General features: G+C 43.5%; 2 protein-coding genes and 1 pseudogene across 2 annotated transcripts in view; all 3 read left to right on the top strand.

The window, feature by feature from the left end:
* The window catches only part of LOC141106920 (uncharacterized), a 30,653-nt gene extending 7,104 nt beyond the window's left edge, over positions 1 to 23,549 (top strand). Inside the window, exons 8-17 of the mRNA XM_073597850.1 lie at positions 6,356 to 6,603; positions 7,641 to 7,776; positions 9,275 to 10,123; positions 12,839 to 12,926; positions 18,700 to 18,880; positions 19,007 to 19,141; positions 19,228 to 19,339; positions 19,456 to 19,553; positions 19,666 to 19,807; positions 20,681 to 23,549. Of these exons, the coding sequence (XP_073453951.1) occupies positions 6,356 to 6,603; positions 7,641 to 7,776; positions 9,275 to 10,123; positions 12,839 to 12,926; positions 18,700 to 18,880; positions 19,007 to 19,141; positions 19,228 to 19,339; positions 19,456 to 19,553; positions 19,666 to 19,807; positions 20,681 to 21,549 (2,858 nt within the window). The 3' untranslated portion in view covers positions 21,550 to 23,549. The remainder of the gene's footprint in view (positions 1 to 6,355; positions 6,604 to 7,640; positions 7,777 to 9,274; positions 10,124 to 12,838; positions 12,927 to 18,699; positions 18,881 to 19,006; positions 19,142 to 19,227; positions 19,340 to 19,455; positions 19,554 to 19,665; positions 19,808 to 20,680) is intronic.
* Positions 23,550 to 33,752: 10,203 nt separating this feature from the next.
* Positions 33,753 to 51,762, top strand: LOC141105181 (uncharacterized; annotated as a pseudogene).
* Positions 51,763 to 54,658: 2,896 nt separating this feature from the next.
* On the top strand, positions 54,659 to 67,670 carry LOC141105095 (uncharacterized). The gene is made up of 10 exons (XM_073594946.1): positions 54,659 to 54,733; positions 57,204 to 57,369; positions 63,185 to 63,299; positions 63,408 to 63,530; positions 63,617 to 63,740; positions 64,632 to 64,729; positions 64,844 to 64,985; positions 65,267 to 65,364; positions 65,477 to 65,615; positions 66,378 to 67,670. The coding sequence occupies exons 2-10, from the start codon at positions 57,293 to 57,295 to the stop codon at positions 67,454 to 67,456; spliced, it is 1,995 nt and encodes a 664-aa protein (XP_073451047.1). The 5' UTR covers positions 54,659 to 54,733; positions 57,204 to 57,292; the 3' UTR covers positions 67,457 to 67,670.
* The last annotated feature ends 4,419 nt before the right edge of the window (positions 67,671 to 72,089 follow it).

Raw genomic sequence — 72,089 nt, 5'->3', positions numbered from 1 at the left:
CTATAACAAATTCATCAGTTTGATATTGTTCTCGAGGACTTCAATAGACATACTAGAGTCACGAAGTGGAAATGGTCAGAGTGGTCAATGATGACACATTGGGACAACTAGAGAAGATGATAACACATTGTTCCTTTTAAGATGGAGACAAGCATTTCTAATATCTTGTGCAAGGAACACCTTTTGGTTGGTTGCTACTTATCATTTGCTCTTTGTTCTTTTTTTTACTGAAGAAGCTGGCCTGTCATTGGTCAGGACAATCGATGATTATTAATAGATTTGAAATATCTTCATGTATTTGATTAAATGTACAAAACATGTTTTCGAATACTGCTCGGTTATATTGTGTTACCTATTCTACACTTTAAAATATTCTATTTTGATAAGAATGAGGGTGCCCTCGTTATCTAGACCAGCCTTCCTCAACTAGGGTTCTGTGGAATGCTAAGGTTCCTCCAGAGGTTTCTTGGTCAATGAGCAACTTCTGCCTTTCAGTTAAGTAACTATTGATGCCAATGGTCTTTTTAGCTATCTAGGGGGGATTCTTCCTACTGACCCAAAATCTAAGGAGAATTCTCCCTTTTGACCATCAAACTATTGTACCGTAAGCTGTAGATATAGTGATTGTTAGTAGAGGTTCCCTGAGACCAGAAAGGTATTTCAAGGGTTCCTCCATATTAAAAAGGTTGAGAAAGGCTGATCTAGACCTACTCTGGAGTGTGTGGGAGTCACTAACCACCTGTAATTATCGATAAGTATCTGTTTGTAGATTGCCATTACTAAATATTTGTATAGGTGCCTTTGTTATTTTTATAATAAGGGTGAGGTTTTACTTTAAGTTCCATTTGGGGTGGTAGTTCCTCCTGTTAGGATTCCAAGGGCTGGTGTCAGGGATGGGGACTGCAGGCATCCAGCAGCATAGATGGCCAGATCTGCGTAGCTGCACTCAGGAAATGGAAACCAGACGATATATAATTTAAGCAAGTTTATTAACATTGAAACAAAACACATCCAAGCACCAGCGATACACAGCAAATGTGAAGATACAAGTGAACCATAACCAAATGACAAAATACCTAACAAGCAACCTAAGTATCATAAAGTCCAACTAGAAGATTAACTATATACAATATATACAAAATGGGGAACACGGAAAAACAGGGTAATACCAGGGATGCAAGGAAGGAGGAAACCAGGACTAAGACTAAGATAGGGAACAAGGGGGGGCAGATACACGGCAGCAGGGTACAGGATGCAGGGCAAGATCATGAGCATGAGCCGGGTTTAGAATAAATTAGCAAGCAGGCACTGGCTAGCAGGACAAAACACTGAAGCACAAGGGAAATGTAGAGGAGGAACTAAATACCCTCCCAGCAGCCAACACCAGGTGGAGACCGATTACTGCGATCTTCTGGGAAACACCCATTGGAGGACACCAGAACTACAACCTTCTGCTCCAGGAACCACAGTGCCACAAGCAGGTGATCCAGGTCCTGACACCATCACCGCCATCTTGGTTACCCTCCTCATGGGCACAGGTGCAAACTGATTACTGAGATCTGCTGGGAGACACCCACTGGTGGACACCAGAACTACAAACTTCTTCTCTGGGAACCACAGGGCCTCTAGGAGGTGATTCAGGTCCTGGCAGCTGGTATCCTCTAGAGTGGATGTGACTAGGTGTATGGAACGGCACAAAGAACACGAAACCCAAACTTAAGTATTAATAAATGTGATTTATCAGGGAAATGGCACAGAAGACAAGTAATATAAACACAGCAATCAATACGAACATCCAAATATACCAATATAGAAAAACCCAATGTTCTTCTATAAAAGGGAACCTAACCAATGGAAATGAAACCAACTAAAACAAACATGAGCAAACCTACTTCAACTAACTAAGCTGAGGAGCAAGGAATAGCAAGTCAAGTCAAGTTCAGCAGAACATTCCAGGTGAGGAGTTTCAAAGAGGCCCACAGATCATGCAAGAAAAATTGTGAGGCTCCAGGGTTCTCGGCGTCAATACCACAGCTGATATCTATGCATAAAAAGTGTAGAGGAGGAACGCTCAGTAATATCCTATTTCGTTTACCTGTACATAGTGTAACAACATGTCTCTAACCAATAGAAAATACAATCCCCCCCTCTAGGGTTGCCACCTTTTCTTCAAGCCAAACCCGAACACTTTTGCCACCTGGGACACCTTTGAGTGCCCCAAGGAGAGTAGTAATGCTGTGCGCCTAGCGTGCCGCAGCGAACAGTGGGTGTGACCAAATTGCTCTTGTTGATGTCATTGCCCTGTCCCCCAGTGAAGTCGAACCCGCCCCCAGACAGCTGCCTGCAGCTCCCGGACAGCAACAGATTTGTGTGTGACTATCTTGGTTACTTGGGAAGCCACAGTCCGGTCTGAATAATGTGTCCGGGTTTCAGTCCACCTGAAACCCGGACAAATGATTCAAAACCCAGACTGTCCGGGGGAATCCCGAACAGGTGGCAACCCTACCCCCCCTCCCCGCCCTGCACTGTCCCCAGCTTGTGCGGGCATAATACCCAAACTGCCAACTTAGGAAAAACATTGTCCAACCTGAGAAGAAAATGCATAGAAACCATTGTGTGCATGGTACAGAATCAAGTACCTGTAAGCATTTCCCAGCTGTGAATAAAAAGGATATGAAGTAAAGTATGTATAGTAATACATTCCAGCACAGGTTGCTTAAAGAGTCGGGGGGGGGGGGGGACTTTGCGGTTTAACGAAACACAACATAGGACACGGACCACATGTTCAGGTGGGCATCTTGGTGAATTGTTTGTCCGCTTCCGCCGGGAAAAACTGTAATCTGGATCGCAAAAGGGTAAGGAAAAAACAGTCTGACCCTGAGTAAAAGCTAAATATTTCCAGGCATTTTGTAATCAGGCTGAGCAGCTCGAATGTGAGCGAATGTAAGCCAACAGTGAAATAGGTAAGTTCCAAGGATATTGCTCCTGCATGTACAGTTGTAGGAATATAAAGCGGGCATATATTCTTTAATCGCTTCCTGACAAGGGCACGCCGATATACGTCGGCAGAATGGCGCTGGTGGGCAAAAGGGCGTACAGGTACGTCCCCTTTAAGAAGCGGCGCTGCGGGCGAGCGCGCACCGCATTCTCCATGACCGTGGGTCCCGCGGACTCGATGTCCACCAGGTACCCGCGATCGTGTCATGGAGACTTAGAACGGGGAGGTGCACGTTTTGCCTGGTGACTGGACAGAGATCACTGCTCTCTGTCATCGGCAGCAGTGATTGCTGTCATGTGTGTTGTAGCCCATTCCCCCCACAGTTAGAATCACTCCCTAGGACACACTTAACCCCTTCATCGCCCCCTGGTGGTTAACCCCTTCAATGCCAGTGTCATTTATACAGTAGTCAGTGCATTATTATAGCACTGATCGCTGTATAAATGATAATGGTCCCAAAATAGTGTCAAAAGTGACCAATGTGTCCGCCATAATGTCGCAGTCTCGATAAAAATCGCAGATTGCCACCATTACTACTAAAAAAAAAAAATTAAAAATAAAAATGCCATAAAACTATCCCCTATTTTGTAGACGCTATAACTTTTGCGCAAACCAATCGATATACACTTATTGCAATTTTTTTTACCAAAAATATGTAGAAGAATAGGTATCGGCCTAAACTGATGAAAAAAAATAGTTTTTTTATATATTTTTGGGGGATATTTATTATAGCAAAAAGTAAAAAAAATAATGCGTTTTTTTCAAAATTGTCGCTCTTTTTTTTGCTTATAGCGCAAAAAATTAAAAACGCAGAGGTGATCAAACACCACCAAAAGAAAACTCTATCTGTGGGAAAAAAAGGACGTCAATTTTGTTTGGGTGCCACGTCGCTGGACCGCGCAATTGTCAGTTAAAGCGACGAAGTGCCGAATCGAAAAAAGTGCTCTGGTCAGGAAGGGGGTAAATTCTTCCAGGGCTGAAGTGGTTAAAGGACAGCATGGAAACAAAACAGGCTGTGGAGCAAGTCCATGTATCCATGGAACATAGGAGGTAGTGAGATCTGAGAGCAGTCAAACATCATCAGGGGGGATAAAATGAGTAGGCGGTTGATATAGAGCCTGGGTTCCAGAGACCATAGATTACAAGAGTTAGTCAGATGGGGATTTAGGAAGAATACTAAGAAGAGCAGAAGACATACTTAGCTGTGGGTTTCCCTGCGCTCAAGCCAGGAGATGGCTGCCTCTGGATCATCAAAAAAGTGCACTCTGTCGTCGCCCTCCATCCGGAGGCGGGCAGAGAAGAGCATGGCACATTTAACGTGCTTAATACGTAGGCGCCTTTTAGCTTAAGTGAAGCTTTTGCGTCCGGGCTGCACTTCTGCAGAGAAATCCGAGAACACTGCAATCATCTTATTGCCTTATGGAATATTTCCCTTCTCTCTGCTTAAGCGCAGTATGGTATCCCAGTCTCTATAGTTAAGGAATTTTGCAATGAATGTGCAAGGTGGGGCCCTGACCAGGGGGTGGTCTCCCGGACATGCGGTGGGCGGCCCGTTCAACAACAAACATAGGGGAAAAGGCCTCCTTACCATATGTGGTGCACAGGAGTCGTTCCAGGAATGAGGATGGGTCTGGATGAGAAGATCCTCTTCTCCTTCAGGAAGACCGATGAATCTCAGGTTGCTCCTTCTGAGCCTGTTTTCCATTTCGTCCTGCTTTTGGAGAGATTGATTCACTTGTAGCTGCATGTTGTTTGTAGAGATCTGGAGGGGGGGGGGGATCCTCCACAGTGCTCAGCCGAGTTTCTGTGTCCTTAACTCCATCCCTTAGCTTCTGGAAGTCTTGCCTCACCAAGGAGATGTCCACCTTCACTTCCTCAATCCTGGCGGCCAAGGTGGTTTGGCAGGATGTTATGGCTTCTTGGCAGGCAGTGATAGCGTCGAGGACTCTCGCTGTGTCAGCTCCTGCAGCAGTCCCCTCTCCCAGCGTGGTGCCACCATCTTGCTCCAGGGGGTCCTGGTAGGGTTGCCACCTCATCCCTTTTAACCCCGAACACATATTAAATACACAGGTTGTGTGGCTGATTAAAGTGGTAATAAAACTCACTTGGTGCCTTATATGAATTAAATTAGCCTCAGAACCTGTGTAATTCATATGTGTTCGGGTTTAAAGAGATGAGGTGGCAACCCTAGGTCCCTGGTCTGTCCAGCAATATTTGTCCAGCTTGGCCGCTGTTTGGACATGTTCTCTGGAAGCACCGGGTGTTCAGGCGGCCGAAAATAGGTGGGTTGCGGGTGATGGGGTGCCTGGATATGTCGGTAAGGATATCGGGTTGGCGGAGCTCAGCTCACCAGCGTCCTACTGCATGCCGCTCCAGGCAACCCCCCCCTGTATTTCAATATTTAGTTGTATGTTATATGTTATATATATAGTTATAGTTATATGTTTTAAAATGTATAAATATTAAAACTCTATCACATTGCTGTTTTAATTTTTTAAAATTTTTTTTTACTGTCTGAATTTTATCTGAAGTATAATCCATGGGTAAAACCATTGATGGAACATAATCGAGGAATGGAACATGAGGCAGCAAGTAAAAATGTTAAAAAATAACGTAGAATGCAGTATTTATATTCAACACAAGATGGTGATCTCCCTTGGAAAGTACATACAGGAAGTGATGTATGTTCGAACAGGAAGTGATGTCGTTTAAACAGGAAATTCCGGGTGAAAAGTGAGGTGGACGGAAGTAGAGAGGAGACATTGCTGGAACTGGCAGTAGAGGAGGTAATAAGATATTATTTTATATTTACACCCAGTAATCCCCCGTCATGTCTGTCCTCTTCCTCCATAGTCACTGTGATGGCTGTTATGGTTTATAGATCAGATACATCCTAAATATAGAACCATTTATCCAACTGTCCATCCAGAGCCTCTGGTTTATAGATCGTATACATCCTAAATATAGAACCATTTATCCAACTGTCCATCCAGAGCCTCTGGTTTATAGACCAGATACATCCTAAATATAGAACCATTTATCCAACTGTCCATCCAGAGCCTCTGGTTTATAGACCGGATACATCCTAAATATAGAACCATTTATCCAACTGTCCATCCAGAGCCTCTGGTTTATAGATCGTATACATCCTAAATATAGAGCCATTTATCCTACTGTCCATCCAGAGCCTCTGGTTTACAATAGAGATATAGCCTAAATGTTTGGATAGTGACCGAATCATTGTGTGTGTCCGGTTCCTACAAGGATGATCACAGCATCTCATATAAGTTTAAGTGGAAAAATAATAAATAATAGCTGATACATCAATTTAGACTTGCTTGTTGTCTATATTGTTAGATCTAATCCCGTTTTTATTAAATAATCAGGGTATAAAGCCGATGATTGTTAATGGGCTTTTAAAGACGAGAAAAAAAGAGGAGCATGGTGAGGTTGGTGTAATGGAGAAGTTTTCAGGATATAAAGACCCCTTGAAGGACATTGTGATGGAACCATTTAGTGACACAAATCCACCAGAGAGATGTCCCCGTCCTCTGTATTCCCGGGATTCCACACAGGAAGGTCACACCATCCCTCACCATCATCAGGTAGGTGGACCCGGTGTATAGAACACAGAAGTGATTCTAAACTTTATGAGATGACCTTCTTCTATGTATCCTCTTGTTCTACTGTTGTCTTCTACATGCAGTCTTAGTTGCCCTCACTGTTTCTAGCTAACCATTAGGACACCTCCCAGTTTTATTTAATTTTTTTAAACCAATATAAGTAACTTTTTTCTGTTAGTCATGTGTTCTCTTCTTCTTTGTGTTTCTCGAACGTGCTGAATGACATGGTGCTGTTTGTTCCTGTGAGTCCAGGCCAGTGTGTTGATGCACGCCAAGACGGTGGCCTCCTGGGCCCACTAAAAATAGGAAGAAGACTTGATCTGAAATGAGCAGCAGATCTTTCTCTGCTGCAGGTCAATAACTTCTACCAGTCTTGTCCCTCCTCCAGCCTGGGACTGGACAATGAATGGAGAGCAAGCAGATTGATGAGCCCACCTCTCTTTTAGGCTCGATTCACAGCTATGCATGTTGCTTTTGAGCATTTTTGGAGTTTTTTTTGTGATGCTTGCCACGTTTTTGAGCAGCGTTTTTACAGCGTTTTTGTGGCGTTTTTGCCGCGTTTTTTTTTTTTTTTTTTTTTTTTTTACAGTTTTTTTTAGACTGTATACAGTCTAAAAAAAAATTAAAAAAAAAAAACCAAAAACGCATCAAAAACGCTGTAAAAAGGCATTGATGTGAACATGTTCCATAGGAACCCATGTTAAAAAATTCCCATGCATTTCTGCAAAATGCATCAAAAAACGCGCTAGTGTGACTGGAGCCCTACTCTATTTCCTCCTATCAGCATGTCCCTTGTTAGCACTGCAGTAGAGCTGATTGTGTCCTGGTTCTGCTCCTGCTTTTCCCAGTCTGAGCTGTGCTGTACAGGGACTACAAAAGACTGTTACCAGGTCACACTGACTGTATTAAAAACATAAAACATACTTAATGATGCATTAATGAATGGAGCTCTGCATCCATGTATTTCTTTTATATCTCCCTGGAGTTCAGCTTTAATAGAAGGTTTCTATTATGTTTAGGGTGAAGAACAAATTAATTTAAAAACTGAGATAAAGCAGGAAGAAGTAGAGACGTATGTGGGGGGTGATCAGCCGTCCACGAAGGAGGTTGGGATGAAGAATGAACAAGATGGAAATTCTCTACATATTGACCCAAGTAAGTGCACACACTATGGAAGAAATAGTTCACAATTTATTTTACTTCCAAGTCTAAGGATTGCAGTTTAGGCAAAACTGTTAGACAATTAGTAGATCTTCATATCATCAGACACTGTCCATCTCCATTCGTCAATATATCGTCATGTTCCCAACAAATGAGGAGAAGATACTGTACACCATATGAAAGGTCCATCTCCATTCTTCAATATAACGTCATGTTCCCAACAAATGAGGAGGAGATACTGTACATCATATGAAAGGTCCATCTCCATTCCTCAATATAATGTCATGTTCCTAACAAATGAGGAGGAGATACTGTACACCATATGAAAGGTCCATCTCCATTCCTCAATATAATGTCATGTTCCTAACAAATGAGGAGGAGATACTGTACACCATATGAAAGGTCCATCTCCATTCCTCAATATAATGTCATGTTCCCAACAAATGAGGAGGAGATACTGTACACCATATGAAAGGTCCATCTCCCTTTCTCAATATAACGTCATGTTCCCAACAAATGAGGAGGAGATACTGTACACCATATGAAAGGTCCATCTCCATTCCTCAATATAACGTCATGTTCCCAACAAATGAGGAGGAGATACTGTACACCATATGAAAGGTCCATCTCCATTCCCCAATATAACGTCATGTTCCCAACAAATGAGGAGGAGATACTGTACACCATATGAAAGGTCCATCTCCATTCCTCAATATAATGTCATGTTCCCAACAAATGAGGAGGAGATACTGTACACCATATGAAAGGTCCATCTCCATTCCTCAATATAATGTCATGTTCCCAACAAATGAGGTGGAGATACTGTACACCATATGAAAGGTCCATCTCCATTCCTCAATATAACGTCATGTTCCCAACAAATGAGGTGGAGATACTGTACACCATATGAAAGGTCCATCTCCATTCCTCAATATAACGTCATGTTCCCAACAAATGAGGAGGAGATACTGTAGACCATATGAAAGGTCCATCTCCATTCCTCAATATAATGTCATGTTCCCAAAAAATGAGGAGGAGATACTGTACACCATATGAAAGGTCCATCTCCATTCCTCAATATAATGTCATGTTCCCAACAAATGAGGAGGAGATACTGTACACCATATGAAAGGTCCATCTCCATTCCTCAATATAATGTCATGTTCCCAACAAATGAGGAGGAGATACTGTACACCATATGAAAGGTCCATCTCCATTCCTCAATATAATGTCATGTTCCCAACAAATGAGGAGGAGATACTGTACACCATATGAAAGGTCCATCTCCATTCTTCTATATCTTGTAAAAAATGTTGCCTACTGTGGTTTTGGGTGTTTTGTATTATTGATCTGGTTTGTGTTTGTAATTTGCTGTTATCGTTGCACCCAAAATGTCAGCTCTGAGAAAGTTTTGATTTCTGTACCAACGTATGATTTCTGAATGTAAGACATATAAAAAAAATAACATATTTTTAAAATTGCTTTCCAACAGATGGACAGCATTTTTGGAGTGTAAATACACTGGAGGGACATCTTATTTTATCTCCACATTGTAACACGGAATACAGTGACATTTCACGTTTCCCAAAAGTCAATTCTTTCTGGTTGGTGAGATCAGTGGTTCCTGCTAATCCTGAGGAATCTTCTGATAAATCTCATACTATGACCTCAGATGTCCATCTAAGTTCTCCCAGCGTGGACACATCAACAGATCCATCTAATCCCCAGAAATCTTCTTCAACCCATAAAGGAATTAACAAAGGAGAGCGCTCATTGTCCTGCTTGGTGTGTGGAAAATCTTTCACCGATAACAGAAACCTTCTTCAACACCTGAGAACTCACACGGGTGAGCGTCCCTTTTCCTGTTCAGAGTGCGGGAAATGTTTCACTCAGAAAGGAGGGCTTATGGTCCACCAGAGGATTCACACCGGCGAGCGTCCTTTTTCGTGTTCCGAGTGCGGAAAATGCTTCATTCGGAAAGGAGAGCTTGTTAAACACCAGAGGATCCACACAGGGGAGCGTCCTTATCCGTGTTCAGAGTGCGGAAAATGTTTCGCTCAGAAAGGAGCGCTTATTGAACACCAGAGGATTCACACGGGCGAGCGTCCTTATACGTGTACAGAGTGCGGAAAACGTTTCACTCAGAAAGGAGATCTTATTGTGCACCTAAGAATTCACACGGGTGAGCGTCCGTTTCCTTGTTTGGAGTGCGGCAAATGTTTCATCAAGAGAGAAAAACTGATTATACACCAGAGGAGTCACACGGGCGAGCAGCCTTTTTCCTGTTCGGAGTGCGGGAAATGTTTTACTCAGAAAATCACCCTTCTCACACACCAGAGAAGTCACATATGAGCTTCCCTTTTATTATTTAGAATGTGAGGGATCTTTCACAAAAAAAAAAAAAAAATCTTGGACACAGGTGAATTCATAAGGGTGAGTTTCTGGGTTCATGTCCAAAGTGCAGGAAACCCTTTACTCAGAAGGGAAATCTTGTTAAACACATCATGGAATGTCCTTGCTGTGTTCAGATGACAGATAAAAGAATTCTGATTCAACATCGAAGAGAAAGCACCTGCTGATTCTTTTGACAAATGTAGGATGGGTTTCAACACGTAGCTCTTTAGAGTTGGAGATCACGCTGGACTGACTGACTCATTTGTAGGTCAATGGGTAGGTGATGGTCGGGGTTGGGTTGGAAGAGTTCTCCCCCAATGATTCCTGCCCAACTTAAGAGAACTTGCATTTCATTGGATATTGGGTGCTCCTTTTTACCTACCTTTATGAGTTTCAACAGGTGCGAACTGTTTAGTCTATATAACAACTGGGGTGCATCCTGGCAAAATTGCTATTTCATTCATAGGGGTGGTTATTGAGGAGAACCCAGTACAACATTTCTTAACACTCGGTTGGTCTATTTGAAATGTTTCTTGGTTTAGAGCAGGGGTCTCCAAACTATGGCCCTCCAGTTGTTCAGGAACTACAGTTCCTATCATGCCTAGCCATGTCTGCGAATGTCAGAGCTTTACAATGCCTCATGGGACGTGTAGTTCCGCCACAGCTGGAGGGCCATAGTTTAGAGATCCCTGGTTAAGAGCATCAATTAAAGCCAACTCGTTTCGGGGTAAATGCCTCACGCTTCCTCAGGGCCCTCAAATATGTTCACATTACAAACTGCCTTTTTTTTTTTTAGGTAAAGTTTGATGGGGCCGGGACTTCTCTTGGCTTTCTCTATTTCTTGTAGACTCCCAATAATGGGATGTGCCAGCTACAGTCTGCCCACCACTTTGTGGTATCTCCATTCCTTCCTATACCTGCATACTATAAAATAAAAATACGGCATGGATAGTAGAAGCCTTCTCATAATGGGCTATGAAGCCTTCTCATAATGGGCTATGAAACTTTCTCATAATGGGCCAGGAAGCCTTCTTATAATGGGCCATGAAGCTTTCTCATAATGGGCCATGAAGCTTTCTCATAATGGGCCATGAAGCTTTCTCATAATGGGCTATGAAGCCTTCTCATAATGGGCTATGAAGCCTTCTCATAATGGGCTATGAAGCCTTCTCATAATGGGCTATGAAGCCTTTTCATAATGGGCTATGAAGCCTTCTCATAATGGGCTATGAAGCCTTTTCATAATGGGCTATGAAGCCATCTCATAATGGGCCATGAAGCCTTCTCATAATGGGCCATGAAGCTTTGTCATAATGGGCCATGAAGCTTTGTCATATTGGGCTATGAAGCCTTCTCATATTGGGCTATGAAGCCTTCTCATAATGGGCCATGAAGCCTTCTCGTAATGGGCCATGAAGCCTTCTCGTAATGGGCCATGAAGCCTTCTCGTAATGGGCCATGAAGCCTTCTCGTAATGGACCATGAAGCCATCTCATAATGTGCCATGAAGCTTTGTCATAATGGGCCATGAAGCCTTCTCATAATGGGCCATGAAGCCTTCTCATAATGGGCCATGAAGCCTTCTCATAATGGGCCATGAAGCTTTGTCATAATGGACCATGAAACTTTGTCATAATGGGCCATGAAGCCTTCTCGTAATGGGCCATGAAGCTTTCTCATAATGGGCCATGAAGCCTTCTCATAATGGGCCATGAAGCTTTCTCATAATGGGCCATGAAGCCTTCTCATAATGGGCCATGAAGCCTTCTCATTTACCGGGGTTATGGCTAAAGGTATCAGCCATAACTCTGTTTTTTTTTTTTCAGTCAATGACTCTCTTTCTAATAAAACCAATCCAAACAGCTGATTTCCTGCTAGATCTCTTTTAGAAGCAGTGGGAAGGGTCACCCCCCACCACCACCACCACTCAACTGTGTTTTTCTCATACTTGGCAAGCCCGGGAAACGGGCTGGTCACAGGTGAGGAGAGACCAGATCGTATATCCCCACCTCTATGATCTAGGAGGACCACCTCTATGATCATGTCACTTCCGGTCTAGGGTGGAAGTGAACTTTTTTTTTTTTTTTTTAAAGCATATGATCAATGTTTTTGAGTTTTTGCTTTCAAAGGTAGAGAAGAAATCTGGGGTCTTATAAATCTCTCCATAAAGAGGACCTGTCATCTCTTATAGGGATGTTTACATTCCTTGTAATAGAAATTAATATGGTAAAAAAAACAAAACAAAAAGAAAAATTAAAGAGACAGTGTAAAAAAAATTTAAAGCGCGCTAAATCGAATACATATGTAAACGGTGTTCGGACCACACATGTGAGGTATCACCACGAACGTTAGAGCGAGAGCAATAATTCTATCACTAGACCTCCTCTGTAACTTTAAACAGGTAACCTGTAAAAAAATGTAAAGGGTCGCCTATGCAGATTTTTTAGTATCCTAGTTTGTTGCCATTCAGCAGGGACCGAGTGGATCTTCTGATTCTAGGTGCTGGTGCTGACCAATTATAACCGCTCTGATCCATCCCAGATTTTATTCTTTGGTGTGGTGCTCCTTCCTTTTCATGATTTACAGGGCGCCCAACCTCAATAGGTTCCCAAAAACAAACCGGCAGCTCTTGTACCTTTTTTAGTGTTCTGTTCGCACTCAGCCTTTTCACCTAGTGCTCATCAGAAAGCGAAAGAAAGCCCTGAGCCTCAGTCAGCCGTCAGTGCCCACCCAGCCAGTGTACTGGTCCAGTGATTTGAAATCCCCTTTCATCTCCCCTTCTTCCTGCAGAACATTTGGGATGAATCAGAGTGATTCTGATTGGCCACCGCGGGCACAGAGGATCACACTGATCCATCCCAGATGCTATTCTTTGGTCTGGTGCTCGTTCCATTTCCTAACAGGTTGCCCACCCCCAATGGGTTCCCCAACACAAAGCGGCGGATCTTATACCTTTTTTAGTGTTATGTCAGCACTCAGCCTTTTCACCTAAACCCTCATAGGAAAGCGGGACCTGAGCCTCAGTCAGCTCAATTATATTAAGGCCTATGCACAGCTAATGCTGATAATAAGAACTGACTACTACCCTGTTTCCCCGAAAATAAGACCTAGCGTGATTGTCGGTGATGGCTGCAATATAAGCCCTACCCCCCCCAAATAAGCCCTACCCTGTTTTGCCGAAAATAAGCCCTACCCTGAAAATAAGACCTACAAGGACTTTAACTAGGGCTTATTTGGGGGGTAGGGCTTATATTACAGTCATCACCGACAATCACGCTAGGTCTTATTTTCGGGGAAACAGGGTAGGTATGATGTGGACCTAGGAATGGAGTCCTATTCCCACCCAAAGCTCTTCAATGCATCCCGAGTACTCAGGACAGGACTTACGTTTTTTTACCCCAGTCAGAACCCTGGAGCCCCTCAACATGTGTGAGAAACCGAGGTGACACCTACACATCGTCCACAATTAGAAGATTGCTCGTGGCTAAGATCACATTCCTTTGCCTGGTATTGAAGTTCTGTATATTGAGCCTAACATCTTGTATTTCAATGTTTCGTTTGATTTCCATTTAGTTTCTCATTAATGAATATTAAAACCCTATAAAATGTTTGTTTTGTCATTTCTTCTGTAATGTGGGCATTTTATCTGAGGTGTGATCTTCATGTGTAATGCAATAGAGGAAAGAGAAAGTGAAACCAACGTTGTTACAGGTGGAGAATCGCTACACAGTTATGTTTATACTGAGTGATATTTCCTGATCAATTGATTCGTAAATTATTAGCGCGCAGCTTCTCTGGGTTGTGCTCGATCGTTATTATAATCATTAGAGGATTGGACCACAAGCCAGCGAATGGTATGTTGAATTATAACAGAAAATATGGTGCTTGTGGTCCACACAAGGCGGTGATTTCAGGTGGAACACAAAAACAGCTAATGATGTAGAAGTAGAAACAGGAAGTCTTGGGTTAAAGGTGAGTCCGAAGGAAGTAGAGGGGAGAGATTTATCCAACTGTCCATCCAGAGCCTCTGGTTTATAGACCGGATACATCCTAAATATAGAACCATTTATCCAACTGTCCATCCAGAGCCTCTGGTTTATAGACCGGATACATCCTAAATATAGAACCATTTATCCAACTGTCCATCCAGAGCCTCTGGTTTATAGACCGGATACATCCTAAATATAGAACCATTTATCTAACTGTCCATCCAGAGCCTCTGGTTTATAGACCGGATACATCCTAAATATAGAACCATTTATCCAACTGTCCATCCAGAACCTCTGGTTTATAGATCAGATACATCCTAAATATAGAACCATTTATCCAACTGTCCATCCAGAGCCTCTGGTTTATAGACCAGATACATCCTAAATATAGAAATATTTATCCAACTGTCCATCCAAAGCCTCTGGTTTCTAGACCGGATACATCCTAAATATAGAACCATTTATCCAACTGTCCATCCAGAGCCTCTGGTTTATAGACCGGATACATCCTAAATATAGAACCATTTATCCAACTGTCCATCCAGAGCCTCTGGTTTATAGACCGGATACATCCTAAATATAGAACCATTTATCCAACTGTCCATCCAGAGCCTCTGGTTTATAGACCGGATACATCCTAAATATAGAACCATTTATCTAACTGTCCATCCAGAGCCTCTGGTTTATAGACCGGATACATCCTAAATATAGAACCATTTATCCAACTGTCCATCCAGAACCTCTGGTTTATAGATCAGATACATCCTAAATATAGAACCATTTATCCAACTGTCCATCCAGAGCCTCTGGTTTATAGACCAGATACATCCTAAATATAGAAATATTTATCCAACTGTCCATCCAAAGCCTCTGGTTTATAGACCAGATACATCCTAAATATAGAACCATTTATCCAACTGTCCATCCAGAGCCTCTGGTTTATAGACCAGATACATACAAATATATTGATCTATAACAGGTACTTATATAGTGCTGTCAAATTACGCAGCGCTTTTCCATATATACTCACCGACCCCTTTATTAGGTACACCTTGTGCTAGTACCGGGTTGGACCCCTTTTTGCCTTCAGAACTGCCTTCATTCTTCATGGAATAGATTCAACAAGGTGTTGGAAACTTTCCTCAGAGATTTTGGTCCATAGTGACATGATAACATCACACAGTTGCTGCAGATTGTCGGCGGCACATCCATGATGCCAATCTTCTGTTCCACCACATCCCAAAGGTGCTCTATTGGATTGAGATGTGGTGAGTGTGGAGACCATTGGAGTACAGTGACCTCATTGTCCAGTGGTGAGATGATTGGAGCTTTGTGACATGGTGCATTATCCTGCTGGAAGGAGCCATCAGAAGATGGGGACACTGTAGTTATAGAGGGATGGACATGGTCAGCAACAATACTCAGGTAGGCCGTGGCGTATAAACGATGCTCAATTGGTACTAAGGGGCCCAAAGTGTGCCAAGAAAATATCCCCCACACCATTACACCACCAGCCTGAACCGTTGATACAAGGCAGGATGGATCCATGCTTTCATGTTATTTATGCCAAATTCTTACCCTGCAGTCTGAATGTTGAAGCTGAAATCGAGACTCATCAGACCAGGCAACCTTTTTCCAATCTTCTATTGTCCAATTTTGGTGAGCCTGTGCAAATTGTCACCTCAGTTTCCTGTTCTTAGCTGACAGGAGTGACACCCGGTGTGGTCTTTTGCTGCTGTAGTCCATCTGCTTCAAGGTTGGATGTGTTGTGCGTTCAGAGATGGTATTCTGCATACCTTGGATGTAACAAGTGGTTATTTGAGTTACTGTTGCCTTTCTATCATCCCCAACCAGTCTGCCCATTCTTCTCTGACGCCAACAAGGCATTTTCCTCCACACAACTGCCGCTCACTGGACATTTTCTCTTTTTCAGACCATTCTCTGTAAACCCGAGAGATGGTTGAAAAGATGAGAGATGTGTGAAAATCCCAGTAGATCAGCAGTTTTTGAAATTTTGAAATACTCAGACCAGCTTGTTTGGCACCAACAACCATGCTACGTTCAAAGTCACCTAAATCCCCTTTCTTCCCCATTGTGAGGCACGGTTTAAACTGCAGCAAGTCGTCTTCACCACGTCTCCATGCCTACATGCATTGAGTTGCTGCCACGTGACTGGCTGATTAGCAACTTGTGATACCAAGCAATTGAACAGGTGTACCTAATAAAGTGGCCGAGTGTGTATGTAGATATATATATACCTGTATATCATAACTTTTTATTTAGTGTCCCCTTCATGAATATTTAAATACTATCAAATTGCTTTAACTCAATGTTTTTTCCCTCCTTGATTTCTAAATGAGATATAGGAGAGAGGATGGGAGTAGAGATGACTCCATCTATAAGGATATACGACACAAACACATAGGCCAAGCACAAGGCCGTGTTCACACTACGAGACGTTTCTTGGGACTGCAGTTCCTCTGAGCTCCAAAAGGTGGTGATCTCATTTCTACCCAGACAGGAAGTCTCTATGGAAGACAGGAAGTGATGTTGGGTTATAAACAGGAAGTTCCGGGTCAGAAGTGAGTCGGGAGGAAGCAGAGAGAAGACATTGCTGGAACTGAAAGCAGAGGAGGTAATAAGATATTATTTTATATTTACACCCAGTAACCCCCCGTCATGTCCGTCCTCTTCTTCCATAGCGACGTCTTTTATCTACTACAGAGGTCACACACACTATATATACACCCCAATAGCTATTTTTAGTATAAAAACAAGTTAGAAAATAGAGTCAAAAGTATCATAAATACATTGAAAATCCCCCCTCCCCAAGAAACATGTAGGGTGCATAAATATATATAAAATGTCTATAGTATCTAACAAAAGTGAGTACACCCCTAAGTGAAAATGTCCAAATTGGACCCAAAGTGTCAATATTTTGTGTGGCCACCATTATTTTCCAGCACTGCCTTAACTCTCTTGGGTATGGAGTTCACAGAACTTCACAGGTTGCCACTGGAGTCCTCTTCCACTCCTCCATGATGACATCACGGAGCTGGTGGATGTTAGAGACCTTGCGCTCCTCCATCTTCCATTTGAGGATGTCCCACAGATGGTCAATAGGGTTTAGGTCTGGAGACATGCTTGGCCAGTCCATCACCTTTACCCTCAGCTTCTGTAACAAGGCAGTGGTCATCTTGGAGGTGTGTTTGGGGTCATTATCATGTTGGAATACTGCCCTGCGGCCCAGTCTCTGAAGGGAGGGGATCATGCTCTGCTTCAGTATGTCACAGTACAGGTTGGCATTCATGGTTCCCTCAATGATCTGTAGCTCCCCAGTGCCGGCAGCACTCATGCAGCCCCAGACCATGACACACCCACCACCATGCTTGACTGTAGGCAAAACACACTTGTCTTTGTACTCCTCACCTGGTTGCCACCACACAAGATTGACACCATCTGAACCAAATAAGTTTATCTTGGTCTCATCAGACCACAGGACATGGTTCCAGTAATCCATGTCCTTAGTCTGCTTGTCTTCAGCAAACTGTTTTCAGGTTTTCTTGTGCATCATCTTTAGAAGAGGCTTCCTTCTGGGATGACAGCCATGCAGACCAATTTGATGCAGTGTGCGGCGTATGGTCTGAGCACTGATAGGCTGACCCCCCACCCCTTCAACCTCTGCAGCAATGCTGGCAGCACTCATACGTCTATTTACCAAAGACAACCTCTGGATATGACGCTGAGCATGTACATTAAATTTCTTTGGTTGACCATGGCGAGGCCTGTTCTGAGTGGAACCTGTCCTGTTAAACCTCTGTATGGTCTTGGCCACCGTGCTGCAGCTCAGTGTCAGGGTCTTGGCAATCTTCTTATCTCCTAGCCCATCTTTATGTAGAGCAACAATTCTTTTTTTAAGATCCTCAGAGAGTTCTTTGCCATGAGGTGCCATGTTGAACTTCCAGTGACCAGTATGAGAGAGTGAGAGCGATAACACCAAATTTAACACACCTGCTCCCCATTCACACCTGAGACCTTGTAACACTAACAAGTCACATGACACCGGGGAGGGAAAATGGCTAATTGGGCCCAATTTGGACATTTTCACTTAGGGGTGTACTCACTTTTGTTGCCAGCGGTTTAGACATTAATGACTGTGTGTTGGATTATTTTGAGGGGACAGCAAATTTACACTGTTATACAAGCTGTACACTCACTACTTTACATTGTAGCAAAGTGTCATTTCTTCAGTGTTGTCACATGAAAAGATAGAGAAAAATATTTATAAAAATGTGAGGGGTGTACTTACTTTTGTGAGATACTGTAAATATTAGACATCCATACATGCACATCAGAAGAAGGTTTTTATTGCGTTGCATACCTATAATTTTGAGTATAGTCATATTTTTTTAAGTGCTTGTTTTGAGGATGAATATATTTATTGTTTATTAACTCAACACAGTCACCATTCTAAACCTCCCTCGCTCTTTCCAAGTTCAAAATAAAAGGTTTGGATAGAGTTGAGCCTTTGAAGGAATCTCCACTTGTCTATGAGTTATGATGACCAGCGAGGCCGCTATATGATCTGTCTACAGAGATCAGAGTCTTGTATGGATCACATGATCTCATCAGTGAAGATGGAGGAGGACCCGAGTCACATGACTGAGAGGATATTGAACCTCACCCTGGAGATCATCTACCTGCTGACTGGAGAGGTGAGGAGGATTCTGGGAGGTCACATGACATCACTCTTATCTCTATTAATAAAACACAGACCTGACCGGAGAGGTGAGGAGGATTCTGGGAAGTCACATGACATTATTGTTGCTCTTTCAAAACAGAGTTTTCCTCCATTGAAGTCTGGTAACCATCTAACCATCACAGTGCCTTCACCTCACTCCCTAAAACCCAAGAGAAACAATGACCAGAAGATTCTAGAAGTCACCAAGAAGATCATTGATCTGCTGACAGGAGAGGTGAGCGGTGCCAGGAATTCTGGGACATTATCCAGTAACAGACAAGGGATGTGTCTGGATGGTGACTGTATCATTGTGTGTGTCAGGTTCCTATAAGGTGTCAGGATGTCACGGCCTCTGTGGAGGAGTGTTTAGAAGGACACAAGGATCTCTACAAGGACGTCATGATGGAGAATCAGCCGCCCCTCACATCACCGGGTAAGAGGAGACTTTATTGTAAAGGAGAGAGCAGTACGGAGGGTCCACCTAGATCCCCCATCATCTGATAAACACATAGAAACAATGTATTCAGTCAGTGTGTGTGTTTCCTACAGATGGATCCAGTAATGGGAACCCACCAGAGAGATGTCCCCGTCCTCTGTATTCCCGGGATTCCACACAGGAAGATCACACCATCCCTCACCATCATCAGGTAGGTGGGACTGAATATTCTAAAGTCTGTATGAGATGGTATTCTTCTACCCTGTCTCTTGTTTTAACGTTTACTTTTAAAAGATGTTATTTTCTTTCATTTTGGGGTTTAGGGCGAAAACTTGATTAGTATGAAAGTTGAAGTTAAAGAGGAAGAACAGGAGACGTATGTGAGGGGAGCTGAGCAGTCTATGGAGGAGGTTGGGACGACAATGAAAAGCGAACAGGATGAACCTTCTCTAGGTATCAACACAGGTTAGTAACAGACACTATGAAAAAAACTGTTGCTCCGTGGTTCAACTTTATTTCTACTAGAATAAAGAATGGCGTTTGACCAAATGTTTTGGAGAATTAACAGATTTTGATTTTATCAGATAAGATGAGACTGCATTATACATGGTAGATCAGCAACATTGGCAAGTCAGTTCATATTGAAAAGTCATCTCCCCTATTGTAAGATGAAGGGGTCGCCATTTCCCGATTAGTGCTAGAATGGATGGAGCTGCCAACAAATGAAGTTGAGGTATTATACACCCTATTATAGGTCCATCTTCACCTCTCAATATAATGTCATGTTCCCAGCAAATGAGGAGGAGGTACTGTACACTATATGATAGGTCCATCTCCATTCTTTAGTATGTTGTCAGGTTTCCAAGAAATGGAGGAGATACTGTACACCATATGAAAAGGTCCATCTCCATTCCTCAATATAATGTCATGTTCCCAACAAATGAGGAGGAGATACTGTACACCATATGAAAGGTCCATCTCCATTCCTCAATATAACGTCATGTTCCCAACAAATGAGGAGGAGATACTGTACACCATATGAAAGGTCCATCTCCATTCCTCAATATAATGTCATGTTCCCAACAAATGAGGAGAAGATACTGTACACCATATGAAAGGTCCATCTCCATTCCTCAATATAACGTCATGTTCCCAACAAATGAGGAGGAGATACTGTACATCATATGAAAGGTCCATCTCCATGTTTTGCAACTGTTATCTGGTTTGTTTTGTTATCTTTTGTTGTCAGGACTCTATGAATCTTTTGACTGCTTGACCAACTTACATGACTCTTTAACTTCTGACACTTTTAACATTTATTATAATTTGATTTTTTAGCAGATGGACTCCAAGTCAGGAAAACTCTGGAGAAACATCCAATATTATCTGCTGGTTGTAAATCAGAAGATAATGGCTTAAGACGGACTTCAATGTCTGTAAATTCAGTTACTCAAAATATACACGGCAGACCTTATTATTTGGAGAAACCAATAGAGGTGTCTAATCCTGAAGTATCTTCTGATCAATCATCTAATATGACGTCAGATATCCATTGGGGACCTCACAGTGCGGATACGTCAACAGATCCTTCTAAACGCAAAGAATCTGCTTTGACCCCAAAAGATGAGAGTTCCTTGTCTTGTTTGGGGTGCGGGAAATCTTTCACCATGAGGTCTGAACTTTTCACCCATCTCAGATCTCACACCAGTGTGACCTTTACATGTTCAGAGTGCGGGGAGACTTTCTCTAAAAAGTGTGAACTTGATGCGCACAGGAGAACTCACAGGAAGGAGAATTCTTATTCGTGTTCAGAGTGCGGGAAATGTTTCCCTGAGAAGAGAGCCCTCGTTGCCCATCAGAGAAGTCACACGGGTGAACGTCCCTTTTCGTGCCCAGAGTGCGGGAAGGGTTTCACTCAGAAAGGAAGCCTTCTTACGCACCAGAGAAGTCACACGGGCGAATGCCCTTACTCATGTTCAGACTGCGGGAAATCTTTCACCGTCAAAGGCAAACTACTTGCACACCGGAGAAGTCACACGGGCGAGCGTCCTTATTCCTGTGCGGAGTGCGGGAAATGTTTCACTCAGAAAGGAAGCCTTCTTTATCACCAGAGGATTCACACGGGCGAGCGTCCTTATTCGTGTTCAGAGTGCGGGAAATGCTTTACACATAAGGGAAATTTAATTCGACATCAGAGCACTCATTGATGCTGATGACTATTGTGTAGAAACGTGTAACGGGAGGTTTTGGTCAGTCCAAAGGACTGTGAGATAGAAATTTTTATTTAAAGGGGGTTATCCCTGCAAAAGTCCTTCCCTGGCAGCTTACCGGTCCTAAGATGTGGCGGCTGCTTTCGTTTTCTTTTCTCATCTTTGTTTTTCCTTTTATTATCCCCTGCCAGTGACATAGCTCCTGCCTAAGGCTGAGAACGCTCACTTATTAGATGTGAAAAAAGGGAAGAAAAAGCACTCACATTTCCACATTCGTAAATTTAGAGGAGTACACAGAAGGGGAGGGATATTAAGACAGTAAACCTAGGTCGGACTTTAAAGGCATAGGGAACAACAATGAAGTATAGAAAAAATAACAATGTTTATTGAAAAATACATAGAGCATTCAAAGAATTAAAAATAATGTATAATGATACACAATATACAGTGAGCCCTTGTGCGTCAACGCGTTTCACCGTTGGGCTTCTTCGGGACACATTCAAGATTTTACAGATAGCAATAGAGAAAACGGATCTCACTGTCTTGCAGGGAAATAAAACTCAAATATAGATATCCAAATGACAATCTTCCAAAATACCGTCCCCACAAGGACTGGTTCACAGTAGTCTGTACATGAGTAGGTAGAACCAGTCAGATTAGCAAAATGGACAAATAGTTTCAAAAATCAGGGGCACGATGATACCCTGTTTCCCCAAAAATAAGACCTAGCGTGATTGTCGGTGATGGCTGCAATATAAGCCCTACTCCCCAAATAAGCCCTACCCTGTTTCCCCGAAAATAAGCCTTACCCTGAAAAGAAGACCTACAAGGACTTTAACTAGGGCTTATTTGGGGGGTAGGGCTTATATTGCAGCCATCACCGACAATCGCGCTAGGTCTTATTTTTGGGGAAACAGGGTACCATCAGTAGTAACCCAATACCATAGACCACAGGCAGAGGGAGTTAAGGCATTAAAGCCCATCAACCATTGTAGTAAGTGGTCAAAGACTCACGTACCTAGACAGAGTACTATAAAGTTATCCAAAAATACATAGCAAGATTTCCAAAAGGGAAAGATGACTAATGGCCCCTGGGAAGACAGCCTTCCGCTAGACACTTATTGTACTGTATCTCTGGAGGAGCAACGTCATACCCTAGGTTTTGATTTGGACTACAGAACCCCTCCCCCCCTCTAATCCTTTAATGTGGGTAGAGGTTGTGTAGTTCACCAACATAGCTGGGCAGGGATGATAACATTTGCTTGGGATTTCATTGTAGCAGAGGCAAAAAGCACAGGAAGTTCTCTAGATCTCTGGCAGGATCGACAAATATTTCTTTGGCATTTATCAAAGAGATATAACAAAACCCTTTTAACCACTTGCACACCGGAAGGATTTGCCCCCTTAAGGCCATTTTTTGCGATTCGGCACTGAGTCGTTTTAACAGACAATTGCGCGGTCGTGCGACGCTGTACCCAAACAAAATTGACATCCTTTTTTTTTGCCACAAATATAGATTTCTTTTGATGGTATTTGATCACCTCTGTGGTTTTTATTTTGTGCACTATAAACAAAAAAAGAGACACAATTTTGAAAAAACGCATTATTACTTTTTGCTATAATAAATATCCCCCAAAAATAAAAAAAACAAAAAAACAATTTTTTTACTCTGTTTAGGCCGATATGTATTCTTCTAACATATTTTTGGTAAAGAAAATCACAATAAGCGTATATTGATTGGTTTGTGCAAAAGTTATAGCGTCTACAAAATAGGGGATAGATTTATAGCATTTTTATTATTTATTTTATTTCTTTCTTTTTTTTACTCGTAATGACAGCGATCTGCGATTTTTAGCGGGACTGCGACATTGCGGCGGACAGATCTGACACTTTTGGGGACCGTTGACATTTATACAGCGATCAGTGCTAAAAAAATGCACTGATTACTGTATAAATGTCACTGTCAGGTGAGGGGTTAACACAAGGGGGCGATAAAGGGGCTAAATGTGTTCCCTGGGAGGTGTTTCTAACTGTGGGGGGATGGGACGGACTGGAGGAGGAGAGAGATCGCTGTTCCTAATCACTTGGAACAGACGATCTCTCTCCTCCAGTCCGTCCCATCCCGCCACAGTTAGAAACACCTCCCGGGGAACACATTTAGCCCCTTGATCGCCCCCTAGTGTTTACTGTAAAAATGTCACTGTCAGGTAAGGGGTTAACACTAGGGGGCGATCAAGGGGCTAAATGTGTTCCCTGGGAGGTGTTTCTAACTGTGGGGGGGGGGATGGGACGGACTGGAGTAGAGAGAGATCGTCTGTTCCTAGTGATTAGGAACAGTGATCTCTCTCCTCCTCCAGTCCGCCCCCCCCCCCACAGTTAGGAACACCTCTCAGGGAACACATTTAGCCCCTTGATCGCCCCCTAGTGTTTACTGTATAAATACAGTGGACCTTTATGGACCTTGCTTTGTGCACTTGTGCGCAGTCATGTTGGAACAGGAAGGGGACATTCCCAAACTGTTACCAGAAAGTTGGGAGCATGAAATTGTACAAAATGTCTTGGGTATGACGCCATGAGAGTTCCTTTCACTGGAACTAAGGGGCCAAGCCCAACCCCTGAAAAACAACCCCCCCACCATAATCCCCCCTCCACCAAATAATTTGGACCAGTGCATGATAGAACACAATTGGAATGAAATAGAGTGGAGACTGTGAGCCAGGCCTTCTCATCCAACATCAGTGCCTGACCTCACAAATGCGCTTTTGGAAGAATGGTCGAACATTCCCATAGACACACTCCTAAACCTTGTGGACGTCCTTCCCAGAAGAGTTGAAGCTGTTATAGCTGCAAAGGGTGGGCCAACTCAATATTGAACCCTACGGACTAAGACTGGGATGCCATTAAAGTTCATGTGCGTGTAAAGGCAGGTGTCCCAATACTTTTGGTAATATAGTGTATGTTAAATGCTCATATATTCTTATTGGACAGTTGAGCCTGGTGACAGGGCCTCTTTAAGGTTTTTTTTTTTTTTTACTGTTTGTTAAGAATATGTAAATGCTTCAATTCCCACACAGATTCACTTTAACCTTACTCCTAACTATATGACTAATTTGTTGGTTGTCATCGTAACTAAAGACCTAAGTGAACATGCTGTAGTCACCAAATGGAAATGGCAGTGGTGAAAGATGGCTACATTTTCTTTCCCAGTATATAAAGGAAACAGCAGAGGGCGCCAACTAAGTATACTGCATTTAGTTGGTGCCCTCTGCTGTTTCCCTTTATATACTGGGAAGGAAAATGTAGCCATCTTTCCCCACAACCATTTCCATTTGGTGACTACAGCATGTTCACTTAGGTCCTTGGTTAACAAATTAGTCATAAAGTTAAAAGGATATAGGAAAAGACTTTTATTAAATACCACAAATGTCAAATTACAAGATGCATAAAGATAAGAACATGTCATCCGCCCAGTGAGATTCGTTGTTGAGCCTTCCCAAGATGGTGGCAAGCACATGCACATTGCTATTTGTTAGGAGAACCTATTGTTTGGTCATTACTCAACAATGTTCTTTGTTTTGCTTTACTGAAGAAGCTGGCTTGTCATTGGACCACCCAACTGATATCATAGATTTAATATTTTAACTTGAATGCACAATATTCGATTTAGATTAAAGCTTGGTTTTATTTTGTCCTAATTATTCTCTAAACAGAAACACACTTGACAACATTCTGTCCCGAGTCCTTTATTTCTTCTTCATAGTTCTCATATTATTTGTAATAAAAAAAAAAAAATTATAATAATACATGAATTGTTTTCAGTTTATAGAGCGTTAGCCATTGGGGCTTTATTGGGGAGAAAAAGAGTCCAGAAGGTCCAGTCGTGATGTTCTAGGGCAGCCATTCTCATCCTTTTTACCAAGGAGGAACCCATGAACTGGTTTTTAGGTCTTGGGGAACACCTGCCCAAATTATAACTTCAACTCAGTACATGATCAATAATTTGTACATTGTTGGCCAACAAGGAAATGCCTCCTTACGTTGGGGGTCAGTAAACAAACATCCCCTTACATTGATGGCCAAAAGAAGAAGTGCCAAATTACTTTGGTGGTCCCTGGGGGAATAACACCTGCCTAAATTATATTTGACACCATTACTGCCCAATAAGGAAGTGTCTCCTTATATTGGTAGTCAGTAAGGAAATGCCCTCTTACATTGGTGGTAACTAAAGAAAACATCCCTGTTCATTGGTGGGCAGTGAAGAAGTACCCAGTTACTTTGATGGTCACTGGGAGAAGAACCCCTGCCTAAATTGTATCTGCAACCATTGTTGGTCAGGTCAATAAGGAGGTGTCCCCTTCTATTGGTGGTCAGTAAGGAAATGTCCCCCTACATTGGTGGTGAGTAAAGAAAATGTCCCCTTCCATTGGTGGTGAGTAAAGAAAATGTCCCCTTCCATTGGTGGTGAGTAAAGAAAATGTCCCCCTACATTGGTGGTGAGTAAAGAAAATGTCCCTTTTCATTGGTGGTGAGTAAAGAAAATGTCCCCTTCCATTGGTGGTGAGTAAAGAAAATGTCCCTCTTCCATTGGTAGTGAGTAAAGAAAATGTCCCCCTACATTGGTGGTGAGTAAAGAAAATGTCCCCTTCCATTGGTGGTGAGTAAAGAAAATGTCCCTCTTCCATTGGTGGTGAGTAAAGAAAATGTCCCCCTACATTGGTGGTGAGTAAAGAAAATGTCCCCTTTCATTGGTGGTGAGTAAAGAAAATATCCCCTTCCATTGGTGGTGAGTAAAGAAAATGTCCCTCTTCCATTGGTGGTGAGTAAAGAAAATGTCCCCCTACATTGGTGGTGAGTAAAGAAAATGTCCCCTTCCATTGGTGGTGAGTAAAGAAAATGTCCCTCTTCCATTGGTGGTGAGTAAAGAAAATGTCCCCCTACATTGGTGGTGAGTAAAGAAAATGTCCCCTTCCATTGGTGGTGAGTAAAGAAAATGTCCCCCTTCCATTGGTGGTGAGTAAAGAAAATGTCCCCCTTCCATTGGTGGTGAGTAAAGAAAATGTGCCCTTCCATTGGTGGTGAGTAAAGAAAATGTCCCCCTACATTGGTGGTGAGTAAAGAAAATGTCCCCTTCCATTGGTGGTCAATGAAGAAGTGCCCAGTTACTTTTTTGGTCACTGGGAGAAGAACCCCTGCTTTAATTATATCTACAACCATTGCTGGTCAATAAGGAAGTGTCCCTTTATATTGGCGATCAATAAAGAAATGTCCCCTAAGATTGGAGGTCGGTAAAGAAAATGTCCCCTTCCATCGGTGGTCAATAAAGAAGTGCCCAATTACTTTGTTGTTCACTCAGAGAATAACATCTGCCTAAATTATATCTACAACCATTGCTAGTCAGTAAGGAAGTGATCCCCTACATTTCTGGTCAATAAAGAATCATCACCTTACCTTAGAGGTCAGTAAGGAAACATCCCCTTACATTGGTGGTAAGTAGAGAAAACATCCCATTACATTGGTGGTGAGTAAAGAAGTGCTCAGTTACTTTGGTGGTCATAGGGCAAAGAACACATGCCTAAATTATATCTGCAACCATTGCTGGTCAATAAGGAAATGTCCCCTTACATGAGTGGTCAGTAAGGAGGTGTCCTCTTACATGGGTGGTCAGTAAAGAAAACATCCTCCTTCATTGGTGATCAATGAAGAAGTGCCCAGTTATTTTGGTTAGCACTGGGAGAAGAACACCTGCCTAAATCATATCTGCAACCATTGCTGGTCAATAATGAAGTGTCCTCTAATATTGCCGGTCAGTAAGAAAACATCCTCTTTTATATTGGAGGTCAGTAAAGAAAATTTCCCTTTTCATTGGTAGTCAATAAAGAAGTGCCCTACTCTTTTGGTGGCCACTGGGAGAAGAAACTCTTTCGATTGGTGGTTATTAGTGGTACGTTTTAGAAAAGCCCCCTTACAGACAGCTAAACATATCAGTGGTATCAGCTACTTACCGAAAAGGATAAGAGGAAAAGATCTACAGGTCCCACTGCCAAGGAGGAATAATAATAATTTAAGGTCTCAGGAACCTCTGCTTAAATTATATCTCCAACTCACGGTACATTAGTGTGATCTGTAATTTTTGTACATTAGTGGTCAGGAAAAGTCATCTTTTTATATTGGTGGTCAGTAAGGAAATGTCCCCTTACATCGATGGTCAATGAAGAAGTGACCTGTTACTTTGGTGGGGTCTTTGGGAGAAGAAATTAATTGGAATCAGTTACTCACCTGAAAAGATGAGAGGAAAGGATCTACTGGTTCCACTGCCAAGAAGGAACCCTTAAAGTAATTTTCTGGTCTTAGGGAACACCTGTCTAAAGTATATCTGCAACCAATGTTGGTCAGGAAGCAAGTGCCCCCTTACCCTGGTGTTCGGTAAGAAAACATCCCTTTACATTGGTGGTCAGTAAATTCTCTTACATTGATGGTCAATGAAGAAGTGCCTTGTTACTTTGGTAGTCATTGGGAGAAGAAACTCCTTAGATTGGTGGTTAGTGATAGAAGACCCCCTTATAGGCAGATAAAAACCTAATTGGTATCACTTACTGACCTGAAAGGATACGAAGAAAAGATCTACTGGTTCGACTCCCAAGAAGGAACCCTTAAAACAGTTTTCCGGTCTCAGGGAACACCTGTATAAATTACTGTATATTTGCAACCATTGCTGGTCAGTAAGAAAATGCCCCCTTCCCCTGGTGTTCAGTAAGGAAACATGTCTTTACATTGGTGGTCAGTAAAGAAAATGTCCCCTTACACTGGTTTTCAGTGAAGAAGTGACCTGTTATTTTGATGGTCATTGGGAGAACTGTTTTGATTAGTGGTTATTGGTAGAAGGGTTCCATTACAGACATCTATAAACATCATTGGTATCAAATACTTACCTGAAAAGATAAGAGAAAAGGATCTACTGGTCCCGCTCCCAAGGAGGAACCCTTGAAATAATTTTCATGTCTTACGGAACCTCTGCCTAAATTACAGTGTATCTGAAACCATTACTGGTCAGTAGGGAAATCCCTCTTTACAACAACAAATATATAATAAGCAGCGCTGTGAATAAATATACAGTAGTGAAAATGGTGTTATTAGGACAAATTAATAAATTCAATTCCAATAAATAACATAGTTCTTGAAAACTAAACACTGAGTGTTTGGTGAACAGTCTTATCACATTGAATAAAGTCCAGATGGATATAGTGAAAAGACCTAGGCACAGGCCCCAGTTTAAAGGCAGGAATGCAGATAAAAAGTTATTCCTTCACCGCACCACTGTGGTACAAAAATTAAAATGCGCGCTTACCAAACGGCAAGCACAAGGGGGCTTGCGACCTTAACCCGGTCAGGGCCTTTCATAGGATGGAGACAACGACATGCCACTTCATAAATCATGGAATAATATTACCGCTGTCCACCAAGTACCAGGCAATCCCTCTACCATAGGGATGATAAACTTCTAGCTGGGGGTCGTTCTCAATTAGGGATACCCCGGAGAAAGAGAGGAGAACAACATAGCGTAATCCTGGTTTATAATTTATTAAAGAATTAAAATGACACTTACAGTGTATTGGATACAAATGAGCATAGGAAGCCGGCCGGCTAGAAGCGAACACCCGTCCTGCAGACGGTAAATGCAGCACGTCAGTGATTAGTGGTTAGTGATAGAAGACCCCCTTATAGGCAGATAAAAACCTAATTGGTATCACTTACTGACCTGAAAGGATGCGAAGAAAAGATCTACTGGTTCGACTCCCAAGAAGGAACCCTTAAAACAGTTTTCCGGTCTCAGGGAACACCTGTATAAATTACTGTATATTTGCAACCATTGCTGGTCAGTAAGAAAATGCCCCCTTTCCCTGGTGTTCAGTAAGGAAACATGTCTTTACATTGGTGGTCAGTAAAGAAAATGTCCCCTTACACTGGTTTGCAGTGAAGAAGTGACCTGTTATTTTGATGGTCATTGGGAGAACTGTTTTGATTAGTGGTTATTGGTAGAAGGGTTCCATTACAGACATCTATAAACATCATTGGTATCAAATACTTACCTGAAAAGATAAGAGAAAAGGATCTACTGGTCCCGCTCCCAAGGAGGAACCCTTGAAATAATTTTCATGTCTTAAGGAACCTCTGCCTAAATTACAGTGTATCTGAAACCATTACTGGTCAGTAGGGAAATCCCTCTTTACAATGGTGGTCAGTAAAGAAATGTCCCTTTGCATTGGTGGTCAATGATGTAGTGTCCTGTTATTTTGGTGGTCATTGGTAGAAGAAACTCTTTAAACTGGTGGCTTATAGTAGAAGAGCCTCCTTACAGACAGCTAGAAACATTATTGGTATCAATTACTTACCTGAAAAAGAGAGGAAAGGATCTACTGGTCCCACTCCTAAGGGGGAACTCTTGAAATAATTTCCAGGTCCTAGGAAACACCTGCCTAAATTATATCTGCAACCATTACTGGTCAGTAAGGAACTGTCCCCAAACATTGGTGCTCAGTAAGGAAACATCCTCTTACTGTGGTGACAGTGAAGATGTGCCCCCCCCCCCTACTTTTCTGGTCACTGGGAGAAGAAACCTGTTTGATTTGTGGTTAGTGGTAAAAGATCCTCCATATAGACAGCTAAAAACATCAATGGTACAAATTACTTACCTGAAAAGATAAGAGGAAAGGATCTACTGATCCCACTCCAGGAATGCTTAAAATAATTTTCTGGTCTCAGGGAACACTTGTCCAAATGATATCTGCAACCATTTCTGGTCAGTAAGAAAGTGCCCCCTTACTATTAGCACAAACGCAACGTGTATTCGAACAAGGGGAGAGGTCTGGGAAGCTGCTGGCTTGGCTGGCACGGGAACAAGCAGAAGGAATGTGTGTGCCCTGTATACAGGGCCCGACCGGAGATTTACTGTACGCCCCTGACGAAATAAATGACAGCTTTGCCTCCTTCTACAGTAACCTATACAGCTCTAGGGCTGTGTTCACCCCTGACGAATTAAATTCTTATCTTGACCCAATCGACATCCCGGTCCTGACAGAAAAATACCGTGAGTCACTGGACGCCCCTATAACCACAGACGAAATATTAATAGCCCTTAAAACTCTACAATCAGGAAAGTCCCCGGGCCCCGATGGCATACCAGTGGAATTTTACAAACAATATGCTGAAGAACTGACGGGCAAATTGTGTGCCATGTTATCTGAAGCACAGAAGCGGGAGGAACTCCCGAGCTCCCTGAGTGAAGCGGTGGTGGTGGTTATCCCTAAACCCAGCAAGGATCCGGCCCTGTGCTCCTCGTACCATCCTATTTCATTGATCAATGTCGATGCAAAACGCCTAGCCAAAGTGTTAGCCAGGCGACTTAACACGGTTATAACAGCTCTGGTGCATCCAGACCAGCCGGCATGATTATGCCCTTCTGTGATATGAAAAGAATGTATTCTTTGCCTAGGTCCTTTGAATTTCATTATTGGCAGTTGAGGCATGCAATGAGGGCTCAATTTTCAGATAACTTGACCTTAGAACCGGATGCAATTGAACGTCTACTGCCCTCGAGCATAATGGGGAAACCCCTCTCCACTCTATACCTATACCTGACGGTAGCCCATGATGTCAAGCCCACCCGCTCAATGGAAAAATGGAGGGAGGACATCCCAGCTCTAGGGGAAGGATGAATGGGAGGAGTGCATCTCTGCCTACATCCCAACCATGATAGCAGCCAAGGACAGGTTCATCCAACTCAAATTCCTACATAGGGCCTACTTTACCCCGCACAGACTGGCCAGAATGTATTCACATGTAGACCCAAAATGCCCCAGGTGTGGCACAGAGGAGGGAACATTCTGGCATATGGTTTGGGCCTGCCCCAGACTCAGAGCATACTGGGAGGGGGTGGCGGAGACGATTGGTGACATGGGTGGTACCAGGGTCCCAGTGGACCCAATGGTGCTCCTACTTAGTCATTTAGGGGGGGTAGAGGGAGATAGATATGTCAAGCTTTGCATTACATTTGCGTTGTTCTATGCTAGGAGAGAAATAATGCTGCACTGGAAGTCGGCTGAACCTCCCACCCTTACAACCTGGAAAAAGGCGGTGAACTCAGTGCTACCCTTATATAAACTCACTTACGAGAGCAGACAGTGCCCTGCTAAATTTGATAAGGTTTGGTCGGCATGGTTGGACGCGTACGGGTGAGGTGCCAGGGAGGAGGGGGACCATGTGATGGGCTCCCCCCCTGCCCGGCTTGGGGGTTACCCACCCTCTCCCTCTGCGCCGGATCCTGCCTGACCACACAGAAGGAAGAGTGAGTGGACATGACTATGTGCAGCGAATATACTGCATGGGTGTTAGAGAGTCTCTTACGGGATAGAGGTGGATCACCCTTTTGTATTTTTTTTTTATGTGGGTGGATATGGGAGGAGAACGTGCTTAGACTCCACTGACTGAGAGGTGGTAGGAAGAAGCTATACTGGACTTGTAAGATGTTCTATCTGAACTGAAATTCTAGATTGCACATGTACTGAGAATCACTTGAATGTCGAATAATAAACTAACTGTAATGCTGATTTGTCAATAAAAAACTTTTCTGTTAAAAAAAAGAAAGTGCCCCCTTACTGGTCAGTAAAGAAAACATCCCCCTACAACGGTGGTCAGTAAAGAAAATGTCCCCTCACATTTGGTGGTTAGTGTTAGAAGGGTCTACTGGTTGATAGCTCAGCCAAGGGAAGTTCATCAGGTCAGTAAAGAAAACGTCCCCCTACATTGGTGGTCAGTAAAGAAAACGTCTCCTTACATTTGGTGGTTAGTGTTAGAAGGGTCTACTGGTTGATAGCTCAGCCAAGGGAAGTTCATCAGGCAGGGGTCGGTCCACCACTGCTCATTGCTCAAGGAACCTCTAGCCACCTCTGGAGGAATCCTGCCTGGGAAAATCTTTTATTTGTACATGGAGACACTACAATGTCCCATTAAATAGGCCCGCCTTGACTGTTTCAATTTCACTTCCCATTCTCCATTTATTCGTTTCGCAATTTTTTTTTATTTTGATATATAATCTAACTTTTTTTTCCTTATTTTTTTTTCCTTTTTTGGCCTTCAATTCAGGCGTGTACTCTATAGGGTTGCAACTTTTTCTTCAAGCCAAACCCGAACACTTTAGCGGCACACAGTACATTTTTTTGTTTTAGTATACACTAGGATTGTAACAGTTCTGGGACACCTTTGGGAACTCCAAAAAGAATTGTAATGCGACGCACATAAGCCCTGTTCTGAGCCACATTCCCATCTGAAAAATGTGTCCAGTTTTAGGTGGACTGAAACCCAAACACATGGTTCAAAATTGTTCTGAGCCACATTCCCATCTAAATAATATGTCCAGTTTTAGGTGGACTGAAACCCAAACACATGGTTCAAAACCGTTCCGAGCCACATTCCCATCTGAATAATGTGTCCAGTTTTAGGTGGTCTGAAACCCAAACACATGGTTCAAAACTGTTCCGAGCCACATTCCCATCTGAATAATGTGTCCAGTTTTAGGTGGACTGAAACCCAAACACATGGTTCAAAACTGTTCCGAGCCACATTCCCATCAGAAAAATGTGTCCAGTTTTAGGTGGACTGAAACCCAAACACATGGTTCAAAATTGTTCTGAGCCACATTCCCATCTAAATAATATGTCCAGTTTTAGGTGGACTGAAACCCAAACACATGGTTCAAAACCGTTCCGAGCCACATTTCCATCTGAATAATGTGTCCAGTTTTAGATGGACTGAAACCCAAACACATGGTTCAAAACCGTCCTGAGCCACATTCCCATCTGAATAATTTGTCCAGTTTTAGGTGGACTGAAAACCAAACAAATGGTTCAAAACCGTTCCGAGCCACATTCCCATCTGAATAATGTGTCCAGCTTTAGGTGGTCTGAAACCCAAACACATGATTCAAAACCCGGACTGTGCGGGTGAATCCCAGACAAGTGGCAACCTTAGTACTGTATACAACCAAATTGAAGAACGCCCCAGAGAGCAGCTGTCAATGTATTGAAAAACAACACAGGCTGCAGTTTTTTATACTCTCCACAAGGAGACGATCTAAGGCATTGTCAGTGGAACACAAAGACACAGGAAATGATATAACGATCAGACAGGAAGTGGCGTAATATACAGACAGGAAGTTCCGGGTGAGAGGTGAGGCAGGAGGAAGTAGAGAGGAGACATTGCTGGAACTGGCAGCAGAGGAGGTAATGAGATTTTATTTTAGATCTACACCCAGTAACTGCTACACAAACAAATATATTTAGGAGAAATGATCCGGTGGTTGCAGAATTTGCAATCAATTGAAAAAGTTTTATACGAGGAGTTTGGAAACATTAGGAAACACATCTAGGTACAAAGTTACAAGGTAAGTCGCAAAAGCATCACAGATCACGTTTTTTATTGATCACGTAAATGGTTAAAGTGGGGACACCCATCATTTTTGGCCTATGATATATACTGTGTTTCTTTGTAACTAGACATGTCTTCTAACCTGAGGAAGCACTGATGTTAGCCGAAACTGTTGCTTTCCATATCCATAGAAATATTCTCACTAATCTAAGGATCCCGGACAATTCCTCAATGTGATTTAGATTAGTGAGAATATTTCTATGACTATGGAAAGCAACAGTTTCGGCTAACATCAGTGCTTCCTCAGGTTAGAAGACACGTCTAGACCCACAATGTCCGCATCCCACAGGATCCAGGAGACTTGACCGAGTGGCGATGGGGTGCTGGAACTCTGAATTTCATCACCTGGCATCGCAGTTGTAAATGTCCGTTGAAGCCGTCGGTAATCACCGTATAATCCTGACATTCGCAGAGCAGTAGTGCGGGAACGGGTGTCCGTGTAGGTAACCAGTCACAAAGTTGGGGCTTGTTCTATTCCACCACACCAATGATGGGGGTTTATTTTATCCAAGTGACACCAAAGATGGGGCTTGTTTTTTACCACTGACACCAACGATGGGGTGCGTTTTATGCCAATTAAACCAATGATGTGACTTATGTTATGCCACTGATAACATTGAAGGGGCTTCATTTTATATCTCACTGACACCAAAGTTGGGGCTAATTTTATCCTATCAACACAAGGATGGGGCTTATTTTATTGCACCACACCAATGATGGGGTTTATTTTATGCACGTGACACCAACGATGTGTGCAAAGCCTATTGCATTAGGGTGTGCACCCCAAAGCTCAAACACCCATGTGTATGTGTTGTCAAAAGTATTGGGACACCTGCCTTTACATGAACTTTAATGCCATCCCAGTCTTATGCCCGGTACACACGGACTTTCCGACAGAAAATGTGCGATTGGAGCTTGTTGTCGGAAATTCCGACCGTGTGTGGGCTCCATCGGACTTTTTCCATCGGAATTTCCGACACACAAAGTTTGAGAGCTGGATCTAAAATTTTCCGACAACAAAATCCGTTCGGGCACACCGGGCGCACCCTGTGCACACGCCTATGGATGGGACGTATTTTATATCAGTTAAACCAATTATGTGACTTATTTTATGCCACTGATAACATTGACGGAGCTTATTTTATATCTCACTGACACTAAAGATGGGGCTTCCTTTATCTCATGGACACCAACAAAGGGGCTTATTTTATCCCAACGATGGGGATTATTTTATTCCATTGAGACCTACTATAGGGATTATTTTATCCTACTGACACTAACGAGGGGGTTTATTGGTACCACTGACACCAATGATGGGGTTTATTTTATCCCTACCACCCCAATAATGGGGTTTATTTTATCCAAGTGACACCAAAGATGGGGCTTATTTTATACCACTGACACCAACGAAGGGACGTATTTTATACCAATTAAATCAATGATGTGACTTATTTTATGTCACTGACAACATTAAAAAGGGTTATTTTATATCTCACCGACACTAAATTTGGGGCTCTTTTTATCCTACTGACACCAATGATGGGACGTATTTTATATCACTGACACCAATGATGGGACGTATTTTATATCACTGACACCAATGATGGGATGTATTTTTATCCCACTGACACTAATGATGGGACGTATTTTATATCACTCACACTTATGATGGGACGTATTTTATATCACTGACACCAATGATGGGACGTATTTTATATCACTGACACCAATGATGGGACGTATTTTATATCACTGACACCAATGATGGGACGTATTTTATATCACTGACACCAATGATGGGACGTATTTTATATCACTGACACCAATGATGGGACGTATTTTATATCACTGACACCAATGATGGGACCTATTTTATATCACTGAAACCAATGATGGGACATATTTTTATCCCACTGACACTAATGATGGGACGTATTTTTATCCCACTGACACTAATGATGGGGCTTATTTTATCCCACTGACACTACCAAGGAGGTTTATTGGTACCAGTGATGGCCAATGATAGAGCTTATTTGATCCCACCCACACCCGTAATGGGGATTATTTTGTCCCACTGGAATCAATGAATTTTTTTTTTTTTTTTTCTTCAGTGTAGCCCCAAAGCCTAATAGTTTAAAATGAGCTGAGAAGCAAAGTACGACACTACGATGTCAACAGGAATTTGTCTTCGTAAACCATTTAAGGTGCTCCTCCATTTATTTTCATTTGTTGGCAACTCTGAACCCATAATTACCAAGTTAGACCGCCTTCGAAAGCATTACTCCAGCTAATATGTTTTGTTTTCTATGAAGAAGGTAGCTTTGGAACCTCTGTCTGATTATTCCGATAGCCCCTTTGGACTTATTTTCCCTCATATCCTTTTATGTTTGACATTTACTGGAAGAAAGGTGAAGGAAATCTCCCTAACCGGAACACAGGCACTGGAATATCTCAACAGAGGTTCTAACTCCTACTTATAGTTTTAGATTGAGTGAAGAAAATGGTTAAGATTGTGTAGTGTTTTAGAGGGATTCTCTGATATACTTTTGGAATGAAGTTAACCAAAGTCTGTAATATCATATAAGAAGCCGCCTGAGGTGTAAGGACTCTGGAGGAACTCTGTGCAGAAATTATTAATCCCAGTACAGTCCAGATAATTCTCAGTTTATTATCCGTCTACAGAGAGGAGAGGCCTGTATAGATCACATGACCACATCAATGAAGATGGAGGAGGGCCAAAGTCACATGACGAGGAGGATATTGGACCTCACCCTGGAAATCATCTACCTGCTGACCGGAGAGGTGAGGAGGATTCTGGGAGGTCACATGACATCACTCTTATCTCTATTAATAAAACACAGAGCTGACCGGAGAGGTGAGGAGGATTCTGGGAGGTCTGTTGTGATAATTATTACTTTCTCTCTTTACACAGGATTATAAAGTAGTGAAGAAAATATCTGGTGAACCATTAACACCCAGCAGTGGTCTTCACAGGACATCACCCATCACAGTGCCTCCACCTCACTGCCTGACAACAGAGGTAACCAGTGCCAAGAAGATTCTAAAAGTCACCAACAAGATCATTGATCTGCTGACAGGAGAGGTGAGCGGTGCCGGGAATTCTGGGACATTATCCAGTAACAGACAAGGGATGTGTCTGGATGGTGACTGTATCATTGTGTGTGTCAGGTTCCTATAAGGTGTCAGGATGTCACTGTCTATTTCTCCATGGAGGAGTGGGAGTATTTAGAAGGACACAAGGATCTCTACAAGGACGTCATGATGGAGAATCAGCCGCCCCTCACATCACCGGGTAAGAGGAGACTTTATTGTAAAGGAGAGAGCGGTACGGAGGGTCCACCTAGATCCCCCATCATCTGATAAACACATAGAAACAATGTATTCAGTCGGTGTGTGTGTTTCCTACAGATGGATCCAGTAATGAGAACCCACCAGAGAGATGTCCCCGTCCTCTGTATTTCCAGGATTCCACACAGGAAGGTCACACCATCCCTCACCATCATCAGGTAGATGGGACTGAGCATGTAGACTTAAAAATACTTTTTAAGCTGTGAAATGACATTTTTCCATGTAATCTCTTGTTCCTTTTTTTAAATGTATTGCATCAACTTTGGGCTTTAGGGTGAAGAACTGAAAGACATCAAAGTTGAGGTTAAAGAGGAAGAAGAAGAGAGGTTGGTGAGTGGAGATCAGCAGTCTATGGAGGAGGGGGAGATGATTATGAAAAGTAAACAGGAGGAATCTTCTCTACAAATAGACACAAGTAAGTAATCATCTTCTATGTATATAAAGTATCCTGTACACCATATGAAAGGTCCATCTCCATTCCTCAATATAACATCATGTTCCCAACAAATGAGGAGGACATACTGTACACCATATGAAAGGTCCATCTCCATTCCTCAATATAATGTCATGTTCCCAACAAATGAGGTGAAGATACTGTACACCATATGAAAGGTCCATCTCCATTCCTCAATATAACGTCATGTTCTCAACAAATGAGGTGGAGATACTGTACACCATATGAAAGGTCCATCTCCATTGTTAAGATTGCACCCAATTCTAAACCAAAGCTAAGGGAAACTGTGTAGAGGTTTAGTGTGATATATGTGATTCCTGAATGTAAGGACATGAATAGTTCTTATTAATTTAGAAATTGTTTCCCAACAGGTGGACGCTATATCCGGAACACCCCAGAAGGACATCTCATGTTATCTCCAGGTTATAATGCAGAACATAATGGCATCACACAGGATTCTCCAGGAGTAAATCTGATTACTCAAAATATACATCACAGACCTTATCATTTGGAGAGATCCATGGATCTGTCAAACCCTGACAGGTCACATATTTTTACTTCAGATCTTCCACTTGGACCTCATAGTCCTTATAAATCCACAAATCCATCTAATCCCGCAGAATCTTCTTTAGGTTTTGTAGGAGGTGACTCAGTGGAGAGAACATTGACATGTTTGGTGTGTCAGAAATCTCTCGCTGAAAACGAAGCACTCTTCAAACAACAGAAAAACCACACGAGTGAGCGTCCTTTCTCATGCGCGGAGTGTGGGAAAAGTTTCACTGTAAAAAGAAGCCTCCTTGTACACCAGAGAAGTCACACTGGTGAGCGTCCTTTCTCGTGTCCAGAGTGTGGGAAATGCTTTGCCGAGAAAAGAACGCTTCTTACACACCAGAAAAGCCACACGTGCGAGGTTTCTTATTTATGTTCCGAGTGCGGGAAATGTTTCATTCAGAAAGGAGACCTTCTTAAACACCAGAGGATTCACACCGGTGAGCGTCCTTTCGCCTGCTCAGAGTGCGGGAAAGGTTTCATTCAGAAATCGGACCTTCTTAGGCACAAGAGGACTCACACGGGCGAGCGCCCCTATTCGTGTTTGGAGTGCGGGAAATTTTTTGGCAACAAAGGAAACCTTCTTAAACATCAGAGAACTCACACGGGCGAGCGTCCGTTTTCGTGCTCGGAGTGCGGGAAATTTTTTAACGATAAGGGAAACCTCCTCAAACATAAGAGAATTCACACGGGGGAGCGTCCTTTCTCGTGTTCCGAGTGCGGGAAATGTTTTAACGACAAAGCGAAACTTATTAGGCATCAACGAAGTCACACGGGAGAGCGTCCGTATCTGTGTTCGGACTGTGGGAAATCTTTCACGAAGAAAGAAAGCCTTCTCAAACATCAGAAAAGTCACATATGAAAGTGCGGGAAAGGTTTTACACATGAAGGAGATCATGTTGGACATTGAATTACACATTGCTGATGATTATGGTAACAAATGTAAGGTGGCTTTTATCAAGCTGAACTATCCAGTCCATAGAAGTGTATAATAAAACCAATTAGATTTTTTTTAAAGAGTACATCCTGGCAATAGTGTTATTGAGTTATAGGTGGAGTCTGTTCTTAATGGCTGTTAGAACATGATAAATGATAGACACAGACAGGCATGTACTGGCCATCGGGACTACCGGGAGTTTCCCGGTGGGCCGATGGCTCAGTGGGCCGGTTTCAGTGACAGCCAGTGGCATCGCTAGGGGGGGGACTTTTGGGGCTATAGCCCTGAATCTGGGGCCCATAGCCCAGAGTCAGACCAGGAGTCCCCAACCACAGGGTCCCGGACCACTACCGGGCCATGGGCTCTCTGCAGCCATGCGGCGGGCAGCACGGGAGAGCTGGAGAGCGGGCAGGCAGCTCTCACTGCCTGCCCTCTCTCTGGTGACCCTGATGTAAGGGGGGCTCTCTGGGGACCCGGATGTAAGGGAGAGGTTCTCTGGGGGGGACCCGGATGTAAGGGGGAGGCTCTCTGGGGACCCTGATGTAAGGAGGGGCTCTCTGGTGACCCTGATGTAAGGCGGAGCCTCTCTGGGGACTCTGATGTAAGAGGGGCTCTCTGGGGACCCTGATGTAAGGGGAAGGCTATATGGGGACCCTGATGTAAGGGGGGCTCTTTGGGGACCCTGATGTAAGTGGGGGGCTGTCTGGGGACACTGATGTAAGGGGGGCTCTCTAGGGACTCTGATGTAAGGGGGGGCTTTTTTTGCGCAATTGCGTACAGTTTATATACTGTTTTTGTGTGTGTTTGCAAAATTAAAGTGGGCTGGTCTGGATGAAGTCCAGGGCCAAATTTTTGTCCCAGTCCAGCCCTGGACACAGAATATCAACCAAAAATCCTGAAAAAACATGGATTAGTCCTGTCAATATAAGAAGGTGCTCCTAGTGACAACTCGTTATGTGTATAAAAGACACTTGTCCACAGAATCTCTTTCTTCCATTCAAACCTCACCATCATGGGCAAGAACAAAGAACTATCAAAGGACGTCAGGGACAAGACTGTAGACCTGCACAAGGCTGGAATGGGCTACAAGACCACTAGCAAGAAGCTTGGTGAGAAGGAGACAATTGTTGGAGCGATTATTCTCAAATGGAAGAAACACAAAATAACCATCAATCGCCCTCGGTCTGGAGCTCCATGCAAGATTTTACCTCATGGGGTAAGGATGATCATGAGAAAGGTGAAGGATCAGCCCAGAACTACACGGGAGGAGCTTGTGAATGATCTCAAGGCAGTTGGGACCACTGTCACCAAACAAACCATTGGTAACTCAATACGCCGCCATGGATTGAAATCCTGCAAGGTCCGTGTACCGGCCCATCTGATGTTTGCCAATGAACATCTAAATGATTCAGAGAAGGTTTGGGGAAAAGTACTGTGGTCATATGAGACCAAAATTGAGCTTTTCGACTCGCCGTGTTTGGAGGAAGAAAAATGCTGACTACGACCCTAAGAAAACCATCCCTACAGTCAAGCACGGAGGTGGAAACATGATGCTTTGGGACTGTTTCTCTCCTAGAGGTACAGACCGACTTTGCCGCATTGACGGGCCAATGGACGTGGCCATGTATTGTAAAATCTTGGATGAGAACCTTCTTCTCTCAGCCAGAACACTGAAGATGGGTCATGAATGGGTCTTCCAACATGACAAAGGCCCAAAACAAGGCAAAAAGGAGTGGCTCAAGAAGAACATTAAGGTCAGACTAGCCAGTCTCCAGACCTTAATCCTATAGAAAATTTATGGAGGGAGCTGAAACTTTGAGTTGAGAGCCAAGAAAGCTTAAGGATTTAGAGAAGATCTGTAAAGAAGAGTGGACCAAAATCCCTCCTGAGATGTGTGCAAATCTGGTAACCAACTACAGGAAACATCTTACCTCTGTGCTTGCCAACAAGGGTTTCTCCACCAACTACTAAGTCATGTTTTGCTTGGGGATCAAATACTTATTTTACCCACTGAACTGCAACTCAATTTATAACATCTGTATCGTTTGTTTTCCAGATTTTTGGTTGATATTCTGGCTCTATCATTTAAATTACACCTTCAATTATAGACCCTTCATTTCTTTGTAAGTGGGCAAACTTACACAATCTGCAGGGGATTAAATACTTATTTTCCCCACTGTATAATAGAAATCCAACAAGGAAAGTGAGAGCCCCTCATAATGGGTATATCAGGAATTGAAGTATATCTGGGAATAGGGCTTTTTTTCTCAGAGAATAGGTGCAGGAACTCCCCTCTTCCGAGTCTCCCCTTGTCTACACAACCTACACTCCTCTAAGCACCGTCCCTTGGTTCCAACCCCTACCCACCTCCCAGTACTGCCCCAAGTATCATTTTGTGGGGCAACAATAGGTCCCCTCAGCAACAATGGACCCCACCCCAGCAACAATAGATCTCACCCCAGCAACAATAGATCCTTCACACAACAATGGACCCACCCCAGCAACAATAGATCCCTCACACAACAATAGTTTGCCCACACAACAATAGACCCTCCCTAGCAACAATGTGCCCCACCCCAGCATCAATAGTTCACCCACACAACAATAGATTCTCCCAGCAACAATGGACCCCACCCTAGCAACAATAGCCCCCCCTAGCGACAATAGACCTCATCTCAGCAACAATAGACTCCCCCCAGAAACAATAGACCCCGCTCCAGCAACAATAGGTCTCCTCACCAACAATAGATCCCTCACACAACAATAGACTCCCCCAGTAACAATAGGTCCCCCAGCAACAGTAGTTCCCCACACAATAGACTCCCCCTAGCAACAATGGACCCCACCCCAACAATAGCTCCCCCCAGCAAAAACAGACCTCACCACAGCAACAATAGGCTTCCCAGCGACAACAGACCTCACCCCAGCAACAATAGATCCCTCACTCAAAAATAGACTCCCCCCAGAAACAATAGACCCCACTCTAGCAACAATAGGTCCCTTCACCAACAATAGACCCCACCCTAGCAACAATAGATCCCTCACACAACAATAGACTCCCCCTGCAACAATGGACCATACCCCAGCAACAATAGGTCTCTCAGCAACAGTACGTAGTTCCCCCACACAACAATAGACTCCCCCTAGCAACAATGGATCCCACCCCAACAATAGCCCCCCCCAGGAAAAATAGACCTCACCACAGCAACAATAGATCCCTTACACAACAATAGACTCCCCCAGCAACAATGGACCCCACCCCAGCAACAATAGGTCCCCCCAACAACAATAGACACCCACTACGGCAACAATAGCTCCCCCACACAGCAAAAGACCCCCCACACACAGCAACAATGGACCGCCCACAACAAAATACCACCCCCAGCAACAAAAGATCCTCACCAGCAACATTAGACCCCCCCCCAGCATCAATAGACCTTCCAGAATACAGCAACAATCAACCTCAACCTCAATAGTAGATTACTATCAGCAACATAAGACTCCCCAGCAACAATAGAGCCCCCACCAGCAACAATAGACCCTCACACAAAAATATATCCCCACCAGTGACAATAGATCCCCCAGCAGCCAGCATCAATTGACCCTCCTGCACACCCCACCCATTACATACATTTAGTGCTGGAGGTGCCAGAACTGCGTTCCCGCAGTTCGGGCTGAAAAAAACCCTGCTTGGAAATGTTTTAAAGCCACAAGCTTCAGAAGATGTGGGGAAGGGGGGCAAGCGGTATGTTGATCGTTATAGGTCTTCAACTGTACCAGGTGGAGTTGGGACGGTGGGAAAGAAGTGGATGAGTTGTGCAGAGATGAGTTGTGGATGAGGGTTGAAGACGTGAGGGATGCAGAAGTGAGCATTTGCTGCACTCCGTTTCCTTGGACGAATGTTACATTGGGGTCTCCAACTATGCTACTTTGTGCTACAGAACTTGGAAAGCACATCTGGAAACCTGCTCAGCAGAGACCTACCTGATGATGTAAAATGACCACCTTGTGTCTTGTGGCTAGAAGGAAGGTTTTTTTTGGTATGGTGGATCCCATACCAGGTTTTATCCTCTCCACACAGCTGCTTCTGTTTCACTCAATCGCTTTGGTGGAACTTCTATTATATCATTGATCATTGGAACCTTCTCTTTATATTTGTTTAATAAAGCGTTGGGTAATATGCCAATAAAGATCTCACATCTTTTATTTGGAAAGTGGTTGATTAAAGTTGGAAGTAAACCCTTCTTTGGCTCTTGTCCCTACAGGAAAGCCTATATTAAGACTTAGCCCTAGGTACAGTAAATATCTCCTAAATCTGCACAGTTTTGGATATATTCACACTGCATGCAGCCGGTGACATCACCGCCGCATGCGCTCTGAAGGGACGGCATACACATGCACAGGAGTAACATCATCAAGCCGCAGCCAATCAGACGCAAACCTGTATAGATAGTGGAGGAGAGCTGTCGGAGAATGTAGTGTGGATGGTGGGAGGAGATCTGTCGGAGAATGTAGTGTGGATGTTGGGAGGAGAGCTGTCAGAGAATGTAGTGTGGATGGTGGAGGAGAGCTGTCAGAGAATGTAGTGTGGATGGTGGAGGAGAGCTGTCGGAGAATGTAGTGTGGATGGTAGAGAAGATCTGTCGGAGAATGTAGTGTGGATGGTGGAGGAGAGCTGTCGGAGAATGTAGTGTGGATGGTGGAGGAGATCTGTCGGAGAATGTAGTGTGGATGGTGGAGGAGAGCTGTCGGAGAATGTAGTGTGGATGGTGGAGGAGAGCTGTCGGAGAATGTAGTGTGTGTAGCACTACTCCCATAAGAGACGCAGAATTACTGGCCAGGTCTTCCGCATAGGCTTCACCCTGCAGCAAGACAGAAGCTCATTCAAATGTTTCTTTTATGAACAGTCTAGGGGATGTTGTTTTTATTTTTGGATAGGGTTGAGGGAATTAAGTTGGACAACAATTGTCTGATGGAGCGTACTAACGGTCACATTTTAGGCAAACAGTCTGTGATCACACAATTCCCTGCCGAAAGTCTGATCGTGTGTACAAGGCTTTAGGCAGTGGTCTCCAAACTGCGGCCCTTTGCTTGCTTTTAGGTGGCCCTTGGGGGTGCTATTTTATTCACTAACAATGAAGGGCACACTTCCTACCAGTGACATCAACAATGGAGTACAGTTCCTCCCAAGGACACCAACAATGGGGCCCAATAACACCAATGATGGGGCACAATTCCTCCCACTGACAGTGAAGGGGGATTGTTTATTTCCACTGATGCTGGGACATTTTGTACTCCCAATGGTCACAGTCCGGCCCCTGTAGTCTGGAGGACAGTAAATTGGCCCTTTGTTTAGAAAGTTTGGAGACCCCTGATCTAAGGTACTGTCCTTAAACTTTGAAATATTCAATAAACACATTGAAACGAAGGACAATAGGCTGCAGTTTTTATGTTCTCCACAAGAAGACAATCCTACATATTGTGAGTGGAACGCACAGACAGAGAATGAAAGGAGGCGCAAACAGGAAGTAAGGCAGAAACAGGAAGTGATGTACTGTAGCGACAGGAAGTGACGTAGAAGTATAAACAGGAGGTAGAGAGAAGACATTGCTGGAACTGGCAGCAGAGGAGGTAATGAGATATTATTTTAGATGTACATCCATTAACCCCCCCGTCATGTCCGTCATCTTCCTCCATACATTTTGTCATCTCCAGAAATTGGTGCACACATAAATACATGTAGGGTAAAGAATTGGGTGGTTTCAGTAGCTGTAATTTCTTAAGTTGAACGCAATGTAACGAGTTTGGAAACTTCAGGAAACACACCTAGGTACAAAAACAAGGTAAGTCGGAGAATGATTATGGATCACATTGTTACACTCTGAAGTCTTTCTTTGTTGTTACAACTAGAGTTGCCACCTCATCCCTTTAAACCCGAACACCTTTGAATTACAAGGGTTCTGAAGCTAATTAAATGCAGATAAGGCACCAAGTGAGTTTAATTACTACCTTAATCAGCCACAGAACCCGTGTAATTCATATGTGTTCGGGTTTAAAGGGATGAGGTGGCAACCATAGTTACAATATCAGAGTAGTTTGTAACTTTATTACTTTTGTCTCATATTGGAGTGCATGGATACAGTATTGTTTTTTATAGCCAACACAAAGGGTAGAGGCATAGATCATTTCCGATTTTCCTAATGGACCCTGGACATCTCCTGGTCGGAGAATTCTACTTCCTCCTCTCCTCTTCCTTACTCAGTTGGGGCCGCCCAAGGTTCTGTTCTTGGACCTCTCCTATTCTCGATCTACACCTCCTCCCTGGGTCAGGTAATAGCCTCCCATGGCTTCCAATACCGTTTCTAGGCTGATGAGACCCAAATCTATCTCTCTACCCTTCAGCTCGCAACATCAGTCTCCTTACACATCACTAATTTAATAACAAACATATCAGCCTGGATGTCACACCACTTCCTCAAACTCAACCTATCCAAAACCGAGCTCATATTTCTCCCCCCACGTGCCTCTCCCCCTAACTTCTCCGTCAAAATCAATGGCTCAACTATCGACCCATCCTAGGGTTGCCACCTATCCTTTTAAACCTGAAAACACATTAGTTACACAGGTTCGGTGGCTGATTAAACTAAACTCAGTGTCTTACCTGCATTTAATTAGCCTCAGAACCTGTGTAATTAATATGTGGATGAGGTGGCAACTCTAACCCATCCCCGCATGTCAGGGTGCTAGATGTTATCCTGGACTCCGAACTATCCTTTCGGTCCCACATCCAATCCCTGTTCAAACCTTGCCACCTCAACCTCCACAACATCTCCAAAATACGTCCCTTTCCAACCAATGACACCACAAAGCTTTTATTGAACTCCCTGGTAATCTCTCACCTCGACTACTGCAACTCCTTCCTCATTGGCTTACCTCTCCATAGGCTATCCCCTCTTCAATTCGTCATGAATGCTGCTGCCAGACTCATCCACCTTACAAACCGCTCCGTGTCTGCTACTCGTCTCTGCCAATCCCTTCACTGCCCTCCGTTCATTCAACAAATGAAATTCGAAATATTAACAACTACTTACAAAGCCATCCACAACTCTGCCCCCAACTACATCACTGACCTAGTCTCAAAATACCAACCAAATCAATCTGTACGTTGCTCCCAAGACCACTGCTCTTGAGCTCCCTTGTCACCTCCTCTTACACCACCTCCAGGACTTCTCCAGAGCCTCTCCCATCCTCTTGGAACTCTCTACCCCAATCTGTCAGACTATCTCCTACTCTGTCCATTTTCAGACGATCCCTGAAAACTCATCTCTTCAGAGAAGCCTATCCTGCCCCCACCTAACAACTGTACATTTATTTTCTCCATCAGTACACCCCTTTTAATGCCGAACTCCATCTTGTTTAGGTCTGTATCCCAATTGAATGACTTTTCTTTCACATTCTGTTCCATTTGACATCTATAACCTGGACAAGAAGTGAAATCTCCAAATTAGGACATAGATAGAACAATACCTCAGCAAAGGATCTAACCCTCCTATAGTCAATCTAAACTTAAAGTGTTACTAAACCCAGGAGCCTGCATTCACTATGTCTTGTCTTCCTCAGCACACAGAACATGGAAATGCAATTATTTTAGTAAATATAAACTGCTAAATACCTTTTATCATCAGCAGTATATAATAGTCTTGTGACTTCTATCAGTGTCTGGTTAAAGCTTGTAGGAGGAGTTTTCATTCTCAGGTCTCAGTGCCTATATAAAGGAGTCTGGCTGCAGTGGGCAAGTACCCCAGACGAAGTCCTATGTGACGAAACGCGTCGGGAGGACTCCACTGCCGCCATTTTATTACATACAAGCGCTTGATTACTTCTTAAATGTAAGTGTTTTTCTTTTTCAATAAAATTTATAATTTTACGGAATTACACTATATGGCCCTTTTTTATCCTATGTGGGGCATGTTCGAGGACGTTTTTAACTTCCGCATGGAGAAAGCACCCCAGTGAAGCACCCCCAGGATCTCTTCTCCAGTGTATCATTGGGATCTCCTCTCCATTGCCAGTGGGCAGTTTTAAGCCTGCTTGACTCATCCAGCATACGCTGTTTTGGGTCCCAACCTTTCGGTAAGCCTCCATTGATATGGGTGGTGGTATTTGCACAAGTGTGGTTTTTCACAACAAATCCCTGAGAAGGCCTCCAAGACCGTTTATCTTCTTTTGGTCCTCATCATCTATACCATTGCCATTGGGCAGTAAAGGCTTGTGTTGACCTATGTAGCATATGCATTTTTAGGTCCAAAATCCATGGTACGCCTTCATTACTTTGGGGATTGTCTGATCACTCTTTTAGTTATATATCCACGTGGTGATTTTAATGTTTTCACAAAAAAGATGGACTTTGATTTATTGATAATGGACATTTATTATTATGAGAATTTTATACGTTGATATTCACATTTGTCATTTCACTTTTGCATAATTTTTAGCGCTGCACTTATTTACATATTTTATGGTTTACAGTAAAAATTCTATTTGCAGTGTTAGCGGCTTACACGTTTGAGTTAGCGCAAAGTTATTTTGTTTTTTCTGAACACTTTAAGACAAACAGTTTTACTTTAGGACCAGTTCACACCAGGAATCGTACAGGAACACACTGCATTTGCAACCTGTGGTTGGGGTGTTGTTAGAATTGCATTGACACCTGCTGCAGATCGCAAGGGCGGTGAAGGAAACGCAGACAGAATGCGTGTGTGAAAAGGCTCTTAAAGGGACAGTGAGGGTTAGTGAGGTTGAATAAAAAGATCTGTAATACAGTATACTCTGTGCAGATATTATTCATCCCGGTACAGTCCAGATAATTCTCAGTTTATTATCCGTCTACAGAGAGGAGAGTCCCGTATAGATCACATGACCACATCAAAAGGAATGGAAAAAGACCAAAGTCACATGACTGAGAGGCTACTAAACCTCACCCTGGAGATCATCTTCCTGCTGACCGGAGAGGTGGGGAGGATTCTGGGAGATCACATGACATTTCTTATATTTTTGTAATGACCCAACTAAAGAGAAGTCTGTAGTAATAACTGCCACATGCTATCTTTACACAGAATTATAAAGTAGTGAAGAAAACATCTGGAGATCCATTATCACCCAGCAGCCGTCTTCACAGGACATCACCCATCACAGTGCCTCCACCTCACTGCCTGACAACAGAGGTAACCAGTGCCAAGAAGATTCTAGAAGTCACCAACAAGATCATTGAGCTGCTGACAGGAGAGGTGAGCGGTGGTGGGAATTCTGGGACATTATCCAGTAACAGACAAGGGATGTGTCTGGATGGTGACTGTATCATTGTGTGTGTCAGGTTCCTATAAGGTGTCAGGATGTCACTGTCTATTTCTCCATGGAGGAGTGGGAGTATATAGAAGGACACAAGGATCACTACAAGAACGTCATGATGGAGAATCAGCCGCCCCTCACATCACCGGGTAAGAGGAGACTTTATTGTAAAGGAGAGAGCAGTACGGAGGGTCCACCTAGATCCCCCATCATCCGATAAACACATAGAAACAATGTATTCAGTCAGTGTGTGTGTTTCCTACAGATGGATCCAGTAATGGGAACCCACCAGAGAGATGTTCCTTTCCTGTGTATTCCCAGGATTCCACACAGGAAGATCACAGCTATGCACAACTTGATCAGGTAGACAGGACTGAAGATCTAAAATTCAAACATTATGAAATGACATTCTTCTATGTAATCTCCTGTTTATTTTTACAAATGTATTCTATCATTGTTGGGGTTCAGGATGAAGAACTGGAAGAAATGAAAGTTGAGATTAAGGAGAAAAAACAAGAGATGTTGGCAAGTGAAGATCAGCAGTCTATGGAGGAGGGGGAGATGATTATGGACAGTAAACAGGCGAAATCTTTACATATGGAAACAAGTAAGTAATAAACACTAAATACAGAAAAAATTCACATTTGACATACTGTACACCATATGAAAGGTCCATCTCCATTCCTCAATATAACGTCATGTTCCCAACAAATGAGGAGGAGATACTGTACACCATATGAAAGGTCCATCTCCATTCCTCAATATAATGTCATGTTCCCAACAAATGAGGAGGAGATTCTGTACATCATATGAAAAGTCCATCTCCATTCCTCAATATAATATAACGTCAGGGTTCTTAACAAATAAGGAGGAGATACTGTACTCCATATGTATGGTCCATCTCCAATCCTCAATATAACGTCTTATTCCCAACAAATGAGGTGGAGGTACTGTACACCATATGAAAGGTTCCTCTCCATTCTTCACTTTAACGTCATGTTTCCAGAAAAATGAGGAGGAGATACTGTACACCATATGAAAGGTCCATCTCCATTCCTCAATTTAATATCATGTTCCCAACAAATGAGGAGGAGATACTGTACACCATATGAAAGGTTCCTCTGACTGTCTCCTGCAGCATGTCCTCACTCTTTAACTCCTCTTGCAACATGTTTTCACTTTCTGACCATCTCTTATAGAATATTCACAGTCTCTGACCTTCTACTGTAGTTTGTCCAAAGTCTTTTTGTCCATAGGTTTTTGTAAAATTGCAAACGCTCAACTTGAGGTCCATTTGTGATGTTGGGGATGGTTCTTGAGGCCACCATTATTGATAAATTGTCCTCCACTGCTTTACTCCTCATTCTTCAATATGGTCTCATGTTTCCAAGACATAAGGACCCATCTCCATTCTTACAGTAACAATATAATTATTTCACAAAGACTGTTACCCAGTGTCGTTTGGGTGTACTGTATTCTATTTCAGGTTTGTATTCATAGTTTGGTGTCATACTTGCGCCCAATTCCAAGCCAAATTTCTGGGGCATTGTTGAGTTTGTACAATATACAGTATATGATAACTCAAGGCAAAACACGAAGAATACTTTTAACTTTTATTTAAATTGCTTCCAACAGGTGAACACTATGTCTGGAATACCTCAGAGGGACATCTTATTTTATCTTCAGATTGTAATGCAGAAGATAATAATATTGCACAATATTCTTCAGGAGTAAATCACATTAATCAAAATGCTCACCATATATCTTACTCTGTGGAGAGATCAGTGAATCCCTCTCCTATGAAATCATTGGGAACTACAGTAGACATCCTGAGGAACACAGCAGAGAATTCATTGATGTGTTCGATATGTAGGAAATTTCTCAATAAAAACGGAGCACTTTATAAAGAACAGATAAGTCACGCGGGTGAAAGCTCTTTCTTATGTTTAGAGTGCGGGAAATGTTTCACTGAGAAAAAAACACTTCTCAAACATCAGAAAAGTCACACATGCAGGTATCTTTATTCATGTTCAGAGTGCGGAAAATATTTCAATGACAAAGGAAGTCTTCTTAAACATCAGAGAACTCACACGGGGGAGCGTCCATTTCCTTGTTTAGAGTGCGGGAAATGTTTTGTTCAGAAAATAGACCTTCTGAAACACCAGAGAATTCACACTGGTGAGCGTCCTTTCTTGTGTTCAGAGTGCGGGAAATCTTTCATTCAAAAATCAGACCTTCAGAGACACAAGAGAACTCACACAGGTGAACGCCCCTATTCCTGTTCTGAATGCGGGAAACATTTCAATGACAAAGGAAACCTTGTTAAGCATAAGAGAATTCACACGGGTGAGCGTCCATTTTTATGTTCAGAGTGCGGGAAATCTTTTGCTGAGAAAGCAAAACTTCTGAGGCATCAGAGAATTCACACTGGTGAGCGTCCTTTTTCTTGTCCAGAGTGTGAGAAACGTTTCAGGAAGAAAGAAAGCCTGGTCAGACATCAGGAAAAACACACTTGAAATGCCATGTACACACGATCGGACATTCCGACAATGAAATCCTGGATATATTTCCAACGGATGTTGGCCCAAACTTGTCTTGCATACACACGGTCGCACAAATGTTGTCGGAAATTCCAATCGCAAAGAACACGGTGACGTACAAGACGTATGACGAGCCGAGAAAAATGAAGTTCAATAGCCAGTGCGGCTCTTCTGCTTGATTCCGAGCATGCGTGGACTTTTGTGCGTCTGAATTGTGTACACACGATTGGAAAATTTGAAAACCAGCTCTCAAATTTTTGTTGTCGGAAATTCCGAGAAAAAATGTCCGATGGAGGCTACACACGGTCGGAATCTCTGACAACAAGCTCCCATCAAACATTTGTTGTCGGAAATTCCGATCGTGTGTACGGGGCAAAAGGCTTTTTTTTATGATCAGGCTGCGGAAATGCTTTACACATAAAGGAAATCTAAATAGACATTGGAGAAAACCGCTGATAAATGTACAGTGGAAGTTACCAAATGGAACTGTTAAGTCCAGAGAACTGTATCATTAAAAAATATATTTTTTAGTACATCCAGGTGACATTTGTTGATAGGTGGAGTCTGTGGTAGGATGTGGAGAATGTAGTGTGGATGGTGGAAGGAGATCTGTCGGAGAATGTAGTGTGGATGGTGGAGGAGAGCTGTCAGAGAATGTAGTGTGGATGGTGGAGGAGAGATGTCGGAGAATGTAGTGTGGATGGTGGGAGGAGATCTGTCGGAGAATGTAGTGTGGATGGTGGAGGAGAGCTGTCAGAGAATGTAGTGTGGATGGTGGAGGAGAGCTGTCGGAGAATGTAGTGTGGATGGTGGGAGGAGATCTGTCGGAGAATGTAGTGTGGATGGTGGAGGAGAGCTGTCAGAGAATGTAGTGTGGATGGTGGAGGAGAGCTGTCGGAGAATGTAGTGTGGATGGTGGAGGAGATCTGTCGGAGAATGTAGTGTGGATGGTGGGAGGAGAGCTGTCGGAGAATGTAGTGTGGATGGTGGAGAGCTGTCGGAGAATGTAGTGTGGATGGTGGAGGAGAGCTGTAGGAGAATGTAGTGTGGATGGTGGAGGAGATCTGTCGGAGAATGTAGTGTGGATGGTGGAGGAGATCTGTCGGAGAATGTAGTGTGGATGGTGGAGGAGAGCTGTAGGAGAATGTAGTGTGGATGGTGGAGGAGATCTGTCGGAGAATGTAGTGTGGATGGTGGAGGAGATCTGTCTGAGAATGTCGTGTGGATGGTGGAGGAGATCTCTTAGAGAATGTAGTGTGGATGGGGGAGAGCTGTCGGAGAATGTAGTGTGGGTGGTGGAGGAGAGCTGTCGGAGAATGTAGTGTGGATGGTGGAGGAGATCTGTCAGAGATTGTAGTGTGGATGGTGGAGGAGAGTTGTCGGAGAATGTAGTGTGGATGGTGGAGGAGAGTTGTCGGAGAATGTAGTGTGGATGGTGGAGGAGAGCTGTCGGAGAATGTAGTGTGGATGGTGGAGGAGAGCTGTCGGAGAATGTAGTGTGGATGGTGGAGGAGATCTGTCGGAGAATGTAGTGTGGATGGTGGGAGGAGAGCTGTCGGTGAATGTAGTGTGGTTGGTGGAGGAGAGCTGTTGGAGAATGTAGTGTGGATGGTGGAGGAGAGCTGTCGGTGAATGTAGTGTGGTTGGTGGAGGAGAGCTGTTGGAGAATGTAGTGTGGATGGTGGAGGAGAGCTGTCGGAGAATGTAGTGTGGATGGTGGAGGAGATCTGTCGGAGAATGTAGTGTGGATGATGGAGGAGATCTGTCGGAGAATGTAGTGTGGATGGTGGAGAAGAGCTGTCGGAGAATGTAGTGTGGATGGTGGAGGAGAGCTGTCAGAGAATGTAGTGTGGATGGTGGAGGAGAGCTGTTGGAGAATGTAGTGTGGATGGTGGAGGAGATCTGTCGGAGAATGTAGTGTGGATGGTGGAGGAGATCTGTCAGAGAATGTAGTGTGGATGGTGGAGGAGATCTGTCGGAGAATGTAGTGTGGATGGTGGGAGGAGAGCTGTCGGAGAATGTAGTGTGGATGGTGGGAGGAGATCTGTCGGAGAATGTAGTGTGGATGGTAGAGGAGATCTGTCGGAGAATGTAGTGTGGATGGTGGAGGAGATCTGTCGGAGAATGTAGTGTGGATGGTGGAGGAGATCTGTCGGAGAATGTAGTGTGGATGGTGGAGGAGATCTGTCAGAGAATGTAGTATGGATGGTGGAGGAGATCTGTCGGAGAATGTAGTGTGGATGGTGGGAGGAGAGCTGTCGGAGAATGTAGTGTGGATGGTGGGAGGAGATCTGTCGGAGAATGTAGTGTGGATGGTAGAGGAGATCTGTCGGAGAATGTAGTGTGGATGGTGGAGGAGATCTGTTGGAGAATGTAGTGTGGATGGTGGAGGAGAGCTGTCGGAGAATGTAGTGTGGAGGGTGGAGGAGAGCTGTCGGAGAATGTAGCGTGGATGGTAAATTATATCATGTGAATGGAGGAGTTATTGGCCACAAACAATGAAACTTGACTTTTCCCTTCCTTTCTTCTTCAAATTTATTCCTATTTCCTCATGCAGTTTGGAAAAAAAGTGTTTGTTAGCGTACTACCATGCCATACCTCTGCAGGTGCTTTTCTACCGTGAAGCGTTTCCTCCGTAGTTCACATAGAGTCTTTGATGGCACCGGATGGAACTTTCTTTTCTAGATTCCCAAGGAGAAGCTGGCCAAGTGAGCCAGTAGTTGGCAGCTTTTCATACCGTTTTCTCGCACAATTGTCTCAGGACCTGCATTTGTGCTATTTTTTTTTCCTAATGTATTATTACTGTTTTCACTTACTGTAACATTGTTACTGCAGTACTATGCTAATTTTCTATTTATTGTCTACATGCCACAGTCTTCAATACAACTTTATTGTTTAATGAAGGTAAAAAAAAACGTTCAGTGTGCAGCCCCCTAATACTTCCCGACACACAGAATGGGCTCTGGGGCAAGCATGACTGTCCGCGTAGGTGGCAGGAGACCTGAGAAGAGGAGGATCAGAGCTGCTCTGTGCAAAACCATAACACAGAGCAAGTAAGTATAAAATGTATGTCATTTTTGAAGAAAAAATGTGAGCCTTTAGTAACCCTTACATATACAATCAATCAAGTTTGCAGACATTTTCTTGGCTTTTTTTTAACACTGTTTTAACACTGATATAATATATGCCCTTCTGTATTGTAATTGTACTGTCCCCCCTCTACATTGTAAAGCCTAGCGCAAACTGTTGGCGCTATATAATTCCTGTATAATAATAAATAATATCAATAAATTGTCTGTCATAGAATTGAAAAATAATGTAGGCTGCAGTTTTAATAGTCTCCGCTAGAAGGCGTTCCTACGAATTGTCAATGGAACGCACAGACAGGAAGTGATGCAAGGCACAGACAGGAAGTGATGTCAGGCATAAAAAGGAAGTTCCGGGTGAAAGGTGAGTTCAGGAGGAAATCGAGAGGAGACATTGCTGGAACTGGCAGAAGAGGAGGTAATGAGATATTATTATTTTAATTATTTTTCCCAACTTATCTCCACAGCAGCATACACATTAGTTAGTGTAATGCGCCGTACACACGATCGCACATTCCGACAACAAAATCCACGTTTTTTTTCCGACGGATTTTGGCTCAAACTTGTCTTGCGTACACACGGTCACACAAAGTTGGTCGGAAATTCCGAACGTCAAGAACGAGGTGACGTACAACACGTATGACGAGCCGAGAAAAGTGAAGTTCAATAGCCAGTGCTGCTCTTCTGCTTGATTCTGAGCATGCGTGGCACTTTGTGCGTCGGAATTGTGTACACACGATCGGAATTTACGCGAATGGATTTTGTTGTCAGAAAATTTGAGATCCAGATCTCAAATTTTGTGTGTCGGAAATTCCGATGGAAAAAGTCCGATGGAGCCTACACACGGTTGGAATTTCCAACAACAAGCTCCGATCGCACATTTTCTGTCGGAAAGTCCGACCGTGTGTACGGGGCATTAGGCTCCGCTCCTCAAACTCCCATAGGACCTCATACTAATTAACTGAAGTTCCACCTGGGTGGCTCCATTCTCTTTTTGTCCTCGCTACATAGGATCATAACCTTAGGTACCGTAGGTTAATCAATTGCAATTTCCACCAGGTTGCATTGATTGTGTGAAGTGCTTGGACTATCCAATGGACGCTGTGAGGATTGCTTTGTGCGCAGGTGAACATTGCTGAGCCCTTCCATGTCAGCTACAGACATTTCTTTCTAGCAACCCACCCAGTTTTTTTACAGAGTTCTTTTCCCCATGTGTATGCAGTCATAGGAAAAATTGATATCAAATATTTACCGTAATTTTCCTTCTCTGACTTACCTCCATGGCATCATGCTTCCCTCCCCAGAAAGTGTAACGACTTCTTACAAGAATAGGACCAGCTGGGTAGGACTTTGTTTTGTTTAGTAGGGTGTCCTGTGGGACATTAGAGACCAAGCTTAGCCTACATGTATGCTGCCATGAGATAGTCGGGAAAACGCAAAATTGGTATCAAATACTTACCTTAATTTTTATTTCATAAATTAAACCCCCATGGCATCATGCTTCCCTCCCCAGAAAGTGTAACAACTTCTTACAAGAATGGGACCAGCTGGGTAGGACTTTCGTTTTTCAGTAGGTGGTCCTATTGGAACTCGGAAAGCAAGCCTAGCCTACATGTATGCTTCCATAAGGTAGTCAGGAAAATGGAAAATATATATCAAATACTTACCTTAATTTTTCTTTCATGACTTACCTCCATGGCATCATGCTTCCCTCCCCAGAAAGTGTAACGAGTTCTTACAAGAATGGGACTAGCTGGGTGGGACTTTCATTTTTCAGTAGGAGGTCCTATTGGAGGTCGGAGAGCAAGCCTAGCCTACATGTATGCTTCAATGAGGTAGTAAGAAAAATGGAAAATGTATCAAATACTTACCCTAAATTTTCTTTCATGACTTACCTCCATGGCATCATGCTTTCCTCCCCAGAAAGTGTAACGACTTCTTACAAGAATGGGACCAGCTGGGTAGGACTTTCATTTTTTCAGTAGGAGGTCCTATTGGAGCTCGGAAATCAATCCTAGCCTACATGTATGCTTCCATGAGGTAGTCAGGAAAATGGAAAATATGTATCAAATACTTACCTTAAAGGTAGGGCTGGGGAAAAAAATCGATTTAAATCTTGAATCGAGTTGAGAGGTCAAATCGATTCAAAATTTAAGCAAATCGATTTTTTTTTTTTTTCACCGCGCCGGTCCCGAGGCGCTGCGGGCATGAGTTTTTAGGCTTCGGCCGTGGCTTCGGCCTAGTCCGCGGCTACGGCCGGACGCCGCGGACTAGGCCGGAGCCGCCGCCTCGCCTAAAAACTCATGCACGCAGCGCCTCCAGACCAGCGCTGACACCGCGCCGGGCCTGAAGAGCTGCGGGCAATGAGTTTTTAGGCGAGGCCGCGGCTTCGGCCTAGTCCGCGAGGCCGGACGCCGCGGAGTAGGCCGAAGCCGCTGCCTCACCTAAAAGCTCATGCCCGCAGCGCCTCAGGACCGGCGCGGTTTCCAAAGAAAAAAAAAACTCGATTCGAATCGTGAATCGAGTTTTTTTTAAGAGAATCAAATTTTTTTTTTTTTTAGGAAAATCTCCCAGCCCTACTTAAAGGGTAACTCCACTTTTGTAGGGGTAAAAAACAGAAAATAAAGAAAAAATAATATAGCGTATACAATTGTGACACAAATCATATTGCAATTGAATGTTATTAAAAATTACCTTTCCCTTTCAATCTGCAGCTGCTGTAATTTTCTATAAATGCAAATGAATATGACTACCTGGAATTGTTCTGTACACAAAATGTGTACCGACCACTCACCAGAAACATTATTTCTTGCTTGTGTGATTGGCTTGCCTAAGATACAAGTCATATTTTAGGTATCCCCTGCAACAAAAATGTCATTTTTGGTGAGATGTTTCCAATAGGAACACGTCTAAAGGGATGCAGGCCCAGCAGATTTCCTCATTAGTGCCCTGCAGCTGCCACAGCTGAACGATAATTATGAAGCCACTCCCATCAGACCCACCTAGCCCAGAGGCACACACAAACACACTTGGATTTCTTCGGAATAACAAAAGGTAGGAATCCACGACAAAGGTTGTTATAATCCTTGCAATGTACATAGATCACCCAGAGGGGAATGCTTTTTGCTCAACAAAAGTGGAGTTACACTTTAAATTTCCTTTCCTGACTTACATCCATGGCGGCATGCTTCGCTCCCCAGAAAGTATAACGACCTCATACAAAAATGGGACCAGCTGGGTAGCTCTTCTGTTTTTTTAGTAGGAGATCCTATGGGAGCTTGAAGACCAAGCCTAACCTATGTGTATGCTGCCATTGAAAAAAATCAGGAAAGGAAAATTATGGTATTTGATAACAATTTTTTTATTTTACACCCATCAACATCTTGTTGTGTTCATCCTCGTCCTCCATATTCTTTTATCTCCTGCAACTGTTTCACACAAATATTTTGAGGAGAAAGGATTGGGTGGTTGCGGTACTTGTATTTTATCGAAAAAAAATACACATAAGGTAACTAGATGTGTTCCTTGGCCTGAGGAAGGACTGATTTTAGACCAAAACTGTTGCTTTCTCCAAAAAAGTTTATTTTATCTCACTGACGCCAATAATGGGACTTATTTTATTCTACTGAGACCAATGATGGAGCTTAATTTATTCTACTTGTGGGTGGGGCCAGTAACCCTGCACGTGGGACCACCTTTTCCGGGAACAGGCGGGGACCGCAATCATGTGAGAATCAAACATTATGGTGGTTCTCTAGCTTAGAGATGAGCCTTGTACCATGTGTAGTAGTTAATTACACAGAGTCGCTCTTTAGCCTACTGTCCCATGTCACCACACACCCTTCCCTTCGGTATGTTACATTTAGGAGGGACACCGCTGAGCCTGTGCCCACCAGTCCAGCGCACCTCTGTCAACTCCCAGTGAAAGAATGGGGTCCCGCCATGCACCTTGCATGGACTTCATGTGTGCACTTCATTTAACTCCTTCAACTTCACCATACCATGTGGCCAAGTACATGAGGTCTCTGTACCACGGGTGTGGTCCTGGGTGCTTTGGGAAACCGGCCACTAGGGAGGGAGTCAGATCACCGACCCCCTCACTACCAGAGGACCCGTCACCTACACCAGGTACCACGCTTCATGACTGGCTGCAATGTACCTTACACTATTTCGGGTTACCCATAGCAACTGCATTACTCCTCCTGCTTCTCTTGCTGAGTACACCTTCCATAGTGGCTTTGTTTCATATCCCACATGTGTTTTACAGACTCTTGTTCTTTCATACGCCAGGAACCTTCATGTACTCCTTTAAAGGACTTCAGACCAGGCGTAATACAGTTAACTGCTTTACTGAAGATTGAGCAACACAGTTCAACAGTATACATGAAACAGAGTCCAGCACTAACTAACTAATGCAAGCTGCCCAGGTTCATACCTTCCAGATCAAGGGTCTCCAGACTTTCTAAACAAAGGGCCAGTTTACTGTCCTCCAGACTCTAGGGGGGCCGGACTGTGGCCAATGTGAGTAGAAAATGTCCTGGCGTCAGTGGGAGTAAACAATGCATCTTTGGTATTAGGGGGAATAAGAGTGCCACATCACTGGTATCAATGGGAATAATAGTTCCCCGTTGTTGGTATCAATAGGGGGAATAGTGCTCCATCATTATTGTCAATGTAATAGTGCCCTGTTGTTGGTGTGAGTGAGAGAGGAATAGTGACCCATCATTAGTGTCAGTTTAAGGAATAGTGCACCATAGTTGGTGTCAGTAGCAAGAATATGCCCTATTGTTGATGTCCGTAGCAGAAATTATGCCCCATTGTTGGTGTTAGTAGAATAGTGTCCCAATGCTGGTGTCAGTGGGAGGAATGTTGGTGTCAGTGGGAGGAATAGTGGCCCATCAGTGGGGACAGTTTGAGGAATAGTGCTCCATAGTTGGCGTCAATGGGAGAAATAGTGGCCCATTGTTGATGTCAATAGCAGGAATTATGCCCCATTGTTAGTGGAACGATGTCCCAATGTTGGTGTCAGTGGGCGAAATAGTGTCTTTTATCAGTGGAAGGAAAAGTGCCCCAAGGGCCGGATCAAGGCAAGCAGAGGGCTGTTTGAAGACCACTGTTCCAGGAAATCCCAGCAGGGTGACCCAGAAGGTAGCCACGTCCTCAAGAAACACTACTTGTTGAAGAAGTTCTTCCTCTGTCAATCCCATGTAGAAAAGAGAGCTTGCTCTGAGCCCTCCTCTGATATTTATGTGGCTTGCAGTAGGGGGCAGTACTCAAAAAGCCTGGGAAAGTCTGTAGACACTGGTAACCCCTTTCCATCCCGAGTAGCCAAGTAGTAACTCACTAGATGCATACAGTAAATAATAATGCAGTGCAGACGGGGCTAAAATATTCACAGGCACCCTGTCAGCACCCGCTTACACACTTATTTTATCCCCCTCACACCAGCAGTGGGACACCAAAAACAGGGTTTATTTTATCCCAATGAGCCTAGCGATGGGGCTTGTTTTATGCCACGTACACAAACAATGGGGCTTTTTTTACTCTCTTTGTCATCGACAATAGGACTTATTTTATCCCAGTGACACCAACGATGGGACTTATTAACCACCTCAATACTGGACAGTGTCAGAAACCATGAAATCAGGCCGAGACAGAAGTACAGTTAAATCACACTTGTTTAATAATAAAAGTAAAAAGAACAAACGTAGTCAAAACATAGCCAAAGTTCAGTAACCGGTACGGATAGTCAGCCAAGCCAGGAGTCGGGGATCAATGTAGTGGAACAGCAAGCAGGATCTGGAGCCAGAAGGGATGTCAGCAAAGCAAGTCTTGAACAGGATTGAAGGAGGATTTCTGTGATGTTGACCAAGGCGAAGGCTGAGATCCTCTGGACTGGACGGCTTAAGTAGGCAGGAATGACGAGCAGGATATCATCAACAGCTGAGTAACTGTGGATAGATAGGAGCTGGCAATTAGCCAACAGCTGAGCGGCCAGCGAAGGGCTGAGCCCAGCCCTGATAGGCAGGGAGCGAGTAAAGGAAAGGAGGAACAGAGTGAAAGGGCAAAGGGCCAAGGGAAGAGAGAGAGAGGGTAGTAGTAGTAGAAGGAGCATAGGCGAGGAGCAAAGGAAGGAAAGGTAGGGAAAGGAAGTTTCCCCAGGTTGGGGATTGAGAAAGGTTCATTTGAAATAACTAGGCTGGTCAGGTGCAAGGTTGGAGGAGCCCAAGACCACCACGGGGCCCACACTTTGAGGAATTTAGCATGAGTGTCATGGAGGATACTTGTCATCTTTTCATGGATCATAAGGGTCGTCAAGGTACTGTTCACCTCTGCAAACAATACAGCTGGCTTTTTTTCAGGCCCTAGCTATTGTGCACTTAGCTGCGATAAATAAGTAAGTGGCCAATTTCTTCTGGTAAGAAAAGAGACACGGGATCGGACAATGGAGCAATGCTAGTTTGGCGTCCTTGCAGATAGGTACGTGGAAAAGGTTTCCGAAGACATTCGACAGGAATCCCACAAGGCAGGGGCAGGACCACCAGATATAGATTTCATCTCCTCGCTGATCACAGCCCCGGAAGCATCTATCCCTATATGATGGGTTTGACTTGACAATGCGGGCAGGGACCAAATACCTTCTAGGCTGTCTGCAGGTGTAGCTGTATTGAAGGAGCACTTTGCTATGCTGGTCCAGGCCTTGCTCCAATCTGCAAGGTCAATAGGGGACAGGTCTCGCTCCCACTTAAGCACATAGGATAGAGAAGCATAGGCACTGTTATGCCCTGTACACACGGTCGGACTTTGTTTGGACATTCCGACGACAAAATCCTAGGATTTTTTCCGACGGATGTTGGCTCACACAAAGTTGTTGGAAAATCCGATCGTTCTAAACGCGGTGACGTAAAACACGTACGTCGTGACTATAAACGGGGCAGTGGCCAATAGCTTTCATCTCTTTATTTATTCTGAGCATGCGTGGCACTTTGTCCGTCGGATTTGTGTACACATGTTCGGAATTTCCGACAACGGATTTTGTTGTCGGAAAATTTTATATCCTGCTCTCAAACTTTGTGTGTCAGAAAATCCAATGGAAAATGTGTGATGGAGCCTACACACGGTCGGAATTTCCGACAACAAAGTCCTAGCACACATTTTCCATCGGAAAATCTGACCGTGTGTACGGGCATTAGAGTTGAGAGAGGAATATATCATAGAGATGGTGCCAGGGGAAACCTGGGGAGTGCAGGCAAGAGTGTTCGAAGGTGTTTTTTTGATATGGGAAAGTGTCATGGAGCAAAGAGAGGTTATCCAGTGTCGCAGCTGAATATAACGAAAGAATTCAACTGAAGGAGCTTCGTGGGTCTCTTGAATGGAAGACCATATAGGGAAGGTGCGAGATCCAAGAAATATCAGACCTGTGAGAACCCATGTGTGGGCCATCTTGGAAATATGTGTGGTTGTTCCAAGCCAGGTGGAAATATGGGGTTGTTCAAAAGAGGGAGTAGTGGAAGAAACAGAGAAATGAGCTTGCCGGAGTAGCGTACAGTCCCAAATTTTCAGACAATGTGCCATTAGGGGGCTAACAGAGGGGGGATGTAGTTTAGGAAGGAGCCAGAGTAGGGCAGAGATGGGGACCGATGCGTAGTTAGGGACCTCTAAAAGGACCCAGAGAGGAATGTTATGGACCCAGACAGGCAGGGTCCGGAAGAAATATAGAATCTGGGAGGATAGTCATCTTGGCTGCGTGAATAAGACCAATGCACAACAGTGAGAAATCTCCAAGATGCCATAAGAGCAGTGATGGTGTGTAGAAGAGGATAAAAGTTGGTGGAGAAGAGGGAAGAGTAAGAGAATGTCAGCTTAATTCCCAAATAGTCCAAAGAGGAGCTGGCCCAGAGATATTGGGAGAGTGATGTTCAGGGCAGTCGTTTTGTGTTGGTTAATTTGGAGTCCATAGATTGCAGCAAAGCGGGCCAAGAGAGCTTGAAGTTTGGGTAAGGTGACAATTGTGTTGATGAGGGTCAGAAGAGCAAACATATTTAGTTTATGGCATTTGCCAGAGTAAGGGATGCCGTTGACATTGGAGTCTGCCCTAAGAGAAATGGTCAGAAGTTCAAGGGCAAGAATAAAGAGGACGGGGATAAGGGGCACCATTGCCTCGTTCCTCTGAAGATGGGAAACAAGGGTGAGAAGCATCCAGCATGGCGAACAGCGGCTGAAGGGGTCGAATAAAGGGATGTCAACCATGAAAGAATTGACTCCCCGAAACCCCAACACTGTAGCACATATCGCAGATAGTCCCATGAGAAGGAATCAAAAGCTTTATACAGTACATCCAGTTCCTATTTTCCTAAAACAGAACCATAGAGGGAAAAGTGTGACACTACAATGCCAGATGGCATTTTTCTTCTTGAACCCTTTAGGATGTCCCCTTTAATTTTTTCCAAATGCTGACAACCATGATCCAATATATACCAAGCAACGCCTTTTAAAAGCCCAACTACATCTAAAATGTAACAGTTTTGAATCGTGAAAGGACGAATTAGGACCTCCTGTAAGATTAGTTGTCTACATCCCAATTTGGCTGATTGTCACTCTCATCTTGTTCTGTTCGATCTCTATCACCTGGACAAGACGTGAAGATAAATTTCCCCAACCAGGACACAGACAGAAGAATACCTCCATAGAATATCTAACATTTTCTCCAGTCAATCTAAGCCTAGTTTCTAGTTAGAGTTGTGCTTTAAAGGTCTGTATATAGTATAAAAAGCAGTCTGAATTGATAGAACTATGGAGCAACTCTGTGCAGATATTTATTCATCCTAATACAGTCCAGATGATTCTCAGTTTTTTTATCCATCTACAGAGAAGACCCTCCTTGCATAGACATGACCATTGGAAAAATGGATAAAGACCAAAGCCATGTGACTGAGACGATACTAAATCTCACCCTAAAGATCATCTACCTGCTGACCGGAGAGGTGAGGAGAATTCCGGGAGGATCACATAATATCACTCTTATCTCTATAAAATCCTGAATGGAGAAGTGAAGTCCATAGTTGTTAATGTCACTTGATTTCTTCGCACAGGATTATAAAGTAGTGAAGAAAAAATCTGGAGATCCTCCACCTCACTGCCTGACAACAGAGGCAACCAGTGCCAAGAAGATTCTAGAAGTCACCAAGAAGATCACTGAGCTGCTGACAGGAGAGGTGAGTGGTGCTGGGAATTCTGGGACATTATCCAGTAACAGACAAGGGATGTGTATGGATGGTGACTGTATCATTGTGTGTGTCAGGTTCCTATAAGGTGTCAGGATGTCACTGTCTATTTCTCCATGGAGGAGTGGGAGTATTTAGAAGGACACAAGGATCTCTACAAGGACGTCATGATGGAGAATCAGCCGCCCCTCAAATCACCGGGTAAGAGGAGACTTTATTGTAAAGGAAAAAAAGAGATATGACCTGCCAAACACCATAGTGACAGAACCTCCATCCCTATTTTATATATAGAGACTCTACGCGTTTCATGGCTTATGCCATTCATCAGGAGTTGGATACAGAAATAAAAGGTTGGCTAAAACGCTGTGCTTGGCTAGCATCAAGGATGATGGACTCCCAAACTGATTGTTTTCCGGAGCTGAGGCAAGGAACCCCACCCCGGCCGCGAAAACATCCACATAGCATGCCCGATCGCCACAACACATTCCATATGTGTGGGGATGATTACAAACGTGGTGTTGTGTGTGTATCCAGTGAATGGGATGTATGTGCTACCTCCCTGGTGTAAACAACACACAGTGGGTAAAAAAAAAAAAGCTAGCCAAGCACAGTGTTTTAGCCGACCTATTATTTCTGTACCCAAATCCTGATGAATGGCATAAGCCATGAAACGCATCGATTTTTTTTTTTATGGGGTGCTCAGTCAAGTCTGGCTCATTACCTACTTACTGGTCCATATATACCTTTTATATATTCAAAATGTATTGAGTACTATGTAATTATTAATGTGTATGTGTATCTTCCCTTGTTTTTTATAGCAGCTCTGTTGCATATGGTGTACCAATGTCATGAGCATAATATGTATTCTATTATTGAATTTATCAATGTATTTGATTATTAAAACATTTATATAATAATGACCTATGCAATATCTGTAACAGTGACGTTCCTCATTTAAAGTCCCACTAATTTCCTTTCCAGTTTTATATTTATTGCAAAGGAGAGAGCAGTACGGAGGGTCCACCTAGATCCTCCATCATCTGATAAACACATAGAAACAATGTATTCAGTCAGTGTGTGTGTTTCCTACAGATGGATCCAGTCATGGGAACCCACCAGAGAGATGTCCACATCCTCTGCATTCCCGGGATTCCACACAGGAAGATCACACCATCCCTCACCATCATCAGGTAGGTGGGACTGAGCAATTAGAACTCAATAATGGTTCCAAGCTATGGAATGATAGTCTTCTATATATTCTCTTGTTCCTTTTTATGAATGTGCTCTGTCATCCTTGGGTTTAGGGTGAAGAACTGAAAGAAATCAAAGTGACGGTTAAAGGTGAAGAAGAAGAGAGGTTGGTGAGTGGAGATCAGCAGTCTATGGAGGAGGGGGAGATGATTATGAAAAGTAAACTGGAGGAATCTTCTCTACATATGGACACAAGTAAGTCATAAACACTAAATACAGAGACAGTTTTCAATTTACATACTATACACCATATGAAAGGTCCTGCTCCATTCCTTAATATAATGTCATGTTCCCATCAAATGAGGAGAAGATACTGTACACCATATGAAAGGTCCATCTCCATTCCTTAATATAACTTCATGTTCCTAACAAATTAAATGTGTTTACATTATTACATGAGTTAAAAGCAAATGTCAATCCAGTTCACTGAAAAAAACTGAAACAATGTATTCAGTCAGTGTGTGTGTTTCCTACAGATGGATCCAGTAATGGGAACCCACCAGAGAGATGTCCCCGTCCTCTGTATTCCCCGGATTCCACACAGGAAGATCACACCATCCCCCACCATCATCAGGTAAATGGGACTGAGTGTGTAGATCCAATAAAAGTATTCTAAGCTATAAGAGGATATTGTTTGATGTAATCTTTTGTTTCTTTGAACAAATGTATTCTGTTATCTTTGTTAGGGTGAAGAATTGAAAATCATCAAAGTTGAGTTTAAAGAGGAAGATGAAGAAATGTTGACGAGTGGAGATCAGCAGTGTATGGAGGAGGAGATGATTATGAAAAGTAAACCGGAGAAATCTTCTCTGCCTATAAACATTGGTAAGCAACATATACTAAATGCAGTAAGAGAAAGATCGAGATAAACACTGGTAGTAATCGATGTACCTACTACTCAAAAAAATGAGGCAGAGGTATTGTACACCATATAATATACAAATTACAGTCCTTGCCAGAAGAATATAATCTTTGTATTTACCACACTACACAATGTTCCCAACAAATGAGTAGATCATGTACACCATATGAAAGGTCCATCTCCATTCCTCAATATAACGTCATGTTCCCAACAAATGAGGAGGAGATACTGTACACCATATGAAAGGTCCATCTCCATTCCTCAATATAATGTCATGTTCCCAACAAATGAGGAGGAGATACTGTACACCATATGAAAGGTCCATCTCCATTCCTCAATATAACATCATGTTCCCAACAAATGAGGACATACTGTACACCATATGAAAGGTCCATCTCCATTCCTCGATATAATGTCATGTTCCCAACAAATGAGTAGATCATGTACACCATATGAAAGGTCCATCTCCATTCCTCAATATAACGTCATGTTCCCAACAAATGAGGAGGAGATACTGTATACCATATGAAAGGTCCATCTCCATTCCTCAATATAATGTCATGTTCCTAACAAATGAGGTGGAGATACTGTACACCATATGAAAGGTCCATCTCCATTCCTCAATATAACGTCATGTTCCCAACAAATGAGGAGGAGATACTGTACACCATATGAAAGGTCCATCTCCGCTTCATAACATTTATATCAAAAATGTTTTCCAACAGATGGACACTATGACTGCAATACCCCTGAGGGACATCATATTTTATCTTCAGACTGTAATTCAGAAGATAATGACATTGCACAATATTCCCCAGAAGAAAATCTCGTTAATCAAATTACTCATCACACGGCTTACTATGTGAAGAGAATAATGGATCCCTCTAATCCTGAGGACTCCTCCGATAAATCACATATATCTTATACTGAAGGTTCTTTAGGCCATGAAGTAGTTCGCACAATGGAAAGTTCATTGATAGGTTTTGTAGTTAAGAACACTCTAACTGAAAACGGAACACTTTTTGAACATCAGAGAAGTCGATCGAGTGGGCCTCCGTATTCATGTTCAGAGTGCGGAAAAAGCTTTACTGCAAAAAGAAACCTTCTTAGACACCAGAAAAATCACAAGGGTGAGCGTCCATTCCCATGTCCAGAGTGTGGGAAATGTTTTACTGTAAAAAGCAATCTTCTTACACACCAGAGAAGTCACACGGGTGAGCGTCCTTTCCCATGTTCGGAGTGCGGAAAACGTTTCATTGAGAAAAAAACACTTCTTACGCACCTGAGAAGTCACAGGAGCGAGTATCCTTTTTCATGTTCAGAGTGCGAGAAATGTTTCCTTCAGAAAGAAGACCTATATAAACACCAGAAAATTCACACCGGCGAGCGTCCTTTTTTATGTGCAGAGTGCGGGAAATGTTTCTTTCACAGATCAGACCTTCATCGACACCAGAGAACTCACACAGGTGAATGTCCTTATTCGTGTTCAGAGTGTGGAAAAAATTTCAACGACAAAGGAAACCTTCATAAACATCAGAAAATTCATACTGGCGAGCGTCCATTTCCATGTTCAGAGTGTGGGAAATGTTTCATTAGTAAAGGAAACCTTATTAGACACCAGAGAAGTCACACTGGTGAACGGCCATTCCCATGCTTGCTATGTGGGAAATCTTTCATTGAAAACAAGGACCTTCATAGACACCAGAGAATTCACACGGGTGAACGTCCTTATACATGTTCAGACTGCGGGAAATGTTTCAGTCATAAACAAAACCTTCTCAGCCACCAAAAAAGTCACACCTGAAAGGAACCAGAAAAGAGAGGATTTCCACAATTGAGCATCTCTATTCATGTTCAGAATACAAGAAACGTTTTACACATGCAGGAAATCCAATCAGATATCGGAGTACACTCAGCTGATGATTTTGCAGAAAAATATACAGTGGCATTTAACAACTGGAACTTTCATTCTAATAAAATGAAAAACGATATCATTAAAAAAATTAGATTGTGGTAAATTCTGTCAATAGTGACATTCTGTTTATAGGTGGAATCTGTATTAGTTAATGGAGAATGTAGTGTGGATGGTGGAGGAGAGCTGTCGGAGAATGTAGTGTGGATGGTGGAGGAGAGCTGTCGGAGAATGTAGTGTGGATGGTGGAGGAGATCTGTCGGAGAATGTAGTGTGAATGATGAGGGAGAGCTGTCGGAGAATGTAGTGTGGATGGTGGAGGAGATCTGTCGGAGAATGTAGTGTGGATGGTGGAGGAGAGCTGTCGGAGAATGTAGTGTGGATGGTGGAGGAGATCTGTCGGAGAATGTAGTGTGGATGGTGGAGGAGATCTGTCGGAGAATGTAGTGTGGATGGTGGAGGAGATCTGTCGGAGAATGTAGTGTGGATGGTGGAGGAGAGCTGTCGGAGAATGTAGTGTGGATGGTGGAGGAGATCTGTCGGAGAATGTAGTGTGGATGGTGGAGGAGAGCTGTCGGAGAATGTAGTGTGGATGGTGGAGGAGATCTGTCGGAGAATGTAGTGTGGATGGTGGAGGAGAGCTGTCGGAGAATGTAGTGTGGATGGTGGAGGAGAGCTGTCGGAGAATGTAGTGTGGATGGTGGGAGGAGAGCTGTCAGAGAATGTAGTGTGGATGGTGGAGGAGAGCTGTCGGAGAATTTAGTGTGGATGGTGGGAGGAGAGCTGTCAGAGAATGTAGTGTGGATGGTGGAGGAGAGCTGTCAGAGAATGTAGTGTGGATGGTGGGAGGAGATCTGTCGGAGGATGTAGTGTGGATGGTGGAGGAGAGCTGTCGGAGAATGTAGTGTGGATGGTGGAGGAGAGCTGTCGGAGAATGTAGTGTGGATGGTGGAGGAGATCTGTCGGAGAATGTAGTGTGGATGGTGGAGGAGAGCTGTCGGAGAATGTAGTGTGGATGGTGGAGGAGAGCTGTCGGAGAATGTAGTGTGGATGGTGGAGGAGATCTGTCGGAGAATGTAGTGTGGATGGTGGAGGAGAGCTGTCGGAGAATGTAGTGTGGATGGTGGAGGAGAGCTGTCAGAGAATGTAGTGTGGATGGTGGAGGAGAGCTGTCAGAGAATGTAGTGTGGATGGTGGAGGAGAGCTGTCAGAGAATGTAGTGTGGATGGTGGGAGGAGATCTGTCGGAGAATGTAGTGTGGATGGTGGAGGAGATCTGTCGGAGAATGTAGTGTGGATGGTGGAGGAGATCTGTCGGAGAATGTAGTGTGGATGGTGGAGGAGAGCTGTCGGAGAATGTAGTGTGGATGGTGGAGGAGATCTGTCGGAGAATGTAGTGTGAATGATGAGGGAGAGCTGTCGGAGAATGTAGTGTGGATGGTGGAGGAGATCTGTCGGAGAATGTAGTGTGGATGGTGGAGGAGAGCTGTCGGAGAATGTAGTGTGGATGGTGGAGGAGATCTGTCGGAGAATGTAGTGTGGATGGTGGAGGAGATCTGTCGGAGAATGTAGTGTGGATGGTGGAGGAGATCTGTCGGAGAATGTAGTGTGGATGGTGGAGGAGAGCTGTCGGAGAATGTAGTGTGGATGGTGGAGGAGATCTGTCGGAGAATGTAGTGTGGATGGTGGAGGAGAGCTGTCGGAGAATGTAGTGTGGATGGTGGAGGAGATCTGTCGGAGAATGTAGTGTGGATGGTGGAGGAGAGCTGTCGGAGAATGTAGTGTGGATGGTGGAGGAGAGCTGTCGGAGAATTTAGTGTGGATGGTGGGAGGAGAGCTGTCAGAGAATGTAGTGTGGATGGTGGAGGAGAGCTGTCAGAGAATGTAGTGTGGATGGTGGGAGGAGATCTGTCGGAGGATGTAGTGTGGATGGTGGAGGAGAGCTGTCGGAGAATGTAGTGTAGATGGTGGAGGAGAGCTGTCGGAGAATGTAGTGTGGATGGTGGAGGAGAGCTGTTGGAGAATGTAGTGTGGATGGTGGAGGAGAGCTGTCGGAGAATGTAGTGTAGATGGTGGAGGAGAGCTGTCGGAGAATGTAGTGTGGATGTGGAGGAGAGCTGTCGGAGAATGTGGTGTGGATGTGGAGGAGAGCTGTCGGAGAATGCAGTGTGTATGGTGGAGGAGAGCTGTTGGAGAATGCAGTGTGAATTGTGGCGGAGAGCTGTCAGAGAATGATGAAAAATACCGCTTTTGGAGCGATCGTACGATAATCTGATCATTAGTACACAGCTTTCGAGAGCCAATCAGGACAGTTTATGTGAAATTACCCGAAGGGACAAACAAGAAAATTGTTCTCTTATGATACCATAACGAACGATTTTTGTTTAATCCGTATCCACTCCCTTGGTCTCCATGTTTCTGCTCTTTCATGGTTCTCCTCCGACCTATCTTAGCGCACTTTCAGTGTCACATACAACACCATGTCCTCTGCTTCTCTTCCTATTTCTGTTGGTGTACCGCAAGGCTCCGTCCTCGAGCCCCTCCTATTCTCTCTCTATATCTCTTCCCTGAATAACATCTCGGTATGGATGTCACACCAATTCCTCAAACTCAATCTTTCTAAAACTGAGCTTGTATTATTTCCTCCTCCTCGATCCACTCCCCATAACTTTATCATTAAGAACAACGGCACAACCATTGGTTCCTCCACACATGCCAAGGTGCTGGGTGTAATCCTGGACTCTGATCTCTCCTTCAGCCCCCACATCCAATCACTGGCTAAATCTTGCCACCTTAACCTCCACAGCATCTTCAGAATTCGCCCCTTTCCTAACGACACCACAAAACAACTTATTCACTCCTTGGTCATTTCCCACCTCAACTACTGCAACTCTCTCTTCACTGGCCAACCTTTACACAGGCTATCCCCCCTTCAGTCTATTATGAATGCTGCTGCTAGACTAATACACCTCACTAACCAATCCGTGACTGCTGCTCCTCTCTGCCAATCCCTTCACTGGCTTCCCCTACCCCACTGTATAAAATTCAAAATGCTAACCACAACATACAAGGCCATCCACAACATCGCCCCCAGCTATACATAACCAACCTCATCTGCAGATATCGGCCAAATCGTCCTCTCTGCTTCTCCCAAGACCTCTTACTATTTGGCTCCCTTGTTACCTCCTTCAATGCCGCTTCCAGGACTTCTCCAGAGCCTCTCCCATCCTCTGGAACTGATACCATCCTACCATCCCCTGATGACGCCCGCTGGTGACGAAACATCGGGCGGAGCTTAGGGACGAGCGACGCATCGGAGAGGACGGAGGAGCTACAGCTGTCTTAGTGGTAGGAAGCGCTGGTCGCTTTCCTTATCTGCTTTTAACTTACTTTTCATGTGTGAGTTTTTATTTGTGAACGTGTGCTGAATAAATTTGTTCCTATTTGGGATGCTTGCGCAATGAGTTCATCTTTTTTCATTCACATGTATACTTAAATATCCTGCTGCAATTCCGGAGTGTACCTTTTTGGCATAACCATTCTGGCTAATGGCATTCACCACAATTCTGGGTTTATCAATGGAGTGAGGAGCTCTGGGCAATGAGAGGCATTTCTTCCTGGACATCATCTAATAATGCTATGCTGTTTAACCCACTTGCTGACGGTAAGGGTCAGTGTGTTTGGGTGATGGTGATGGGCTCTTTCTACTTTTACATCTACAGGGATTTATTATGAACTGATTCAGATTGTCTTAAACCTGGAAATTTTTTTATGGTTCAACACGTGGACTTTTTGAATATGATCTTTCTATAGCGCTACACCTATACCCCATGCATCCTCTGGAACTCCCTGCCCCAGTATGTCTGGCCAGCCCCTACCCTGTCCGCCTTTAGGACTTATTCAGTGAAGCCTACCCCACCTCCACCTAAGAACTGTATCTAAGCCACCTCCATCAGATCATCCCCACAGGTATTACCTTTTGTACCACCTCCCCTCCCTTTTTTTTTTTCATCAAACAGGGTTTTATTAGGCAAAGATGATGCATATAAATACATAGTATTACCAATATGTATATATATATATACATAAAAAGCGTATTAAACAAGGACAGTATACATTGTTAATATAATCAACATTAGAGGTAGTATATGTTAATGTAGAAATAAATGTATACCACCATGAACTACTATCATCATAATGTGTAATATTATCTCCCTCCCACACCCCCCCCCCCCTCCCCCGTTGAACGTATTTGATTTAATTGCATTTTATTTTAGTACACGTGTTATGTATGTGCATAATGTGACACTGTTATATACCTTTAAGTCTATAGGGGATATATTGTGTTTAGTATAGACATGACCATTTTGGGGGAACAACATGAACCATGGTATCTTTTGGTTTATACTTTCTCTGTATGTATCTGGAATAGAGTTTTAGGTACAGAGGTCCGTATGTTGTATTACTGAGCGAGTTTATGGTTAAGTGCAAGTTTCAGGTTCTTGCAACCATCGATCCCAGATTTT

Source organism: Aquarana catesbeiana, linkage group LG08 (assembly GCF_042186555.1).
Source record: "Aquarana catesbeiana isolate 2022-GZ linkage group LG08, ASM4218655v1, whole genome shotgun sequence".
Taxonomy (NCBI): Eukaryota; Metazoa; Chordata; class Amphibia; order Anura; family Ranidae; genus Aquarana; species Aquarana catesbeiana.
This window is presented reverse-complemented; position numbering and strand designations above follow the sequence as displayed.

What these genes read in the sequence shown, in the direction of transcription:
- LOC141105095 (XM_073594946.1), top strand. Translation starts at nt 57,293, where the DNA reads ATGAAGCCACTCCCATCAGACCCACCTAGCCCAGAGGCACACACAAAC. An exon ending in TTTCTTCGGAATAACAAAAG is followed by an intron (nt 57,370 to 63,184) that starts GTAGGAATCCAC and finishes ATCCATCTACAG; the next exon opens with AGAAGACCCTCCTTGCATAG. An exon ending in TCTACCTGCTGACCGGAGAG is followed by an intron (nt 63,300 to 63,407) that starts GTGAGGAGAATT and finishes TTCTTCGCACAG; the next exon opens with GATTATAAAGTAGTGAAGAA.